Source organism: Otolemur garnettii, unplaced genomic scaffold, assembly GCF_000181295.1.
Source record: "Otolemur garnettii isolate 467f Iridium unplaced genomic scaffold, OtoGar3 scaffold00108, whole genome shotgun sequence".
NCBI lineage: Eukaryota > Metazoa > Chordata > Mammalia > Primates > Galagidae > Otolemur > Otolemur garnettii.
In genome coordinates this window covers 6,476,304-6,528,168 of record NW_003852503.1, presented here as the reverse complement: position 1 = coordinate 6,528,168, position 51,865 = coordinate 6,476,304, and the positions used below count along the sequence as shown (strand labels likewise).

The 51,865-nt window shown below is 47.7% G+C and overlaps 1 protein-coding gene and 1 pseudogene across 1 annotated transcript; both read right to left on the bottom strand.

The window, feature by feature from the left end:
- Nucleotides 1–3,486: 3,486 nt before the first annotated feature.
- LOC100961768 lies at nucleotides 3,487–3,900 on the bottom strand (annotated as a pseudogene).
- A 7,316-nt stretch (nucleotides 3,901–11,216) lies between these two features.
- LOC111727481 lies at nucleotides 11,217–27,548 on the bottom strand. Its single transcript, XM_023517305.1, has 6 exons — nucleotides 27,543–27,548; nucleotides 19,509–19,594; nucleotides 13,702–13,739; nucleotides 13,276–13,392; nucleotides 12,137–12,170; nucleotides 11,217–11,351 (listed from the first exon to the last, which is right to left on the bottom strand). Exons 1-6 carry the CDS (start codon nucleotides 27,546–27,548, stop codon nucleotides 11,252–11,254), a joined length of 381 nt encoding a protein of 126 aa, XP_023373073.1. The 3' UTR covers nucleotides 11,217–11,251.
- Nucleotides 27,549–51,865: the final 24,317 nt, after the last annotated feature.

The following is a 51,865-nucleotide window of genomic DNA, read 5'->3' as shown; positions in this document are numbered from 1 at the left end:
AACCCGCCACCTTAGGTGTATGTGGCTGGCGCCTTAGCCGGTTGAGCTATAGGCGCCGAGCCCACATGTGGGATTCTTAAAACTCAAGTAAATAGGCCGGGTGCGGCGGCTCACACCTGTAATACTGGCACTTTGGGAGACCAAGGAGTGAGGATCACTTGATGCTAGTAGTTTATGGCCAGCCTGAGCAAGAGCAAGACCCCATATCTACAAAAAAATAGAAAAATTAGCTGGGCATGGTGGTGTGCACCTGAGGCAGAAAGATGGCTTGAGCCCAGGAGTATAAGGTTGCAGTGAGCTACGGTGACACCACTGTACTCTAGCCCGGATGACAGTATTTCAGAAAAGATAAAATAAAGTAAATAGAATGGAAAGAAGATTTCAGGATGTGGAGAATAGTTCAGAGAGAAGGCTGGTTGGGCCAGTTAGAAAAGGCTGGCTCTGAAGCTGTGGGGAACAAAGTTGGCAGAGTCCCCTAATGTCACTATCAAAACCCATCACAGATGAAATAACAATTTTTGCAGATAAAGACTTTGCATAAAAGCAGCATCCGTGGTAAGACTGTGTGCCCATTTGGATGCTTTAGAATGGACGTACATTGATTGGCTTGGTGGCCCCGGTTTCACACCTGGGTGTCTCCTTCTCTTGGGTTCTGCTGAGTCACTAAAGGATGAAGCCCGGGAGTGTCTAAGGAAAGGCACTGCATTAGAAAAGGGGTAAAAGGCGGCACCCATAGCTCTGTGGGTAGGGTGTCAGACACATACACCAAGGCTGGCGGGTTTGAATCCAGCCAGCGCCAGCTCAAAGCAACAATGACAACTGCAATCAAGATAATAACCAGGATGGTGCCTGTGGCTCAGGGGAATAGGGCGCTGGCCCCATATGCCAGAGGTGGGGGGTTCAAACCCAGCCCCAGCCAAAAAAAACTGCAAAAAAAAAAAAAAAAAGAGGCATGATTTCATGAAGTGTGCCACTGGGTTATGAAGATAAATGTCAAGCAAATAAACACTAACAAAGATATTATTACCATCAGTGATAGGTGGTGTATAAGTGCATATCCCACATAAGGGATAAAGCAGGAATCACAGAATAGGAGGCTATTTTAACTCACGCTACTGTAACAAAATACCATACACTGGGGGTCTGAAACAGCAGACATTTATTTCTCACAGTTCTGGAGTCTCCAAGTCCAGGATGGAGGTGCCAGCTGATTGAGTTCTGCTTCCTGGCTTGTAGACAGTTACCTTCTTGCTGTTTCCTTCCATGGCCAAGAAAGCTGAGCTCTGACCTCTCTCCCTCTTCTAAAAAGGGCACTAACCTCATTGTGGAGAGCCCTACCTCTTTAACCTCATCTAAACCAATTACCTCCCAAAGGCTCACCTCAAAATACCATCACACTGAGGTGCAATGAACACATGAATGTGGAGTGATGTATGAATCTGAGGCTTCAGCATACGAATTTGGAGTGACATAAACTTTCAGTTCATAACAGAGGCTTATATACGGGTCATCGTCAAAGTTTTGAGATACACAAAAATCAAGAAACATAAAAAACGGGTGGACAGAAACCAATGAAGCCCTCCCAGCAACACCAATACACCGAGCAAGCTGAAACATGCACAGATGAATCAGAAAGGACCCTATTGACTGTTTCTTGGGAGTCAAATAATGGACCATAACACAGTCTGTCTCAAAACTTTCATAGTGACCTATGTACATACGTACTTACACCAGTCTAATCAAATGACAATAGTCTAATCCAGTGAGAATGGAGAGAAAGGGACAGATTCGAAAGACGTCTTAGAGGAAGAGTTGGCAAGATAGAGTGACAGGCTGGAGTGAAAGAAGGACTCAGAGGTGCTACACGCTTGAGCCTGGTGATGAGAAAAGTGAAATATGGAAATGGAAGGGAAACAGAGGATGGAGGGGAGGGTGAATTCTGCTTTAACCCTGCCAAGTCATCAGAGGAAACAGTTGGGCGGCACCTGTGGCTCAAAGGAGTAGGGCGCCAGCCCTGTATGCCGCAGGTGGAGGGTTCAAACAGTTTTTTCTCACTTGGCAAGGCAGGCCCGACACTTTGAGGGCACCAGGCCGGGGATTCCCATGTGAATGCAGATGAGCCCAGAGCCCTCAGTGTGCAGATAGAGATCCTCAGCCCCACTGCAGCCAATATGTGGCTAGAATATTCCCCTGATGACATCCTGCCTTGAGGAAAAGCAGGGTGCCATCCCTTCAGCTTAGAGTGACAGGAGCCATGCCTGTGCTTGGCATCTGTCTTGCAGAGAGTCCAGCCAGGAGCCTGGTTGGGGTTCCTAAGACAATCACAGCCCATCCTTGAGGGTGAGCCGAGGGTTCCCTCAGTAAATTATCTAATCTGTAGAGCTGAGAGGCTCTGGAGTGAGCAGGAGCAGGGGAGGCCTGGGTGTAGGGTCCCACACCTGTGTGCCTCAACCTGTACAGGGCAAGAGGGATGGTGGAAGTTAAGGCCTCTTCTGTTCCTGGAAAGAACAGGAACATTTTTAAGGATCCTGCTACCTGGTCACCCAGCCCTGACGGTATCCCTTGCCCTCCAGTTCCCCATATCTCCTCTGCTGGAGTTTCTCAAAGGATCACGTGTATCAGAATCACAGGGGAGCGTTTGTCTTCCTCTACTTCTTCTCAAGGCCCAGAATTTCTGAATGTTAGTTCCCAAAGATCTGGTAAGGCAATTTACTTAGAAGTGATCACACCCCCAGATAATCCCAACACACACTGCAGTTTGAGAGTCGCTCCTTTAGGGAATAATTCGATGATTCGCTGCTTGTTCTATTAAAATTGATCCTTCTCTCCCCACTACCCACTACATAGAATCCGTAAGCTCATGCTTTTTTTTTTTTTTTTGCACATGTGCAAGGTCCTACAATTTAATCAATCTGTTAGGTTTTAGGAACTCGTTCCTTTTTAATCTAGCCTAGAATAGAAGTGACCCAGAATGTTAAGATTTTACTTTCTACAGGACAACGTTATTAATGTAGCTTAATCTGAAAAAAGTCTGGCCACAGCATGTTGACTCATTTGCCTCTGGAACTGATGAAATCAGACAAAATATTTACATTTATTTTGCGTACATACCATCAAAAATATTCACTTAATGTGGCCTTACCTGTTTATACCAAAAGGCTTTCTTCCCCCGCAATAAAGGCTCAGGAAACATTTTTTGAATGAAAACAAGAAAACCACTATACCTTCTAAAACAACGAGCTCACCAAAAATGCAGCAGAGTGCTGGACATACTTAGTGCAGTGTGAAAATAAATCCACCGAAAAGAAGATTTGAAATGTGGCCATAAGTCTTATGAAAAATTATACCAAGCCCTTTACTTCATTGACTCCTAGCTACTTCATAAATACACGAGAAACTGGACGGTTTGTGATGAAACTTAGAAAAGTTTCTCTTTCCATCAGGTAAACATGTCAATTTTTCCCTCTATCTTCTTCTAATCCTCCTTCACTGTGAGGAAGACATATTGAGTCCTTCTAGATTTTTGGCGAGGTGGTTTGTTTCCAAGCTGACTGGACTCTCCAGGTAGGTAGTTCCTGCCCAGGGTTTCCCTGTCCCTGGATCTATGACTCTTCCCACTTTGCAAATGATCTCAGCCAGTTCATGTTTCACGTGCTTCGTTCGTGGAACAGGTAAAGCTTTGAGGAGCACAACGTCCCCAACTGCGCACTGCTGAAGAGCATTGTGAGCAAAGTAGGTTTTCCGCTTATTAAAATACTTCAATAAATAGGGATCCAGAACAAGCCTGGTCAGTCTCGCTTTAGCAGTTTTTTGCACTGCTGTCCCAATTACCTTCCCCACGATCCATTTGGCATGGACGGGTGAATGAAATATAGACATTATGTGGCTTTGGTCACCTCCACCAACTTTGAGCAGCCACGTGACCCACAGAGCTCGGGCTCCCAAGTTCATGCTTTTAAGAGCCATCTGTCCAAATGTCCAAGCGGGGTTTCTCTCCTGAGCACTGCCCAGCTGCCCCCTCAGGAGCCCCATTTGGCTATCTGGTGTGCACCCCAAGATCACAGTGTTGACAATAACTCTCTACTGCTGGCAGTATTCCTCCTTCAGACTTTTCTACCTGGGTGAATGGCACCCAAATTCCCAAGTTCAGGCTGAAAACCCAGGAGTTAGCCCTCACCCACACATCTAACCTCTCAGGTGGGTCCTATCAGCTCTACTCTCTAGATAGTGGGGAATGCAATCACCTGTCAGCTCCCCGACTGTCATCTGGTCATATCCTCGTCCCCTGCTCCTCTGCTTCTACTCCTGCTCTGGAGCTCTGATCTCTGGGCTGTAGCCAGCCCAATCTGGGGCACAGGGTTGCTTGGACACCCCCAGAACTGGAGGAGTGCAGCAGAAAGCATGTGACAGGCACGGGAGACAAGGCTTTCTGAGAACACAGCACACGGAGCCCACTCAGAACTGGATGTCACGAGTGAGGCTGGACTCAGGTGAGGCTGAGAGGACGTGAGGAGGATGTTGGAGGCACCAGCTTTGCGTGCTGTGCTGGAGAAGTGCCCAGGATCGACAGTGTGTGCAGAGGGACACAGGGCCCTGCTGTAGTGCCCTGGGAGGACTCCATGGAGAAGACAAGCCAAGGGCTCTGAAACCCTCCTGGCCGGGGCCACCTCCTCTCCCTCCCTTCACGATCTGCTTTTCCAAAAAGCAGTCTCTGCTGACTCTACCCTGACTGCTTCTAGGGCAATGACAACTCCCGGGACACCGTGCAAGTCCTGTACTACCACATGAGTGACTGGAGGGACTGCCACTGAAAGGTTGTGGGTCTTGAGATGATCAAGGGCAGAGAGGAAGAGACAACAGCCCCAGTGCTGGATCCCCTCGGGAACAGGGTTCTAGGCTCACCCAGTGCAGTCACTGTCTATTCTCTTGACACAAATGCCATGACAGCTGTGGGCCTCAGTCTTCCTATCTCTCAAATGGAGAGTATTGTCCTTCATTCATGCCCTGGCACGTGGCTGTCATCCAGGATGCTACTCTCAGTGCCCTTTGAGAGCAGAAACTCTCCTCTTCATTTATCTCTATTCTTTGCACCAAGCCAATGCCTAACATAGTAATGGAGGTTCAATAAATTTTAATGAATGAACCTCCTCCATTCATAGGAAAGAACTTGAAGACGTATAATATCCAAACATGACATGACAATGGTTGTGATGGTTGTTTGAGGTTGAACAGATACGTGGATGACCTTAGACTGAGCCTAATTAAAGCAGGCTATACATAAATTTGATTTTAGATTTTGTTTGTAATATATATAGTTGTATATAATATAGCTTAGCCATATTATACCATGCTATACCTTCTCTGCTGTCCTCACTCTATACCTCTTGAGTTTTATAGAGACTTAGGGCTATAGACCAAACAGGAAGACTAAAGCAACGGGATGTGGTCAGGAGCCCGGGAAAGGACCCTGAAAGCATCAACATAGAGTCATTCACTCTTTGGGCAAACATGCACTGAGCACCTGCCTGGGGGCAGGCCTTCTGGGAATACAACAGGCAGCCAGACACAGAGGTGTCTCCCCCGACCTGCACCCAACCCCTTCCCTGCCCCAGCACTGTGGAACTGAAGTTACTCGTGCTCTGGAAGAACCTCACAGCTGGAAGGAACCCAGGGTCCTCAAGTCCAAGGCTTATACAAACAGCTCCTGGGGCCCAGAGAGCTTGAGCTCACCAGCTACGAGGGGAGGAACTTGGAGTAGAGGAGAAGATAGGGGCTTCTTACCTTCTCCACTCATCTCTCCCCCAGGGGCTCCCTGCTGACACATGAAAAAAAAAAAATTGTCCCGTGCTTTGGGGACAGCTCTGCTGGTAGAAATCTAGGAGACAGGGAGGCCATCAAGGCGTTAGCCTCCAGCTCTGCCCCACCTGTTGTTTTGCTGGCCTGTTGCTACCCTGGGTAGGCAGAACATTTGCACTTCTTGTCCTCAAGTGTGAGAATCCACCAGGCCACTGGCTTCCTGTTTTGTACCAGATCTATTCAAATACCACTGCTTCTGAAGGGTTTTTGATCATTAAGCGGTTTTTTAAAGCATAGTGATGATCCTCCCATCTGCTCCCACTGAAGAGTTTCTCAGACCCCAGGAGCAGAGAGTGGGCACCATAGACTCTGGCCTCCTGGCTCCAGCACCTGGCTTTTTCCACTGCCACTGGCATGGGGCAAGGTCGTTAAGACTTGAAGGAGAACCTAGAAGAGAGAAAAGCCCCCTCTTCACCTCCCAACCTAGCCATAGTTTTGCGATCAAAACTTTAGGTTACCTCTTAGATAGAAAAATCACATGATCAAAGATTGAGAGAAAAGAAAAGTTCTGGTTTTTAGAGCACTCAGGATTGGAACAGAGATGATGCAACACCCAGGATGACCTGGGGGGACTGAGTAATCCTTCAACATAATTTCCTGAGAAGTTCTGAGCTGTGGCCAGAGCCACACAAGGCACTATATAGAACTCAGAAGAGGTATAAAACCTGATTCTGCCTACAAGAGGTGCTCACCAAACAGGAGAGAGCAAGGCTGATCTTAAGAGAGACTAGATGCCCTGGAGCACCTAGCGTGGTTCCTCGCATATTACAGAACCGGCATGAATGAATGAAGAAATGAACGCAAGGAAATAATCCCGAAGTTGTGGAAGCCAGAGGGGACATGTAATTAAAATCAGAAGAGAACAAGAGCCCCAGGTCTTGAAGAAGGCTCCCTGGAGAAGTGATATTTGAGCTGGCATGGAGAATGGACAAAATTTGATAATTTGGAGCTCCAGGGGAGGTAAAAAAGAAGAAAAAGAAAGGAGTGGGTCAGAAAGAAGCTCAGAGCAGAGGATGGAGCAGCCTGGGGAGGCCTGGGCTTCGACGAGCCCTTCTCACCAGGCCAAGGGGCCTGCAAAGGGGATGAAAGACCAACGAGAGGGAGGCCAAAGATCTCAGGGCAGCTGCCAAAGGTTTATAAAGAAAATAAATTGTTGTCTGGCCCTGTGCAAATCATGTCACCACATTCTGAACTTCTGATCTCTCACCTGTGAGACTGTGAGGATGAAGGGAGGCTGTACACACAGAGCCCCTGCCCTGCACCAAGGTGTGCTTAGCAAATATTTGTGATTTTCCCTCCAGGTAAAGAATGATTTGGGTGGGAATGGCCCACTCTTGGATCCTGGGCAAGGAAAGGATGAATCATATTTAGAATCCTAGACCATTGGAGTCTAGAACTGCAGCAGTCACCTTTCAATTGCAACCTCCTAAATTAGAAAGTGATAGTGACACTTTGTCCTTGCATCTTTTGATTGTTTATTGAACACCTACTATGTGCCAGGTCATATGCTAAACACTGAAAATGCAGATTTAAAAAAAAAAAAACAGGCAAGGTCTTTGTTTATCTACAGGTAGGAGCCAGGAGGAGCCTTGGAGACATAGCCCAATCTTTTGATTTTCAGATGTTGAAATAGATGTCCAGAGAGTAGAGTGAGTGGACTGTGGCCACACAGCATGGCAGGGCAGGGGCAGAACCACACCTTATTCTACACTGTTCAGTCCTCACCCCTTTAAGCCTTGAGGTCAGGCTGCATCTGTGAAGCTGCAGACTCTACTCAGGCTCCAGGGCAGCCAGAAGCCAGCTGTGGAGCCTTGGGCAAAACATGCTACCTTTCTGAGCCTCAGTCTCCTCCTATGTAAAATAGAGGATGTAAAAATAATGCCGATCACAGGGTTGCCACAGGCTCAAAACACAGTAATGTGCACAAAAGTGCTTTGTACTCTGTAGCCTGGGTACCATGCAAGCACTTTCTGCTCCTCCTTAGGCCACCCAGGCATCTTCTTCTAAAATAAAGCAGGGTTCTGGGTCCATGCCTGGAGTGTCTTCTTAGTAAGCATTTACTGAGTACTTCTTATATCCTGCAGTATTTGGGGTTACTAGAGACTTATGCAACATAACCTTGCTCACAAAGGGCTTAGGCTGGTCGAGAAACATGACCCATGGAGGAAAAATGGCCACCTGCAATTAGGATCAAAATGGGTGGCATCAGGTCTCAAGCCCTGAGAGAAGTCATGGGAAAGATGGGACTTGGACACACCATGGAGACTAAATGTGGCCAGGAGGGGAGGCCCAGCAAAGGCACCAAAGAGGAATAAATAGGGTTGCAGAGGAACTGGCGTGGCCAGACCCGAGAACTACTGGCTCCCGTGACTGTCTCTGGGCCCTTGGTGGAATAAAGAATGGAAAGAGGAGGAGAGGGAGGCTCCGGAAGAGGCCCTGGCATGCCTGTGGGTCTAGGGGCCCAGTGTCAGGCCCAGCCAGTGACTGGCCCAACCAGTCCCGTGGCTGGGTTTCTAAGCATCTGTTTGTTCCTTAAGCATTTCTAAACAAGCCAGAATCTGCCACTTTAGGGCCGTCACTAAAAACATGTAGAGGCCAAGGATGGGCCTGAGGCCCCAGGGTGAAGGAAGCTGTACTAGCCAGTGGCCTACGGAAGTAAGGAAACCAAGGGGGAGGCAAAAAAGACAGAGCACGTCAGAGGGCCCTGAAAGGGGAAGTAGCCCAGTATCAGTTCTGCTCCTGAGGATGGGAAATACCCTCTGTTCTCCCAGCCCTTGGCAGCTGTCTCCATCTCCTCACCTGAAGCCAACAGATCTGGGGCCGGAGCCAGGGCCAGATGGATCCCGGGCTCCATCCCCCTTTCAAGTTTCCCCAAGGCTGTTGGGTCCTGAGCACTTCCAGCCCCCTGGGGTGGCCCAGCATGGACTGCCGACCCAGAACCCATGCTGAGCAGGACACAGTCAAGAGTTTTATTGGGGGCTGGACACCCCATGGGTTAAGAAAGGGGGCCCCCTTCTCAGAGCTGAAATCCAAGGAAGAAGAAAGTCAAATCAATCCATCCCCCCACCATCCACCTCTTCCAAGAGTCCTTTAGAAAAGGGGAGATCCCGAGTCATTAAGGGCTCTTCCCTACTCCCACCGACTCGGGGATAGAAGACCCAGTTAGAGACCCATCAATCCAGAGGCTTGGTTTATTAACCCAGAGCCTGGCAGGAAATGCGGTGGGGGCTGGTATGGCTCCTCTCCTTCCTGTGTCTGCCAGGACCCAAAGCAAGAGAGACAGGCCTCAGGAAAGGGAGGATAGGCCGAAGAGTCACGACTTTCCTCCTCCTCCCTAATCACTGCCCTGGGCTCCTGCATCTGGTGGCTTTGCTGCTGGGACACTGGCAGGGGGGCTGGTGAATGGCAGTTGTAACTGCAGCACCCAGCAGCCAGCAGGTCCCCCTCGTGCCCTTCTCCATCCATTGCAGCCCAGGTAACTCAGCCTCTCTGGATGGAACAGCTCCATATTAAGCACCTACTGAGCTGATGCTCGGTGCAACCCCCCTCCCTGCCCCCACTGCAGTCCAGCAGGCACTCTCAGGGGACGGTGCCAGGACTCACAAGGGACGTTATGCTGCTGTCACCAAGCTGCATGCACTCCATTCTTGGTTTCCCTCATGCAGTGTCTGGTTTGGTCAGCCTGGCCTGGGTTCCTGTCCCCACTCCCACCATTTCTGGTCCTTTTCCACCTCCCAAGGCAGGCTTTGCACAAGAGACACAGAGCAATGTGAGACGTGCTCCCCCACGCCTCCGTGCCCACCCCAGCATAGGAGCATGGACGCAAGAACGTGCTGTTCTCAGCACTGCACATCAAGATGGGGAGCTGATTGTGTTTGGGAGGCAGAGTACTGTCAGCCAGTTGGTGACAGGGGTGAGGGGTAGGAGGCAGGAAGTGGGTGGGAGTAGGGTTTAAGTGCCAGGATCAGGCACATTGTGAGCCAGGGCAGGGTACAGGCCCAGGCCTAGCCTTCAGGGAAGCCACCCCCTGGTGGGAAGGTTAAAACCACAGCTGGAATTGCCTAAGATGTGGCTGGATTTCCAGCCCCTGGTGTCAGCCCTGCAAGGGGAAGTGATCAGAAACCCTGATGAAGCAGCTCCCCTCTGGTGTGCAGGGGCCCTGCCCACACTGGGCTGTTGCTGGCAGGGGTTGGCTGTCCAGGACACCTGCAACTCCTCCCACTAGGTGCGGGGCTTCCTGGGATCCAGTCCTGAGGAATGGCTGCCTCTTTTGTTTCTGAGAAAGCCGCTGCTGCCCAGCCAGACTCTGTCCCCAAAAGCTGAATTCTCCCCAGAACTCTCATGATGCAGGCAGATGGTGAATCCAGAGAAGATCCCCTCATTCTCCACCATCAGGAGCAAAGCCAGGCCTTGAAGATCCAGGGGGATGAGGGCAGCCCAGGGGAGCCCAGGAGGGGCCAGTGTGGAGTCAGGAGCCTCTCCCTGCAGCAGAGGAAGAAGGGAAGATGAGAAAAGACAAGGCTTGGGAAAGATCCCTCGCCAGCATTTTTCAACCTTTTTATTTCACGGCATACTTGAACCTATAGTTAAACGTCCACAGCACACTTAAATTATATGGACCAAAAAGAAAAAAAAAGAGAGAGTAGAAAAGATATACTTACTATGCTTTGAACTTCTTTTGAAAATAATTTAATTAATGATCTTTAAGATTTTTCATGGAACACCAGTTGAAAATCATAGTTCTAAACCATCTCATCCAGCCAAGCCCTTTCTTAGAGAGAGGGGCAGAGAGGACACACACAGAGAGAAGCTGGGGGTGGGAGGGGACCAATGGGAAACCAAGGGGCCATGCAGGACCACTAGAGGGAGAAAAGGTTTAGGTGAGAAAACACAAATTGAGATGGAGAGGGATAGGCCAGAATACAGGGGAGAGGTGTGGCCAAAAGGTTAGTTGGCCACAAAGCAGGGAAGGCTCCTGGGCTTAGAAAGTTCCACTGCAGCACCAGACTGATGTTTCTTAGAGAGACTGGCCATCTGGAAACTTCACCTGAGAGCAAATGGTTAAGTTAAAAAGCTCTGCTCTAGAAGCTTCCATCCGAATAGAAACAGAATCTCTCCAGGAAGGAAAGATTCCTTCCTAATCCAGGGCATGAATTAGGTGGACAAGCAGAAATGGAGCAGGCCCAGTGCTGGAAGGACATGGGGACAACATGACCCTAGGCCTTTATTCCTGAGATCAGCACCAGAGGCAGGAGATGGGCCAAATTATCTCTTTGGTACCAGGACCGGGTACCTGGCCCCTTATAGATCTTCACTTGGGCATCAGGCTTACTCGGGTGATCTGCAACCTTCCCACTCACCTCTCCAGGGCTCCTGAAGCCTGATGCTGTCTCCATCAAACTACCCCATGAGAGAACTTCATGTAGCCACCCTCTGGGCTGCTGACGTGGCCACTGATGGTGAAGGGGGGACCTATCTCCAGCTCCTTCAGGTTCCTGAGAAAGATGATCCAATCAAGCTATTGGGGCTGAATGTCCAGCCACCCCTGAGACCCCATCTCCCTAGACTAGAATATCAGAAGAAATTCCTGGCAGTGGGGCAATCTCCAGGTCACTGATTCACTGACTTAACTTCCAGAATAGGACTTACTCCACCTCTCAAGCCCAAAGGAGGAATAGGCCTGCCCTGTAGCAGGCAATAGACAAGATGACTTGCCCCAAGAGGACATTCTGACTCCCAGTCCCTGAATCCCTGACTTTCTTCATATACTCTTCTTTTCTGACACTGTACTGTACCTGCGATTGCATTGTTTATAATCAAGCCTATCTCCAGCATAGACAGTGACATGCTTAAAGACAGAGACTATGTCTAGTCACCTTTGTACTAATGCAACAATACTGGCTACAATAGAACCATTCTGAATAAATGATGAATGGATAGATGGATAGGTGGGTGGATGGATGGGGAGATGGATGGGTTGGTAGATGAATAGATGAGTTAGTGGATGGATAGATGGATGGATGGGTGATTGGGTAGATCAATGGGTGGGTGGGTGGGTGGATGGGTGGATGTTACCTGCCGAAGAGTGAATGTTACGAGGATCACCGTCATAGGGGTCTCACATATCCTGTCTATGTGCAAGTTTTGCTCATGGAACTTTTCTAGATGGATTCTCAGTCCCCACCCCTTGCTTGTTTAGGGGCAAGGAGAGGAGACAGGGAAGAAAAGCCATATGTTCTAACCTCCAGCCCCCACCCAGATCTGCCCTGGGTTTACTCACCGAATTTGGTATAAGTTGAAGACAAAATTAGGCCCTAAAAAGACAATCCAAAAAGAGACAGTTAAGCACCAGAGAAAGCTGCCCATCACCCTTCCAAGAACATCTGGTTCTCCTTCACCCTTGTCTGGAGGAGCAGGGTGGCTGGGCCCGGGTGTTGGGATGCTGTGGGAAGGTCCTGAGTTTCACATTCAGAGCCCTCCCATTAAGAGCCCCGATGACTCACTAAATGGAGGCAGTCCTAGCACAGAGCCCAAAAGAACCAGACCAAGTCTTGAGTCTAGTTCCTCTAACTTTTGTCTTATGTCCCATCTATTAAAAATGAAGGTTCTAACTTCTTCCTCACACGGAATTTTAAAGAAAATCATATGAGGCAAAAGTGCTTTGGCATAGCGCAGGTGCTCAAGAAATATTCATGGAATCTGTTAAATGTAAAGGCATATCTGGGAGATTTTCCCTACCTCTCACTTTCTAGTGCCCTTCCAGGCCCCATGAAGAGTGCAGCTATAATACAGGGTGGCCATAAAGGTCATTTAAATTTAAATTGCACATGAACTTTATGGCCACCTGTGTATCTAGTATGTCCAGCTTTCCCAGACCCCATGAAGAGTGTAGCTGTAATAAGAGTGGCCATAAAGTATGTTTAAATTTAAATGGCACACAAACTTTATGGCCACCCTGTATATCTCAGAATTGAGGTGAGCACAGCAAATTCTAGGAGACTGCCAGTAAGCCTGAAAAATCAACTGGCTTAGGGAGAACCTCCAGAACCACAGATAGAGACCAGAGATGCACAAGGGCCTAGACTGGGGCCACCTGGAACTTGGCCCATGGAGCCCATCTCTCTTGGCCTTGGAGGCCCACACAGGCCCAGGGATGGACTTCCATGGGGTCTGAGGATGCAGGCTGCTTTCTAGGGTGGGAAGAGCCTCCAATCCCTCAATAAAGGTCTCACCACCCCACCCTTGTCACCTCAAACCGTTCAGACACCCACTCAAGTCTTCAACCACCGTGGCCACCACAGGAAACATGTTTGCATGCCACCATGCTGAAGAGTTGACAGCCCCATCTGTCCTTGCCAAATGCTGCGGGAGAGGAGGGGCTGGGCAGAGCTGAGGTGACAAGCCCCAGTGCTCACTCACCCTCCCAGCAGTACCCACGCTGGTACCACTTGGCCAAGCTATAGCCAAGGATGGACACGAGCAGCAGTGACAGTCCCACACCGAGGATCAGGCCCAAGGTGCTGATGGAGTCCTCACCTGCAGAGAGACATACAGCTCAGTCCTGCCACAGCCCCCACGTGCTGACCTGTGCCAAATTCCACATCTCCTCTCCTCCCTGGACATTACCCACCAAAATGATTGTCCCCTGGGAGTCTTGATCTGGGCCAGGTGATTCAGCCCAGCTACAGGAAGATGAGAACCCTGAAGTAGTAGAGTAAGGCCATCCCATGTTTGGAGCTTGTTCATCCAAAGGAATAGTCCTCTCATAACAGAAATATTAATAGTTTGAAGCTGGGAGGCCTTCCTAGGGCCATAGGCATTCTACGTGGCAAAAGCTCTGCTCACCTGGGGAAGAGTTAGGGAGGTCCAGCCTCACCATGAACCTGGTGGAGAGGCCTGGAGACCCCCCAGGAGCACAGACCCCAGGAAAGCTCATGTACCCAGCAGAGTAAACTGGGGCTCTGTTTCTAAGTACCACTTCTTCCCTTTTTGTGGTACGAGCTCTTAGCTAAATTTATATTTTATTTAAAGTCAAATTGAGAGAGATCAGAAACCTGCAAGAAGAAGAGACGATCTGAGCCAAAGCAGAGAGGTCCTAGAGACAACCCTCCTCTGCCAGGGCAGGGAAAGAAAAAAGGCGGGAGTGTGGAAGGACAGAATAGAATGACTCCTCATCTCCATGACCTATTGGCCTGAAGCTCAAGGGTTTGTACCAAGATGCCAGGAGGTGCGATGGTGGAACTCAGATTTTGGGTTCAGGATAACCTTCAAAGCCCAGCTCCATCCCTTTCAAAGTGTGGGACCCATACCAGTCCTTTTACCTTGCTAAACTTCAACTTCTGATAGAAAATAAGACTCATAATAAATACACACAGATTTGTTGTGATGATTAATGGAAATGTCACACATAAAGAACATGAGGAGAGGACCTGGCAGAAACTGAGCGCTCAAAAGATGTTAATTATACTATTATTGTTGTTATTATTACCAAATAGAGCAACTGTATTTTTAAAATATTTCACAGTTCTCCTCCCACCCAAGCCTGTTCCCCTGCCATGCCCCTGGGTTCTTCTTCCCATTAAAGCAGCCAAGTTATTCTCTACTCAGTGAAAAAGAATGTGATAACCAAACGCAAGGACAAGGGGACGCTTCCCATTTATAAAGTTTCAAAAGCCCAGACCGTTAGAGAAATGGAGCATAGACAGATGAACAAGAGAAAAATTTACCTTCCTTATCATATTAAGGAAAAAGAATTCCAGCTTGGAGAGATAAGAGATCTAAAGAAAAAGTACAGGTTATAAAGATGTGAGTGTGAGTGGGTCCAAAGAGAGGAGCTTTGTTCCCTGCTCCAAAACTGAGCCCTAGAAATGCAATAGAATTTCCAGATAGAGTTGTGAAATCTGAGAGCTGGGCTGAGTTTCAAGAAGACAAGAAGAGCCCAGATTGGCATAGCACATGGAACACCTTAGCAAACAGAGCTTCAGACAGCCTTGAAGAGTTGCTGTGCCCTGTCATGGCATTGGAGCAACCAAATGGCTTCTGTGTCCCCAAGAGAGGCAGGAAGTCACAGAAAGCCCCTCCAGAGCTAGAAGAGCCCTACTGCTAGAATGTGGAGATACCTCTGCAGCACCCTACATAACTAATGCTCAAAGCCCAGTCCAGATAATGGCCATGGCCATGGGTACCAGGGTGATGGCCATGACAATAGGCACCAGTGTGAGCAGATGACTGCAAAAAATACCCACTTTTTAACATCCCCCAGAAAATTGGGCAGAATGATTCCCAAAGCTATGAAAATTAAAATTCTTGACAGATTGATACTGAAAATAGAAATTAGATTTTAGAAAAAGCAAAGTTAAGTTTCTTACAAATATGAGTTCATCAACTGAGATCTATGCCTCATAGACCATGATAACAAAGATGACCAATATTTCTGTGTGGAGGCAGCTATGTGTCCACCTAAATCCGTTCTTCTCAACTCCCTTCACAGTTAAGTGCCCACTGGAATGATGGTGGCCAAAGCAACTTGAAAACCACCTAATGAAGATGGCAAAGCTGCAGCCTGGATCCCTGAATCACAATATGGAGGAGAACCACCCATAGACATGAACACTACTTAGACTAGAGGTGAGCAAGAAGCAGCCTCTGTTGTTTCAGCCGTGATTAGTTTGGATCTGTTTATTACAGCAGTGTAGCCTACCCAGCCAATATAATTACAGTTTTACTCCCTGAGATCCTCTTCAGCTACGCACCCAGTAAAAAGAAAAAGCCAGAAGATGATATGGTTCTGGACTATGGGAGGTCCAGGCTAACAGCTAAATCCAATCCTAAAGTCCAGCACAGAAGTCAGCTATTGTCCCCAGAATCCAGAACACAAGAACAGTTTAAATGCTGGCAGAGAAGAGCATGTAGGCAATAACCCTGGGAACTAGAAGGTTCTTCATGAGAGGCAGCTATTGGTGGTTGGGAGGGAGAAGGGGAAAATAGAATGGCCTCATGTAAGGCCAAGCAGCTCCCAGTTGTTCTGCAAGGAATTTAACTGTATCCTCTCTGTGCAAGAAACTGTTTCAGGGACTTGTATTACAGCAATAGATAAAAGCAGACAAAAATCCCTGTCCTCATAGAGGTTACATCCCAGTATATTAGAAGGTGATACATACTGGGCAGGGGAGGGAATTGGCAGAAGGAGAGAGAGATAGAAAACATAGTTTTAAATAAAGTGGCCAAGGAAGGCTTCATGAAGACTGTGACAGTTGAGGACCAAAGATGTGATGGAGGTGAGAGAAAGACATCTAGAGTAAAACTGTTCTAGGCAGAGGGAGCAGTGGGCACAGCTGAGGCAGGATAATGCCCTGCAGGGCCTAGGAGCGCCAAGGAAGCCCTGGACAGCACACAAGAGAGTGGCAGGAAGGGGTAGCAGAAGCCAAAGGATGTGGTACTTTGAAGGCAAGGAAGGGAGTTGGGCTTTACCTCTGAGTGAGCTGGGGAGTCACCAGAGTCTCTGCTCTGCTCTGAGCAGAGAAGGGGCATAAACCAATGTCTCAGCTGTCTGCTATGTTAAGACTAAACAGGGTAGGGGATGATGATGGAGAAGGGGGACCAGTCAGGAGGCCACTGCAGTAGCAGAGCAAGTAAGTGATGGCCATTGGAGGAAAGTAGTGCAAAGAACTAAGAGGCTAGGGTCAAAGAAGGAGCATCTATGTGAATGACAGAGAGGGACAGTGACCTATGAGCCTAGGAGGTAGTGACCCAGTGGTGGACAGGTGACTCAACACAATGTGGTGTTAGCATGGTGATGATATCCATGGAAGCTGGTAGGGGGATCGAGGGGTTTCATCACAGAGGAGTCTGTCCAAGAGTAGAAAATGCCAATAAGAAGGCACCAGCAGGGAAATCACAGGTCTTCAGAGATCCAGAGATGAGGCAAGATGCCGCCATGTCTGTTTGCTACTATTTAGCTCCACCCTCAACAGGGGTCTGGCTTCTGACTTAGGCAGCCTGCAGAAACACTGAATTACTCTCTTCTACTGTCTGGTCTTTCTAGAATGTTCCTTTGATATTCCTTATTTGGTGTCCTTTTTAAACTTTACATTTTTATGATCAAATACTTGACATACAAGAAGCACATAAACTAGCATGATGAATAGCCATGTGCCTACTATTATTAACCTTCAAAGAATTCTAAAGTTGTATCTTTATCATAAAGTAGCTCAGTTTCAGAGTAGCCTTCCCTGTCTCTCCCTCTAAGTGCGTTTGATTTCTGCTCTCATGACATGACTAACTTATTCAGAACTGAAAACCTTGCAATTCTCAATAATTTGTGATACTTGAAAATAACGCAGAGTCTCTGTTGCTCAGTAAAATATTGCCCATGTATCTATCCACATTCCTCATCAATTTTTCCAGGGAAGTTATTAACCTTTTTTGTGTTCACATATTTGTTATATTCCAAAACAAATGATTGACAATTTTAATGTCCCCTCATGTAATTGTAAATGTGCCAATTTGTTATTCTTGCCTCTGAATCTGTGTTATATATTGAAGTATTAACTCTACTAAGGCCATATGTGCAAGGGACTTAGAAAATGGCACAGTACACTCCCAGTGCTCTGTAAGTATTAACCACTCTGATTCATGGAAGTACCATGTTTCCCCGAAAATAAGACCTACCCAAAAAATAAGCCCTAGCAGGATTTCTATGCATTTGTTAAATATAAGCCCTACCCTGATAATAAGACCTAGTGATGGGCGTGGCTATGCAGATACATTTCCCTGTGGAGGAGTAAGGAAGACTGGAATATCTTTTACCTGCCACAGCTCCTTTCTCCAAGCTGTTCACACTTGCACAGGTGCACGTGTGGTAATCAGGGTCGCAGGCATCCTATTGCACATGTGCAAACAGCTAGGGGAAAGGAGTTCATGTAATACTAGTGCCAGCCCCACCAATAGGGTCGGCTCCCCCTATCAGGTTCCAGAAGAGGATGACTTAACTGTATTTGAATAAATGTAGATTGTTGTATTATACTTGATAAAAATAAGACATCCCCTGAAAATAAGCCCTAGTGTGTCTTCTTGAGAAAAAATACATATAAGACAGTGTCTTATTCCGGGGGAAACACAGTATCACTGATACCATTCTTCACTTACCAAAAAAGTAACTACTTTTCCAAATTTGCTGTTCATCTTTTCTATGCACTTTTATATCATCACTTCATATTTTTCTATACATTACATGTGTTTATGTGTGTACAGACCATTAAGTTCATAAACTCATCCTAGAAAAAGGGTTACATACTCCGTTGCTGAACGCCACTGTGGCCACCAGATGGCCAAGTGGATTATTTTGAACATATATATAAAGGCATTGTTTTACGTGTTTTTAAACTTCTGAAAAATGGTATTAGAATCACTTCCGCTTCTAGCCATGGTGGAATCAGAGGGACTAGATTTACTCTCCCATCTTAAATAAGTAGAAAACCAAACAAAATAAGTAAAACAGTGGACCAAGGTAGTACAGAACAGTGATCCCTGAATGAAGCAAATAAATGAGGTGTGTTCTAGAATGGCCCCGCTTATTGTCTGGGTCAGTTTCCAAGTCCCAGTACAGTAAGGGAGAACTCAGAGAGAGCCCAGCAATCTAAACTTGAGGAGTAGAATACAGAACTCAGGAAGGCTAAGGCAGCTAGAACATATGGGACAAAATACCAGAGAGGAGGGAGCTTAACAAAGATTCCCAGAAATCTGCAAAGGGGTACCCCAAAGTCTTTGGCTATGGCCTGTCTTTAATTTTGCTTATGGTATCTGTTTTTGAAGAGAATTTTAACATTTATTGTAATGAAATTTTATATTTTTAGTTTAAAAAAATCATATTTAAGAAATGTATCTCTACTCCAAGATATACGCTTTAATTTTCTGGAAGTTTTAAAGTTTTGTTTTTTATAGTTCAATCTCCCTGAAATACATTTTTTCATATGTCATTTCCATAATTTTTACATGTCAAATTAGTTTTCTATTCTTTCCCTCAGTGATCTTCACTGCTGCTGATTTCATGTGTCAAGTTTTACATATGAGGTCTGACAATTAACTTCAGAAACTTGCCACCGTACACTTACATTGGCAGCACTGTCTGTACAAGCAACACGGTAAGGTTTCACAACCTTACACAAAAGTTTCACAAAAACTGTAAGGTTTTACAGTGTCTCACGGGTTGTTCATGTTGACAAGTGGTGATGCCTTACTGAGTGGCATTCATTGTTGTTGCACGTTTATTTGTGCCATCACAAGAATGTAAGAGCTTGAAATAGAGCAATGAACAAACATTCATATTTCTCGTTGAAGTTAGCAAGAGTGGAGGTAGAATCAGAGACATGTTAGTCCAAGTTATGGGGCTAATACCATGAAGAAGACAGATTAAACATTTTTCTGAAGGAAGAGAAGGTATCACTGATGAAGAGAGGTCAAGGTGGATGATATCAAGCAGAACTGATGAAAACTTTGCAAAAATTCAAATTTTGCATCACCAAAATTGTTGGCTGACTGCGAGAAGCATAGCAGACCAAGTAAACATTGATAGAGAAACAGGAAAATCTTAACTGAAAATCTTGGCCAGCAACTCATGGCTCTTGCTTCACAATAATGTACCAGCTCAGGGCCAGGCATGGTGGCTCACACCTGTAATCCTAACACTCTGGGAGGCCAAGGCAGGTGGATTGCCTGAGTTCACAAGTTCAAGACCAACCTGAGCCAGAGTGAGACCTCAGTCTTTAAAAAATTAGCCTAGTGTTATGGAGGGTGCCTGTAGTTCCAGCTACTGGGTAGGCTGAGATGAAAGGATCACTTAAGCCCATGAGTTTGAGGATGCTGTGAGCTACAACACCATGACACTCTACCACGGGTAACAAAGTGAAACTTTCTCCAAAAAAGTAATAATTATATTGGAACTTCCTACTGACTCACTTGATCTGGCATCTAATGACTTTTTTCTTTATCAGAAGATAAATGAAATATTGAAAGGAAAACATTTTGATGATATTCAGGATGGCAAGGGTAATATGACAATAGCTTTGATGGGCCATTCCAGAAAAAAGAGTTCCAGAATTGCTTTGAAAGGTGGACTAGGTGCTGGCATCAGTGCATAGCTTCCTGTGGGGAGTACTTTGACGGTGACTGTAGTGAGATTCAGCAATGAAGTATGTAGCACTTGCCTTTTTCTGGGCTCTCCACTGTCTTCACTGATCTAAATGTCTATCTTTATATCACTGTTACATTATCTTGAATACTCTGCCATCATAAATCTTGAAAGCTGGAAAAAGAAACACTCCACCTGACTCTCCTTCATAAACTTATTAGTTATTCTGCATACCTTGCTGTCCCTTGTGAATTTGGGAATTCATTTTTCAAAGTCAGTGAAAATTTCCATTAGAATTTTGACTGAGATTGCAATGGATTTATAGCTTTACTTGGGTAAAACTGGTATAGTTGTATATACCAAATTTATAAATATGGCATATACTTTCATTTACTTTAAGTCTCTTTTTATAGGCTATAATGCATTTTATAATTTCTCCTCTTAAAATTTCTCCCCCAGTTAGATTTCTTCCTAATGTTGTTACAACTGTGAATGGGAGTTTTGTGTATGTTGGTCTTACATGTAGCAATATTGCTGAATTCTTGTTCTGAATGTTTTCTGGTGGTCTTCCTTGGATATGCAGGATATCATATTATCCTCAAACAAAGGCAATTTGGTCTCCTACTTTGTATTCTTACACATCTCATTTAGTTTTTCATGTTTTCTTGTGTTGGTTACAGCTTCCAGTATAATGCATTTTGATTTACCTATTTGATACTCTAAATTTACCCTAAACATCACTTTAATGTAATATTTTTACCTTTGATCTAAATGTGCCATAATTTTCACAAGTATTTTCTCTTTAACACATAGTTTTTTGGCAGTGCCTTTTTAGTTTCCAAATATAAGGGGTAAGGTATTTGTCTTTTTACTGTTTATTAAGATAGATGTTGGTTAGATTATGGTTGATAATCTTTATAAGACGAGAGTAACAGTTAATTTCAGTACTGGCTCAATATTTTCATCTAATTCACAAAGTCAAAGTACAGCTTTTGGAAGTCGAAAGTCAAAATTCACAAAGTCAAAGTACAGCTTTTGGAAGTTCATTTTGTAGAAGGTAAAGCATCTGAATGTTATCAGAAATTCAGTTTAAAAGCTTAACAATAATATTGTTTTTTCACTTTTCATATTTTTGTCATGCTAAGCTTCACTCTTAGCTATATTTCTGACCTAGCTTCTAGTTGACTAATTCTATCTTCAGCTGCATCTAATCTATTAAACCATCTTTTGTGTTTTAATTCAATTTTTATTTCCAGAATTTCAATTTAATTCTTTAAATGTCTAATTATTTGTCCATTATATCATTTAATTTTACATTATTTGTTACATGTCTTTCCTATATTTTTATGGGTTGTTCTATTGCTTATAATATGTACATATGTATCTTTCTCATATCACAGTCACATGTAAATTAAAAATAAAAGCATAAATAACGATACCATGAAAAACTAATCAAAATGAAATTGAGGTGGCTATATTTACTTCACATAAGTTTTAAAACAAGAAATATTACCAAGGATAAAGAAGATATTTCATAATGATAAAAGGGCCAATTCATCAAGAGGATACTTCATTATATGGCTTTAAAATATGAGAGGAAAAATAGAACTGAAAGAAAAACAAAAAAAATTCATAATTCTTATTGGAGAATTCAACTATTCTGTATATGTAATTGATAGGACAGGAAGTCAGTAGGGACATAGAGGACACAAACATTATCAGACAACTTGACCCAGTAAAACACCAACTCCTGAATGCACCTTGTTTTCAAGTATACGTGGAATAATCAAGAATACAGGACATATGCGAAATCATAAAACAAGTCTTGATAAGTTTTTAAAAATTAAAATTATATAGAGTATGTGCCCTGACTACAAACTTATATTAGAAATGAAAAACAAAAACATATCTGGAAAATTCCCCAATAGTTGAAAATTTAACAACACAGTTCTAAATACATCATGGGTAAAAGATGATATCACAAGGAAAATTAGAAAATACTTAGGTTTGGATGGTAGTAAAAATACAAAATATACAAATAAGTAATTCCAAGGCATTTAGTGCTCACAGGACAGAAGTGAGAGGTGTATATATAGAGTGTGAAACCCAGTGGTCTACGGAGGAGCCTCCCCAAGTATTCAGTAATGGATCAATGCAGGTATGTGAAGAAACTACTTGAGGCTAGAAACATAATTGGAAAGAATTAGTGGAAAACAATGTCCAGTATTCAAATAGGGCTAATAAGAGTACCTAATCCCATAAGGCAAACAGAAAAAAACTTGTAAATTAGAGGTTATTGGATAGGGAATTTAGGAATGTCTTGCATCAGTGGTGGGGAACAATTAGCCCTAGACTGAGCACTGTCTGGACCCACCTAACAAATTATAAAAGGAAGATCAAAAGGCATCAAGCTGTTTCCAAGCAGCTTCACTGACTTCCAAAATATTTACAGGCAAACAAAAATATCCAGGACACAGCAAGGTGAAATTCACAATGTCTACCGCCAATCAAATACTGCCAGGCATCCAAAGAAAGAGGAAAAAATGACTCATAATGAGGAGGTTAATTAATCAATTGAAACCAACCCAGGACTGACAAGGATGTTAGAATTAGACAATGAGGAAAAGAATCTAAGAACGAAGTAATGTGAAGAGATCAAGTAGGAGGCTGGGGAAGGAGAAGGAAGAACAGGGAGGTGAGGAGAGGAAGGAGGAGGAGGAGGGAAGGAGCGGGAAGAGGAGGAGAAAGAAGAAGAAGAAGAAATTAGAATCAAAAATAGAATCAAGATACAGAAGAACAGTCATCAATATGTCAGGCGAACAGAATGTCTGGAAGTAGCCACCCAAATGACATAGCAACCACACAAGGAAAGTATAACATAAGTAAATAAAACCAGATTCAAAAGAGGGACGAAAGAGCCTGACCTAGAATAAAATATTACTCAAGAAATAGAAGAAAATTTCTAAAAATTGCTTTACCCTCTAGAACCACTTAATAAAACGTGTTAAAACAAGATATGGTTATAGGAAAAGAAAAATTAAGGAAACAAATTAAGGACCAAAAAAATAACATTATGGAGATAATACATTCAAGAGAAATAGCAAGAAGTAGGATAGAACAGACATCATTAAAGTCTGATGCAGGGGGGCGCCTGTGGCTCAGTGAGGAAGGCGCCAGACCCATATACCCAGGGGTGCAGGTTCAAACGCAGCCCCACCAAACTGCAAAGAAAAAAATCTGATAGAGAAAAAGCTTGAGATAAGCACAGAGGACAAGGAAGAAAAACACAAAGAAAAGCAATTAGAGAAAAAAGCCAAAGGTTATGGGAGGCAGACAAAGATAACCCAACTAAAGAAAATTAGCAACTGAGGTAAAGAACCGCAAAATATTAAATAGGAAATGTTTTCCAAGAGAATACAAGAGAATTTCTCTGAAACAAGGGAAGAAACAATCTGCAGATTAAGCGTTCTAGGAAACCAGGTTCTAGGAAAATTTGATTCAGAACACGCAAGAGCAAGATACATTCCAGTGAAAGTGTTGTTCAGTTCATTAATACATCATCCCAAGAAAATACTTTGAATCACGTGATCATCTCAGTAGCTGCAGAAAAAGCATTTAATAGAACCAAACACCCTTTCAGATATAACAACAACAGACTAGGAATAGAAGAGAACTTCTTCAACTTGATAAAAGGCTTTTGTGGGGACCCCACAGCTGACACCATACCTAATGATGAAAGGCTGATGCTTCCCTCCTAGGATCAGGAATGAGAGAAAGACGTCTATTTGCACCACTTCCATTCAACTGGAGGTTCTGTCCAGGGTAATAGGCAAGAAAAAAGAAATCAAAGGCATCTAGATTGGAAAAGAAGAAATGAAAATATCTCTATTCACAGATGAGACGATCTTATATGGAGAAAATCCTAAGGAATCCACAAACAGATAAACAAAATATGGTATTTCCATATAAGAGGATATTATTTGACCATGAAAAGGAATGAAGAACCAATACAAGCTACCATGTGGATAAATCTTGAAAACATCGTGCTAAATCAGCAGTTCTCAACCTGTGGGTCGCGACCCCTTTGTAACAACAAAAATACATCCTGCCTGTCAGATATTTACATGACGATTCATAACAGTAGCAAAATGACAGTTATGAAGTAGCAGCGAAAATAATTTTATGGTTGGGGGTCACCACAACATAAGGAACTATATTAAAGGGTCACAACATTAGGAGGCATTAGGAAGGTTGAGAACCACTGTGCTAAATGTGAAAGAAACCAGATGCAAAAGTCCACGTATTATATATGATTCCATTTATATGAAATATCCACAGTAGAGAAATCTAGAGAGTTAAAAAGTAGATTATTAGGGGGGTGGGTAGGATGGGAAGATGAGGAGGGTTATAACTAAAGGGTATGGGGGGGACTGAAGTAACAAAAACGTTCTAAAATTGTGAGGGTGTTGGTACTATGTGTGAATATACTAAAAAACATTGTATTATGTACTTCAGATGGGTGAATTGTATACTCTGTGAATCATATCTAAATAAGGCTATTAAAAATCAAAATGTCAGCCTGTATTGCTCTAAAGCATCCCCTCTTGCCGCTGAAGAGGAGAAATCCCGAAATCCTTAAGCTGGAAGAGACGCACTGAAACGCATTTTTTACATTCCAGGTTTCCTAACATTTTACACTGCTGGTGGAACTGCAAACTAATACAGCCTTTTTGGAAGGAGATTTGGAGAATCCTCAAAGAATTCAGACTAGACCTCCCATTTGAGCCTGTAATCCCATTACTGGACATCTACTCAAAAGAAAAAATCCTTTGATCATAAGGACATTTGCACTAGGCTGTTTATCGCACCTCAATTTACAATCGCCATAAGGTCAGCCTAAATGCCCACCAACCCGGGAATGGATTAACAAGCTGTGGTATATGTACACCATGGAATGCTATTTGGCCATTAAAAAAGATGGGAGACTTTACATCTTTTGTATTAACCTGGATGGAGGTGGAGCACATTCTTCTTAGTAAAGCATCACAAGAATGGAGAAGAATCCAATAATGCACTCAATTCTAATATGAAGGCAGTAGATGATCTCAGTAGATACATAGTGGGGGTGGGGGAATGAGGGATGGGGAGGGGGAGGGCAGGAGGTAGGGTGTCACGATGTATGGCACACCTCTTGAAGGTGGGACACAATTATAAGAGGCATTTTACCTAACAGATGCAACACTGTAACCTAATTCTTTGTACCCTCAATGAATCTCAATTAAAAAAAAAAATACATTCCAGGTTTCCTGCAAATATATAACATTTAAAATCAGTAGAGCGGCATCAAGATCCTTACAGTTAGGGTAAGGATCTCCCCTGACTATACTCTCCATCTACCATCTACTCATGTTCCAGAAAAAGTGTCTTAGTGACTGAGAAATCTGTCAGGATTGAAAAAAAAATGCAGCTGTTACCTTTACAGAGCTGAGTGTTTTACTTAAGCCATTTCAATGACCTGACCTACAGCTTGCAAAGATCTTGCAAAGATCACCCTGGATAGAGTGCCATGCCAACATAGCTTGTGACCCTCTTGCCTCAGCCTCCCAAGTAGCTGAGACTACAGGTGTCCACCACTATGCCAGACAGTTTTTCTGTTTTAAGTAGAGGGGGGGCATCTCACTCTTGCTCAAGCTTTTCTCAAACTCCTGAGCTCATGCAATCCATCAGCTCAGGCCTCCCAGAGCACTAGGATTACAGATGTGAGCCACCCTGCCCAGCCTAAATTTCCCATTTTTTTAAAAAGTCAAAAACAGGTACCATTTTTGTCTTTTGCAACAGAAATATTTGTGTCATAAAAAATAATCCTAAGGAAAGTTAACCAATCACATAATACAAGATCAAGTATCTGCTTCTTTGAAACCAGATACATTGGTTTGCTTTCTGCCCTCTAAACTTTAACCTTGCTTTCTCCTTGATCAAGCACAGCTCTAAGTCTTTCAATCCAGTGTACAGCACGAACAGACAGCAGATTTCAGGCAGGTCTTAGTCGTGGCCATCAGAATTCTTGCTTCAGTGGTATGTGATCATTGCAAGAGAATTGGAGTCAGACCATCTGGAGGGTAAAATATCATTGCTTTGGGCAAGATTAAGTTTCGATCCTCTCCTAGGTCAAAATGGAGATTAAAATATTAATTTCACAAGGTCATGGTGAAGGTTAAGTGAGATGCATAAAGGAGAGTTATGTGGTTCCTGGCACATGATAGATATTCAGTAGGTTACTTTCCTTCACTTAGCGTGAAATTTTCTAGAACTTAAGAAAGTTGTCAGCTTTTCATTGGTCTATCACTGCCCACCCATTCTTGGAATGGAGGCTCGCTCCCAGCCACAAGCCCACGTAAATCTCTAGGTACTGAAGTTCAAAAGATTGGCTTTGGTCTTCATGCAAGAATAAGGGTGAGCAGATATAGCCCCCTGCCAGATTGCAATCTTCCCCAACAGAAAGCAAGGCTCAGGATTGGGCCCCTTTTTTCTGAGTGGTCTGATACCACTTTTGATTAAATGGACATATGGTCAGTCTCCTTCCAAAGCACACAGGAAGATCTATATCAAGCTTTACTCAGATAATAGAGCTTATAAAGAACTAGGAGGAAGGCTCTGGTGTCTGGCTGTGTCAGAAATGCAATCTTAACATCAGTTCCCTGACTCCCCAGCCCTGACTCTCGACATTCCCCTGTGTATCAAGAACCTCAGCTTGAGTCTGAGCCAAGGGCCCACTACCATTAGGCAAGTCAGGGGGCAGGTATAGAACAAGTGTTCCCAAACCCTTCAGTGTCCCCTTTCCAAGAATGGAGCTACCTATGACCCACTCTAGACCTACCCCCATCAAACTCACCAGGAATCTGTAATTTTCAATAAGCTCCCTAGGGGGTTCTTTTGTAGCCAGACTGACACCATATGGGTCTAAAGGACGGAGGAATGGTTCCATCCAAGCCCATTTACACAAAGTCAGTAGAGGGAGTTTCCCAGAGAAAAAAATCTTTCTGGTTATCTCACATTGAGGAGGAAGGTGAGAGTCATACTGAATATGCTTGAGCTTAGACTGAAAGATCCTTAGGTTTGAAAGTGTATTGTTTTGAGTAAAGGATTCAAGATAAACAAACATGTTAGACTTCTTCGTAGCTGCCAGTCCCAAGAATACTTAGTTTTATTCCTTCCCTGAGCATGATAAGGTCATTCAGTAGACACGAGCCCCCTCCTCTAATAAGTAAGCTTTAGGAGTGAATCAGCGGCTCAGTTTGCCCCAGTCCCTAAGGTGGTGACCTTGGGAGAGATAACCCAGTGGGATAATAGGGAGAAAAAGAAACACAGAAAATATACGAAGACTGAGCCCTAACCCTGGTCAGGACCGCTGAGTTGGCATTCTCGGGCCTTCTTGAAAGATAACGCCCTGAAGCTCAGTTCATCCCCTGGGTCTTCCTGAACCCAATCTTGGTGGTGTCTCAGTCCAGCCATGATGTCACCCAGGAGCAGGCTCCTGTAGTACACCACAGCCACTCACGGCCATGGCGGAGTACCCAGACCCCACACTGTCCTGCCCAAAGACTAAGGGTTAGGAGCGATGGAGAAGACAGGGCTTCAGTGTGTAGAGTCGACCCCCATGGATGACACTGCTCCAGTCTGAGTATAATCTGTAGGCAAACACCTTGAGGAAGTCAAGGCAAAGGTCCCTTTACATCAGCCTAAACAAATAATTTCTGCGGGCTGGAGAATCGCTGGGACCCTCCACCTCTGCTCCAGGCTACCACTTTCAGCGCCCTGGGGAGGGTGGGGTGCAGACGCATCTCAGGGTGTTTCCAGTGGCTTATGGAGAAACACGTGCCTCTGGGGCTCAGGTAGGACCCAGACAAGGACTCTGTCTCCATGCCTCACGTCAGCACCCCCAGCACGGGAACACACCTCTTGGATACAGAAGGGGATTACAGAGGTACCCAGGGGCCACTCTTTTTTGTTTTCAAAGTTATGCATCTATTTTGAAGAAATGTAGCCAAACGCAATTAGCCCGAATCTCAATTTGGTGGATTTCTTAGGATGAGTTAAAGGTTATTTATTAAAAATGAGTCAGATTGAAGAAAGATAGTTAAGTAAACAAGGCAGCTCAGGAATGAGGCAAAGGTCATCAAGTGGCTGGAAAAAACACAGCTCTCGACTGAACACGTGAATAAGAGCCAGGCCGTCCCAGAAGAGATGGACACGTCTCCTGGGAAGGACAGGTCCTGACGGAATGATGCGTCATGGGTCCTGCACCAGGACGACAAAGGAGGGAATCTACCCCTTCTTATTTCCTCCTCCCTGCAGCTGGGCTTAAGTGCTACCCAAAAGAGCAAATGAAAACTGCAACAATGTTGTCGACAGTCATAGTTGCTACTTTTGCAACACCACCAAAAAAATGTTAACTAAAAGCTAAAATGTTCACCATGCTTCCCATAGGACTTTGCAAGCACAAGCGTTAGCAGCGGCGGGGAATGCTGATGGCAGGCCCTGGGCAGCAGTTGTGGGCAGAGGCCAGAGCTCTTCACCAGGCCTCAGCCGGGTAGCCACTGCCATGGCACCAGCAGCAACAACAGGAGACAATGTCGCACTGAGCCAGAGAAGGGAAATGACTTTTGCCAGGGCATGTCCACCACTGAACGGGAAACACTTTCTGGGGACTTCCAGCACCCACTGGGAGCAATGGGAAGGGAAGCTGAAATTCTTGCATGTTTGTTCCATCTTTGCCCTTCTTCATTTATATTTATAGGTGTGTGTTGAGTGGCGCCTGTGGCTCAAGGAGTAAGGCACCAGCCCCATATACCAGAGGTAGTGGGTTCAAATCCAGCCCTGGCCAAAAAACTTAAAAAAAAAAAATGGAGACTGTGTGTTTTTTATATTTGTATGTGTGTGTTTATAGGTCATTATATTGAGTGTAAATGCAAGTATAATTTAGAAAGACATAGATACCAGGGGGCACATTTGAAGTTGTTTGATGGGAGGCATGATCACAAAAATTTAGCGATGGTAGTGATAGTACTTCTCTGTTACCCCCTGACTGCACCGGCCTGGGGCTGTCATTAATCCTTCCACCCTGTGAACCGTGCCTCCTGCACTAAATGATGATGGAGAACAGTTGGGACGTGGTCGGGGGAACCTGTGCTCCTGAGTTCAAACCAGCCCATCTTATAGTGGATTTACTGGGGCCTGGAGGGTGCCAAGGGGTCTGGGCTCCTTCCAGGGAGTGGATGTACAGGAGTTCCATAAAGTGTCTGAGAGCACTTGCGCTAGGCACTGTGCCAGCTCCAGGAGGGCAGAGCCGAATCAGGGGCGACTTTGTGCTCTCAGCTCACTCGAGCATCCATGGTGGCGTCTACATGCCACAGATCTACAAGATTTGTGCTAATTGCATTTGGCTAATTGCATTGGCTGATTGCATGGAGCCAAGCTGCAGGAGTGTAGGGCTTTCCTTCAGAGGGGGGTGCGATGGAGCCCCAGCCCTAGCACATATCAGCTACACGATCTTCCGTGAGCCACTCTGACCTTCAAGTTCATCTTCTACAAAATGAAGGCATCTGCAAGTGATGTGTCTCTCATGGCACTGTTGCAAAGCTCACATGAGGTTATGGAAGAAAGAAAGGGCTTTGAGGAATCCTAGAGCATCTTCCTTTGCCCAGGCAACATCCCACACGCAGGGTAGCCCCACAGGCCCCCTGAGCTCCAAGGCCTGCAAGGAGAGGGTGCCAGCTAGGGAACCCATGCTGAGGACCCCACTCAAAGACAGACTTCTGCTTAGGTGGGCTGAAGTCACAGCCCAGGTGCAGTCACCCACGCCAACCATGAATCGCCCTTGCCACCTGCAGACTCCTGCGGCCGCTGGGGAGTTCAAAGCCAACGTGGCTTTCACTCTTTGACTCTTCTGTTGATCCCCGCCAGACCTCAGGGAGGAGGGTGGAGCGGAAACCACTGGCAGGCACCCCTTCCGAGCACCCCCAGCTCCTCCTGCCTTACAGCCGCCATCTCACCCAAACTCCTCCAACCCCTGCCCCTTGCTTCCTCCTGACCAACACAGGCTGATGTGGGAAGGTTGCAGAAAATAGGATGAATCAGGCCCCCTTTGATTGGTTGCACGTGGAGAGGCTCTGGTTTGTTTTGTTTTTAACTTGTCCTTGAAGCATCTAAAAACACCTGACTGCTTGGATGGCTCCGCTCTCTCTCCTTCCTGTCAACCCAGGTACCTGGATGCTTACTGGACCCCAGACCACAGACTCCCAAACCTTAGTGCACCCTTTGGAAGAAATGGCTCCACCAACCTCCCCCAATACATCCCGTCCTGTCCTGCTTCCTCTAAGTCTGCAAAAGTGCTTCTCTGGAAGCAGGAAAGATGCTTTCATTCATTCCACTCTTCCATTTCTGAACCTTGTTATTTCATGAGGTGGGAGAGGGTGAGGAGTTTTCTCTGGGCTTCCGTGGGGATGAATAAGGGAGGAAGCAGCAGGCTCACCTCTTTGCCCAAATCCAGAGCCGAGAAAGGGCCAAAGGGCCCCTGGAGGTTGGAGGCTCCGCCTTTTACTCAAGCGCAGGCACAAGAAGCGGAGAAGGTGTCTTACCCAATTAGTACAGTCCATGTTATACCTTGCAATGCCCTCTAGGGGTTCATGGGGAGGCTGACATCCCGAAACAGACTGAGACATCTGTTCCATTCTCAGGCACACGGCTCCCGCAGCCTGGTTAGTGCCTGGCACACAGGTGCCACTGTGGAAGTTCAAGTGAGCTGAAAGCACAAAGTCACGCCTGATTCTGCTCCACCCTCCCGGGGCTAGCACGGTGTCTAACACAAGTGAGGGGTCAGTACTCCTCAGTTAAAGGCTGCTGGAATTCGCAGGGGTGGCCACCCCTCTCCTCCCTCTGCCCTGGCTGAGATCTCAAACACCCCAAAGATATTGCAAAGCAGTGCTGAGTCTCAGCGATCCATTGCACCAGTGACAGCCTGATATCGAGGTTTTACCCAGGTGAGAGCTCTCCCAGCGGCCCAGGAAGGGGGTAAAGGTGAGAACTCTCACCCTGGCACAGACAGAGTCAGGGGGTTGCCAGCTCCATGCCACCAATGCATACCCTTACCATCAAAACACACTGCAGGGAGGGGACAATGCCAGAGCCAGCTGTCTCATTCATCTGTGCTTTCACCTCTATGGTGACTCATTTCCCTACGCAGGTGCCCAAGCGGGCCAATCTTGGTTTCATTATTGTTGGGCTGATTGTGAACAAGAGAAACAGAGTAAAGCAGGGAAAGAACTGGGTGTGAGGTGTCACCTGCCAGGCATCCAGGGACCAATCAGGACCCTTCTATGGAGAGAACAGTATTGCCTACCTCACTGGGATATGTGCAGAGGACATGAGAGGTGTGAAAAGTGCTTGGCAAACGGGAAAACCCTCCACACTCCTGCGCTGTTAAAAGCGTTAACATGAGTCGCTGGTCAGATAGATTCAAAGGCATCTCTTGGAACAATTGGGGGGCGGTGCTATTTGCATAGATTCAATGTAAAGGTTATCTCCACCCACCTCCCCAGCCCCAGCTGTGCAGCTCTGCCTCACTTTCTCCAAAAGAAACCCTAGACTCTGGTCTCCTGAGGCCAGCCTTCTGCGGCTGCATGGGGGACCAGGGGACCCAAAAAAGAGAGAGACGGGAATAAGAGGAGAAAGCAGTTTGCTGCCAGTGGGGAGCTACTGAGGGCAAGCCAGAGTGCGAAAGGCAAGCAGGGAAACTGTGAAAGAGATGTCCCCCGGGGAAGGCAGGGAGTCCTCAAGAAGATGCCAAGCTAAGCTTCAGGCTCTCACTTGCACGGACCCTTCTAAGCCCTTCGACCTAATTTCGTATTCTTTTTCTAAGAATGCCTCAAAACCACATAAACATCAGGCCCCACAAAACCTGGATCTTCCCTGGGTCCCAAGTAGAGCTCAGAAATAAGCCCCCCACTGTCCCCCTTCCAACAGATACCCAGGGCTCTCTACCTTTGAGCCTCATTTAGCCAAAGTGGGACAGCCCAGGCAGGTTTCCACCTCCAGGCCTCTGCTTACGCTGTCCCCCTGCCTGCCTGCCTTTCCCTAACTTTTCATCCCAGTCCACTCCTACCTACTCTTCAAGACACACAGCAAATATTTCCAAAGGCAGGAACCCTTCCCCCATGTCCCAGACAGAATCGACACTCCCTCCTGGGTGCCCCACCGCGCTCAGCATTCCCTTGTCACAGCACAAATAACCCCCCATGGATCTGCACCACATTGAGGGTCCTGGCCCAGGCTGTGACTCTCTAAGGGTCCGGATGGGCTTATCTAATTCTGTATCCACAGGGCCCACTAGCTCAGGGAGCTGGCCCCTCCCAGGCTCAGGAAAGTGTTTCTTGAATAAATGAATCTATGAATGACAGAGGGATGTGTGGGTCAGAGTTCAGTCCTGGTGTCTCACCTGCCTGATTCACACCCTGGCCACCCTTCTGGTACCTGTCTTCCAGCAAGAAGCGAGCCTGAGAAACGATTCCTGGAGTCCCAGCGCCCTCTAGTGGCTTAAATGGCACCTGCGCCAAGAACTAGAGGCAACTGCAAGGACGTAGCAGGTGCTCTGACACCCAGAGCACTATGTTTACCAGGGTCTTACTTGGAGGCGTATGTCCTCTAGTTTCTGTAATTCCCTGGCCTGGAAGAGGCTGTGAGAACTCATCTCATGGTTGGTCCCAAAGACCCCCACCCCAGGCCCTGTTCCCCTGTCACTGACGTGGTCTCTGTATCTGCCTACAAGTTCTGCGAGAGGAAAAGAGGGCTTGGATCACAATCCTGAAAGACACGATCCCAAATACCATAATCCCAAATGCTGAAATCCAGGAAGATCGTGCAAATGTAATGCTGGAAAAGATAAATCCAAAACTCTTTAAAAGATATTTATTTACATTTTTTTAAAGGGTAAGATTAATTTGAGAAGCATGGGGAAAATGGCAGAATTTGGGATTATGATCCACTCCCCAAAAGAGAAAGCTTCTTGTGTTTCCGGTATGACATTCCTGTCTGTGGTTTCCAAGGCCGATCTTGCAGCCTCTGAATGGAGACCTCAAATCCCAAGCTACTTGGATTTGTGCCAGGGCCGGGGTGAGATCTAGAGACCCAATCTGACAGGGGATCAGCATATAGCAAAGTCACACCCTTTTCCTGGCTTCTTAAGGACCCCACAGGCCTCTCCACTCCAACAGCCTCACTCACTCACCACCCCCTGCCCCAGCCCTGCCACCTCCAACCAGGGACAATGCTTCACTGTGCTTTGCTCAGCCTGTACAGTCTGCGTTCACACTTGAACCTGATGCCTTTGGTGGGGCGGGCCTTCTGCTGGTGTTGCCCACCCCCATTAAATATATCTAGTCATTTCTCTGTTTCCCCTGGATCCTGGAGAAATCTGAGTCAGAGATCCCGTCCCTCTGTACAATTCATTTTCATCCTCCTCACACCGTTTTATGTCTGCCTACAAAACACCACATAATAATCGCCTCTTCTAGGAATTCCTCCTTGATTATTTATTTATTCATTCATATACTGCTGGTTTGCCGCAAAGCCAAGCCTATGGAAACTAGAGACCCAGCTGCAGACCTCAGGGGCAGGGAGATCAGTACAGTGACAGGCAATGTAAGATGTAAGCAGAGGGGGGTTGAGCACTGGGGACTGGCATGGAACCCAGATTTGGGGTTGATTCAGTAGCCAATTGCCAAGCAGAGGAGGTGGTGAAGGGAGGAGGGGCGCTGGGCTGGCAGGGGAGAGGCAGGAGAGATCATGGGACTGAAGGCTCCAAGTGGCTAGGTGACAGCTGGGCATCAAGTGGGGGGCCAGGGTCATGGGGGTCATTGCTGCTCCATCAAGGAGAAGTCTGATAAGGTTGGCTCTTTAGAAGGCTCATTACAGCCCCAGCATGGGGATAGACCACTGAGGAGCAAGACCAGGATAAGAGACCTAATAGGAATAAGATCCAAGCCAGGGCATGGGGAAGAGAAGGACAGAACACAGAGCAGGAGAGTCAGCAGAGCTGGGTGATCAGTTGGATGGAGTGGGTTAGGAAGAGAGAGGACTCCTGATAATTCCTAGGGTGTTGATTAGGAAGCAGGGTTGATGGCAGTGCCACTAATCAAAATGGGGACATAGAGGAAGACAGTTCCATTTGTACTGCTAGACTGGAGGGATCTCCCAGACCTCTAAGAGGAGATATCCACTGGGCAATGGAGATATAGATTGAGAGTTCAAGAGAGTTCTCTGGACTAGAAAGCTTTATCAGTGAGATGGCAGCACCCAGGTGATAGGTACCACCTGGAGACTGGATGAAATTCCTAGGGAGAGAATAAAAGCAAGAAAGAGAGGGCCACTGAGGGAGCCCTGAGGAAGCTGACACAAGAGGCAGAGGAGGTGGAGAAGATCCAGCCAGGAGGAGGGTCTCAGGAAGGCAGGGCAACTCTGCAGAGAAATCCGGCAATGCCATCAAACCCTGTTTGCAGGAGCTAACAACACAGGTGGCCTTGGCAAAAGCAGTTCCAGTGGAAGGAACGGGGCAGGGGCCAGATCATCAAGGGGCATAGAGTGAACACCAGTGGGAGGAGGAGGTGGAGAAAGGAGAATAGAAATGTCATGCGTTTCCATGAGAAGCTTAGGTCACAAGAGGTGGCCACTCTCTCCCCACACTGAGCAATGAGGGGAAGGAAAGTGTGGCTACAGTGCCACAGATCGACTGCTCAAGAAAGGGACACATGGGAGGCACAGATGGAGCTGCAAATTGGTGCTCTCTTAAGAAGGGGAGAAGGATACTCAGAGGCTTCAAGGGGAGAAAGACAGATCTTCCATTGAAGGTGAAGCGATCACAAAGGGTTTGGCTATTTCTATGGCTGTGGGAGTGGGAAGGACAAGGAGAGACAAGAAATTGAAGGCATTCCTAGCTGAGGGGCTCTTCTTCCTCTGGGCAGGAGGACAGAACACCTGTTGAGGGTACTATGGGGAGTGGGAGGCATGATGGAGAACATGAGGGAAGCCCAAAACACAGAGCCACCATGGGGGGAGCTGACCAAGGACACACGGAACGATGCTGGAGCAAACTCCACTGGGCGCTGGAGGCAACCCTATTGCTGTGGTCACATCAGTGTGGCTGAAGGGGCCTCCAGCTTCAGGGCTGGTGTGGAGCTGGGGACAAGGGGTGACTTGATCCAGGGTCAGAATTTTGCTGGTGGCTGTGGCAGAAGAACAAGGATGAGGGTATTGGCAAGAGAGTGGTGTGTTGAGGGCAGTAGCCTTGGGGGCTGAAAGCAAAGCCAGAAAGAGGCTGGTGGATTGAGAGAAATGGGAGATGAAAGGATGGGGGTGGACAGGTTGGAAGGGTGGGAGACCAAGGTGAGACGATGCATGACTGGGACCGGGCTCTCTGATGCCAAGAGGCAATGTTTGTGGAATGAAACCCAAACAGCTTAAGTAGAAATAATGACACTCACCTTCAGTTTCTTCAAGCCTGTAATTTGATACCCGGCCACAGGGGCAGGGTAACCACAGGGGATTAAATGCTACTGACCCTATGACCCAGCTGTCATAGGATCAACATGACAGCTAATTAGTTATCCTCCCTGATTAGAACAAGTATTGTGATTGTTTTAAATAAAGCTGTCTTGGCTCAGCGCCTGTAGCTCAAGTGGCTAGGTCGCCAGCCATATACACCAGGTTCAAATCCAACCCGGGTCCGCCAAAACAAGGACAACTACAACCAAAAAAGAATAGCCAGGTGTTGTGGCAGGGGCCTGTAGTCCCAGCTACTCAGGAGGCTGAGGCAAGAGTCGCTTAAGCCCAAGAGTTTGAGGTTGCTGTGAGCTGTGATGCCATAGCACCCTACCCAGGGCGACAGCTTAAGACTCTGTCTCAAAAAAATGAAAAATAGGGTGGTGCCTGTGGCTCAAAGGAGTAGGGCACCAGCCCCATATGCTGGAGTTGGGGGGTTCAAACCCAGCCCCGGCCAAAAACTGCAAAAAATAAAATAAAACCTTGTCTTAATCACCCTTGTCCTGGAGCTGGCCACCCCTGCTTGAGGGCTGTTTTGTTGAGCCAGGACGGCAGCTCCCTAAAGCAGAGGGGCTTGCCCTCCTGGCATACTGCGGCTGCTACTCACCTCTTGGGGCTGTCCTAAAGCCCCCCAAATGGTGCACTGTCCCCTGGGTCCACCCCTCCTTCTCCTGAGATCCCCTCCTCTTATCCCATCTCAGGCTCAGTACTCCACCCAGGGCCAGCTGTGTGGGGAAGGGGCTAGAGTGGGAAATGGATCCAAGGTTGGAGGCAGTGCAGGCCTGGGCAGCTGTGGGTGAGGGTCCAGCATGCAGCCATGGCATGGGCACAAGGAGAGAAGGATAGAATTCAGAATGAGGTGCCCACATGAGGAGTAAGAGATACGTGCCATGGATTGGCGCTTAGAATAGGGACCATCCAGAAACCCACTTGGGAGAGCACAAGAAAACTCAGAACTTAAGGAAATGGGACTTCAAAGCAGGGGGATGCAAGTGGGGTGTCAAAAGCCCAGTGCCTGGTAGGACACTCATCTGGGTCCACCCATGACTTGAGGGGCTGGAGCACTGAGCCAATTGCATCCTGGCTCCGGGCCACACTGCTCTGGGATGTGACCAGGAGCCCGGGTCCAGGGCCTGGGGGAAGAAACGAGGTGGGAGCTGTCCTCCCCCAGGAGGGGAGGCTGCAGTTCCACAGGCTCTCCCCACCTCCCTCCCCCTAAAGGAGAGCACGGAGCTTCTGAGGTTTTCCTGGTAACTGCAGAGAAGTAGGAGAAAGGTCAGGAAGGGCAAGTGGGGCAAGTGACACATGGAAAAGAAACATCTCCAGAGCCCAGTGGCCCAGCGAGGGGAAGACTCTCACCAGGCCAGGGAGCTTGTCCAGACAGAGGGACCCTCCCAGCTTCCCCTCAGGCAGGTTTGCCTTAGGCAGGGGTCTTGGGGCAAAGCCTCATTCCAAGTCACCTGACACTTCCAAGCACCTCCCGTGTCCAGGTGTCCAGCGTAGGAGCTGTGGGAGCCAAGGTTCAGATCTTCAAGCCCCCACCCTCCTTGTAAAGAAGTTCTAACCTGAGTAGGGCATGGGGCTTCTTATTCACAATAGATGCCGTCCCATTACAGGGTACAGTGTGAGAACTCAAGAGGGGAGGTTGCATGTGTGAAGAACACTGTCCTGTCTGAGTGAAGCCAGGGGCACATGGCAGGGGTGGGTCTCACCGCAGAAAGGGGAGTGGCGTTTTCCCACAGACTTACTGAGGGGAAGGGGAAGCCACCTGCGTGGAGCCCACACGCCTGCAAGGGGGCAGCTCTGCCACTCCCTGAGGGCTCAGCCCTCTCCTGGGGCACAGTGAGCAGCCTTAGGAGAACCCAGGGTGCCTTGGGGTTAGGTGAGAAACTTGTGCAAAGATTTTGCCAATTGCAAAGTGCTACACAGAGGTTGTGTTGAAATCCAAGAGCACGCAATGGGGGCTCCATCACCAAGGCAAGGACTAGGAGCCTTGCCCTGGGCCTGCCAGGACAGGACCCCTCTGCCTCGGCTGACCCTCCGATGTGCCCCACCTCCATTCCCGTGCAGCCGCCCCTGTAGGAGCAGCCTGGATTCCCTGCGTTCTGCCTCACTCTGGGCCCACAGGAACCCTGGAGTGTTGGTAAGAAGCCCCACATCTGGAACACAGGGCAATGTTCTCAGCCCTATGGGGTACCCTTGTCTAGAGCCAATTCCCTGCACAGGACTGCCGGGAATCAGACACTTCTCCTCCCCCCAGATGAGGAAATTAGCGCTGAAGCAGCCAAGAATTTGATTAGCGTGCTATCAGTTCATCTCCAGCCCTGAGCCCTGAGCTTGGGAGCAGAGCAGGCGGAGGCTGCACGGCCCTGGCAGACAAACCGGCAGTCCCACCTGGGAGGGACAAGCAGACAGCCAGGGCTGTACCCAAACCCAGGCCCCTCGGCACCAACCCCGTTCCCATTCATTTCCCCTGGGTCCCCTGCTTGGAGTCCCTCCCCGCGCACGACCTCCCTGGGGAACAGAGATGGAGGAGGCTGAGGCCCCCAGTCCCTTCCCAGGCTGAGCGTGAACACCCTCTCCCACCTCCCGACAGCCTCTAGCCGTTAACAGTGGGTGCCAGTGAGAACGCTGGTGTCCGCAGGCCCAAGTCAGGGCCTGGCTGCAGGATAGTCTGCTTTGCCTCCTGTGGGGCGGGAGGAGCGGGCAGCCCCGGGAAGCGCTGGTGGTGGAACTCAGAGGGGTCTACTGGTTCTCCCAAGGGATTTGGGAGGGCGTCCTTGGCCACCTTTCCCTTCTAGGCTTAGCACCCTGTGTTCCTCTGGGTCACTGGGGAAGGCAATCGCCATGGGCCATCTGGAACCCTCTCCACAGACTGGGGTCTAGGGGCTCCCTCTGGCTATTCCCATACCTGTTCCCTTCCTCTAATCCCTCTAATTCCCTGCCAGCTCCCCTGGAATTCTAGTTCCAATATGGCATCCAAATCTCCCTTCAGCAGCCTGAGGACAGACACAGGTCCTCCCATCATCCCTCCTGCTTGGTGGCCTTCATCCTTTGCATCCCAGGAAGATACCCACCTTGTCCCCTTTTAATTTTCCTTTATTGATCTTAGAGTAAGGGACAGAAAGAACACTCCCTCCGTGTTATCCCTCCAGCCCTGTGTCCTCTCACCACAGAGACCTGGTTGCAGGTGTGAGGGACTCTGATGGGGCCGTGCCCAGGTTGGAAACCTTCCAGAAGCACCACTTCTGCTGGGTCACCTGTTCTAGCATCTGGTCCTGACCCTGCTCCTCCAGAGATGTGACCCCTTGAGCAAAAGCATGCAATGGGAATTCCATCACCAAGGCAAGCTACTGGGTGCCTCAGGTGGCCTGGGGTCTGCAAGGACAAGCTACCCATAGTGGGGACCACTGAGAGGCTATAGACAGGTCAGCACACAGCCAGGCTTTGGACTCAGAGTGACCTAGGCTCAAACACCAGATCTGAGCCTGTTTTCCCTTCTGCTCAATGGAGACCACAATGCCCAGCTCATAAGATTGTTGAGAGGATTAGATGACATGGTCACATAAAGCACTCAGCAAGTTCAATAAATGGCACTTCTTCCTACTATTATACCAATGTATTGATCTTGTTTTAATAGTGAAGTTTTTCAGGAACTCCACTGGCAAGTCCCCACCTCAGATTATCTTCTCAGCATTGATGTCCCAAGGAAGCCGAATCAGAACTAGACGACTAGATAAACACACAATGAGATCAAAAGAAACAGAGAAGGTGGGGGAATACTTCACCTGGGCTCTCGGAAAGTCCCACAGACACCACTGGCCCCCAGAGGCCACCCTCTGGCAAGCAGAGCCTGCTAATGTCCCACTCCCAGCCCTGCCTTGGGCCTGGGCTGCTGGACACTGAATTAGCCTAAATCTCTGACGCCCATTTCCCCTGCATCCTGGGACCCCCTTTGATGGCACTGTCTTTAAACGCATGAGTGTCGCTAAGTAAGCCAGAGTCAAGCTTTGGTTCCCGAGCCTCTGAGATGATGTATGAGTTATGAGCTGACTACACAAACCAGTCCTCCCTGCTCCAGGAGCTCCCGCTTTTGCAACCCACAGCCTGGCTGTTGGCATGTGAATAACCATGTAATGTCACTCACCGTGCCTGAGGCATGACACCACTCATGGACTGGGACCAAGTTTATAACAGCTCAGTCTCCCTCTCTGAATCAGAAGGTCCTTGACCACCCACCCAATAGGCTTCTAATTTTGTTCCTTCAAGAAGAAAAGCAGGCCAAGAGAGGTGGCCAGAGGTAATCCATCCAGTCAGTCCACCCTTTCGGTTCCCAGGGCTCAGGACCACAGGCCAGCCCAGCTTCCCTCCAGACCCTGCACTGAGGGTTCTTCTGCCAGCAAAGTAAAGAAACAGCTGCTTCCTGGCTGGTAGTCAGAAAAGACAGTTCATTAGGCTCCAGCTCCTCCAGTTTTGCATACAGGTGGGCAAAGAAGGAAGCAGGAGGACAAGACCTATCTCCACCCCTCCCTCCACAACCCTGACCCCCTTGGCTTCTGTCTTCTTTGAGTTTCTGCCTCTTCAACTTCCACTCGCTCATCTCCCCCGCTTCCTGATTTCTCTTTTAATTCCTTCCCCTTTTTATCTTCTCATCCTTCCTTCTACTCTTTGTTTTTGTTTGTTTGTTTGTTTGTTTGTTTGTTTTGCAGGTTTTGGCTGGGGCCAGATTGGAACCCGCCACCTCCGGTATAGGTCGCTGGCTCGCTGCTCCTTGAGCCGCAGGCGCCGCCCCCTTCTACTCTTTCTTTTCTGTCTCTCTCATCTCCATTTTTCTGTCTTGATTTCAACATCTTCCCCGCCCTCTTTTTGCCTGTTTTCTTCTTCCTTTCCTTGCCAAAGAAAATGTTTTAAATGGGAGATAAGATGCCCACCAACCCTGGCACTGAATTCTCAAACCTTGCTCCCCTATACACAGCCCCCAAGTCTCGCGACCTGTCACAACCTAGTGCGAGGAGGGAGAGTTGACCCAAGTGGAAATCTTGGGAAGTGAAGTGAAGCCAGGAAAGACAGGGAGACAAAAAGATAGGATGGCGTCGGGTGGACTGACCCAGCTGATGGCTGCAGCCAGCACCGAACCACAGAAAACAGCTTTATTTATAACAAGGTTGCACAAATCTTAACACCTGGGGCGAAGATTACCTTATAGAGGAATAACTGCAGGCTTGCTGATAATAAAAAAAATATGCATGGGCTATATGACTTCTGGCAGGTGGAAAGGATATTGTTAAAGGGGGAGAAGTGGTTGGGGGTCACTTCCTGAGCATTTCCTAGGCTGTGGGGGGCCCTGCCAGCCATAGCCTGCTCCCCGCACCCAAGGTATTGCCAGAGGTTCAAGCTGGTGGCTCCCAGTGCTGTCCTCGGAGTCATCACTAATGCCAATTGTTGCATTCTCCACATCAAGCCCCGAGTGGACTGTCAGTCATGCACCCCCTGCACTGGGGCATCTCAGAGATCCCAACTCAGAAATGACTAGATTGAGCCGGAATGAGTATTTCTGTTCTAAAGTGTGGCCCTAGGAGAGCCTTTAACATGGTCAAACCCTCGTCCCTGCCCAGCCTTGGCACCTGTGCAGCACCCACACCCCACCCTGCCCCACCGCCTCCTCCACTTAGCTTATCTCAGCGCTGATGACGGCAAGGCCACTCCCAGCCCAGTCAGGCTTTCCCCATGCTGTGGCCGAGAGTGCCAAGTATAAGTAGCCTCCAAGATGGCTTAGAGGAGGAGGAAGATGGGGTACCTCTGCTTTGGGTACTTCCCAGAGGTGAAATAGATGGGGTAGTCAGGACTGATGCCTGGAATGCAGTGCCCAGTGGCCTGGGTAGAACCAGAGGGTCTGGACAGAAGATGCCATCACTTCCCAACTGACTCATTTCAGCTCCTTCAGGAGCTACTACCATCACCGTCACTCACCCAGGCCCTGCCTGGGGAAGAAGTGGCTGCAGCCCCAAACCAGCCATGGGAGCCCCAGAAGTCTGACTGGGCAGGACAGCTCCACCCAAGGTTCTCTCTGGCCCCTATGACCCAACCTATTCAGATCCAGACTCTTCAGCTTCCTCCCCAAGCCAACCCCTCACCTCTGTTCACCACCTTAGTAAGTGGTACCCACTCACCCCAGAGGCTGGAAATCACCCAGGTTTCCCCACCCTGTTCTCTAAATCTCATTAGTCACCAAGTCCATCTTGTGCTGGAAATTTCTCCCTGCTCTCCTAGTTCCCCTAATCTGGGTTGGGGACTTCACTTTCTCTCACCAGGACTTTGGTACAAGCCTCTGCTCTTGTTCTAGCCCAGCCTCTCTGCTCTGCACAGCTGCCAAGAGTGATCTTTCAAAATAAACAAACAAGCCATCCTTCTGCTGAAACAACTCCCACTCGTTCCCTATTGCCTAGAGCTGTGGTGTCCAAAATTCTTTAATCCCTCTCAATGACAGAAATGTGTTAGACATACATAAACAGACACGTTACAGGTGTGTGCTCAGTGATATTTACACGTACTACCCTATCTGAAGTATAAGCCTTCAGACAAAGTATCACATAATTTGGAGCTACATTGCGAATTGTCTTGGTAATTTTGAATTTTGAGGGGCTGCTTCTATCAGTTATGATTCGATTGTTATAATTTTTAACTCCAGGTAGGAAGATCATGAAGAACCCATGCTGAGAGTGAGGCGAGAGCCTTGCCACTGTCTTGCTATTTGCCTGTCTGCATCACCGGCCTTCTCTTATTCCCCAGAATCTTTTCCCAAGTGTCTTGTCCACTGTGTGAGAATGAATTTAGTTTAAACGAGAGAAGATCACAGATAAGATCCACTTCATACACCTTTCAGACACATGCAACCTATGAGCTACTGCCATGAGGACCAAGTGTAGACACCAGAGTCAACACATACATCAAGTATTAGAGAAGCTTAAATACTATCTCTGTTTTTCATTAAGAAATTACACATAGATGGTTTCAGATTTTCTCCTGTCCCAACGGGTCATCTTGCATACATAATTTCAGGGTTCAAGGACCCTAGTTTCGGGACTTCAAGTCTGTACAGAAGGCCTTTGTCCCAATTCCTTAGTTGTGGACAGATGCTTCAAAAATATCTTTGCAAAGAAGATGTCTTTTGTGAGAGTTTCTAATAATGGGGGCCATGCATTAATCATCACAGGCTGGCACAGAGGGTAAGCACTTATGGAATTATTCTGTTTCCATAAACACACACCGCCTCCTTTCTGGGCTAGATACCCTTTTCCCCTGTTGCACCCTCACTTTTCCCCTTTACAAAGCCATTCATCCTCAGAAGCTCAGTTGAAATGTTACCTCCTCGGGGAGGCTGCCCCAACCTCCCACCCCGCTTGTTCTCTCCTCTTGGCATCTGCTGGAGGGATCACAGTACGACATCTGTACACATTCCCCTCCTGTTAAGGAGCTTCCCGGGCAGGGACAATGCCTTATTCAAGTTGTGCCCTCAGTGTCCAGCTCCCTGTAGGTGCTCCGTAGGTATTTGGTGAAGGAGAGGCTTCCACAGAGACAGGGATGTGGCCAAGGGATGGTCTGCACCTGAAGATTCGGGGCTCAAGAACTTGCATTCTGGCCACTCCTGTGCGAGCAGCCTGGGGAGCAGGCAGGGGAGAGGATGAAGGAGGAGGAAGAACCAGTGAGGGGCGTGCAGGATGGTGTCTGCGTGTCACACAGCACCGTTCCCCGGTGTCACTCAGGATGAAGATGAAGGCTCTTTGGCAAGGCAGGGAGCCTGGGGTGAAGGGTGAGCTCCCACCACCTGGCGGCGCTGTGACTGCATTCCTGGCAGCTCCACGGAGGCCCAGTGCCTTCCCGGAGCAGCTTTTCCCCAGGCCTCACTTCCTGGCCAAAGCTCTCAGTCAAGCCAGAGGCACCAGCATTATCAATAAATCATCATCCCTGGGGCCTGGCCACAGACAGTCTAACAGCATTCTCTCTTCCAACGGGGTCAACCTAATGAACCCATTTGTTAATGGCCCACCATTGACTCCATCACCTATCTGGAAACCTGAGTCATCCCCAGTTCCTCCACCAGCCAGGCCTTGGTTCTGCAGCCCTGAATCTAAGCTCCAGCAGCCCAGCACCCCCTCCTGAGCCTGTGCTCTCTGCCCACCATGGACCAGCCCTGTGGGATTGGACCAGCTCCCTCCGTTTCTCCATCTGCACAATAGGAGCACTAAGACTTAGTTTGCAAGGTTATTAAGACAAAATTAGATATATACACGACACAGAAAATAATTTGAACAATTATTGTGTCATTAAATAGTTTCCTTCCTCTTTAGTCTTCAGCCCTATTGGCCACACCTTAATTAAGACTTTTATCTCTCACCTGAATGATTTCAACTGTCTCTAACCTGGTCTCCTTAGTTCTCCTCTACACTACTGCCAGAATGATTTTCTCCTATGGCAGGAGTAGTGGGGTTTGGGTTATTGTGTTTTGATTTTTAGCTTTTGTTCTTTGGTTTTTGTTTTTCCTAAGACAGGGTCTTGCTTTGCTGCCTGGGCTAGGAGTGCAGTGGTGCCATCATAGCTCACAGCAGCCTCAAACTCCTTGCTCAAGTGATCCTCATATCTCAACATCCAGAGTAGCTGGGACTACGGGGTCATGCCACCATGCCCAGCTGATTTTTCTATTTTATGTAGAGACAGAGTCTCACTCTTGATCAGGCTAGTCCCAAACTCCTGGCCTTAAGTGATCCTCCTGCATCAGCCTCCCAGCATGCTGAGATTATAGGCCTAAGCCACTGCACCCAGCCCAGGGGTCACGTTTTAAACTAAATTTACTCAACCAACATTAGAGCACCTTTTGTATGCCAGGCACTGTGTTGGTGCTCAGGATATAAAGATAAGATCTCCCGGGAGCCCAGCACAGGAGACTCCATAATAATTTAGAGGCTGTTTTAGTTAGATCACTATTATGGTTTGAATGTGTTCCCCAAAAACCATGCATTGGAAACAATCACTAGTGCAATGGTGTTGGAAAATGGGGCCTGATGAGAGGCCATGAGGGCAGAGTGAGTGAATTAATGCTGTTATCGCAGGAGTTGATTGCTTATAAAAAGATGTTCATTTGAAAGGAGAGTTTGTCTCTGTCCAGAGTTGCTTCCTTATAAAAGAGCATTCACATAAAAGCATCTCTCTCACTCTCCTGGGCAAGAACAAAAATGAAGTGACAAAGAATTTATGATGTGTATAAAATATACCACACACAGTAATCAAAAAAGGTTGGAAGGTAATGATTCAAAAATAATAATGAAATAATCTTTTTCACTTCACTGACAATATTTACATGGCACTTACCATATAATATTACTTGACCCTCACATCTCCCTTAGGAAGGAGATCCTACTATTGTCCCCATTTTACAGATGGGCAAAGTGAGGCACAGAAAGATTAAGTAACATGCCCAAGATAATACAACTGGTAGGTGACAGAGGTAAGATTTAAGATTGTGCCTGAAGGTTATCCTATGGATGTATGGTTTGTTATCCAGACCCTGAGAAAATGAATATAATAAAGTAAATCTATGCTGTTTACTTTCTAGCCAGAATCTTTTAAAAACACATCATCACAATACTATACGTCTGTGGTCTGGAATTATAGCAAAGTTAGGATGAAAAGCAGTGTCTCCCAGCTCCATCGCCCTCCCTATGTCTTCTAAACACCGGACTACCCCAGGGGAAATTTTAGAGTCTCCTCAAGAGACAACAAAGAGGCTGAACTCAAATAATTCCTTCTTCACCTAGTTTAAGTGGGGGAGGCTGAGAGGGTTTTCACTGAGACTGCTGTCAAATCCCACGGGCAATATGGAACTGCCCCCTGGATCCCAGGGAAGCCTATGCAGGGGTCTGGCACTAGGGGGCACTAAGTGGCTTTTCAGAGGCCCCTGGGGGACCACAGAGACCATTGCAGATCCTCTTCCATGACCCAAGCAGGGCCCACTGTGCATGGTGTACCCAAAGACCTAGGAGTCCCAGGTTAAGTTGACCCGGATCCCAGCCACGTCTGAGCCTGTCTCCTCTGTGAAATGGAGGTAACAGCAGCACCCACATTATACGGTGGCTGCAAGGACAAAATGAGGCAATGAGATAGCTTTCCGCAGGCATAAGAGCCTGGCCCGCAGGAGCACACGTTGTATATTAGCTGTTTCTTTCTTGTGTGTGGTGTATTTGAAGCAAACATATCTGTCATTCTGTTAGGCTCATACCTGCCTTCCTCCTCCTTGCCCTCTGTCCCCAGTTCCTACAGTGTGGAAGGGCACACCTGTTCATCCTGGCAGAGGCCACAAGGGGAAGGTCAGCTCGCACTGGAGACTAGGGTCAGGGTTAGGATCAGATTTGGGATTCTGGATTTCTCCAGTTCTTTGGTACAGATATTTAAGGCTCAACTCAACAGCCCCTGAGCCTACACCATGTCTCAGCATTGAAAGCAGTGAAAATCCTCTCTAGAAAGATTGCCTGCTAGTACCCCCACTGTGAGCTGCGGTTCCCCCACCCCACAAATCATTGTCACCTGCAGGACAGGCACTGCATTACCTCCATAGTCTCTCCAGAGCTGCTTGGTGTGGGGGATCCCCGGCTGTTGTACCTTTCTCGACCTAATTTCTTGGAAGAGGTTTGAACAAAAAGGTCAGGCACCAAAACTGATCTCAGATTACTTGGGCTCAGAGGGAAGACCCATGGCTGGAAGGGGTTCATCTCTGTCAAACTTCAGTCTCTGGATTCAGCTCACTCCAGAAATAACAGCCTCTACCCACTCCCGAGTGTGGGAAGAGACACAGAACGGCATTTATCAGGCAGTAAGGTGAATACAGATCGTGGGGGATCTTTAATGCAGATTCTGATTGAGTAAAAGAGTGGGGTGGGGTGCCGAGAGTCTGCATCTCTAAGACGCTCTGGGGTGATGTCGACACTGCTGGTTCTAGGGGCACACCCTGGGCGGGAAGGATCTAGATGGCTTGGTGCCCTCAGAAACTGCTGCTTTCATAGGAAAGGTGCAGGACACGGGCAGACTGAGCTCTTCAAGATGAGAGATACTTTATTTTTTTCAACCACAGTGTCTAACCACATCGTCAGATATTATAGAAATATTTGCTGGTAGATGTATGGATGTGCAGGATGGACCAGGGTGAGACCATTGATACTAAGGTCAAATGCACAATTAGAAACTGGCAACTAACTTAGAAATTATATATCCAGGTAAAATTAGGTAAGGGGAAAATGAAGGTGGGGGAAGGCAGGAAAAGGGGGAGGGAGGTAAAAGAGGAGGGGAGAAGCCAGGGAAGAGGGGGGAAAGTTTTCCAAACCCTCAAAGTGTTTTTCTATCTTTACTTGAACATGTGCCTGTTCAAGGCCTGAGTTTCATCCGCTAATCCCCAGGGCTCTGGCACCAGGCCAGAGGATAACAGCTCCACTCAAGACAGCTCTTAGGTGACCAGCACTTTGCATGGATTATCTCACTTAATCTTCACGACAACCTGATGAGATCAGAACTATTATTACCCCCACTGTACGGATGAGGAAGGTGGCGCTCAGGACGATTAAATAAAGTGCCCGCAGTCACACTAATGATGAATGGTCGAGATTCAGATGCAGGACTCCAGGCTACTGGAGTTCATGCTTTCGACCAGGTTTCATGAGGCCTGAAGCTTACACATTTAAGGGTCTTCTTTCAGAAGGCGTATACCAACGAAATCTCCGGCAAAATTTACAGCTGCATGTGACTCTGTCAACATGTAGCTGGGACCTTTCCTGGCATCCTGAAGGAGCCTTGGGAGGGACGAACTGTGAAGCTTCATTAGCTTTAGGACAATGCCACCTCTGATCTTAAGCCAGAAAAAGAGGAAAGAGAAGAAGGAAGAGGAAAAATGGTTGGAAAAGAGAGGAAGAGATAAAGGGGTAAAAGAAAGGAGAGGAGGAAAAGCAGGAGGATAATCTAAAGAGATTCGAAAGGAAAGATTATGGGAAAGGACAGGGCAGAGGGAAGCTGAGGTTCTCTCAGAAGAATAAGGGTTTGTTTACACCTGGCACCTGGGGGAATTGGGCCTCTACTCTCCACCTACCGTGTTTCCCGGAAAACAAGACACTGTCTTTTATTTATTTTTTCTCAAGAAGACACACTAGGGCTTATTTTCAGGGGATGTCTTCCCTCTCCACGCCGAAATGCATGGTGTGGCTATGCAGATATGCTGCATAGCCACGCCCATCACTAGGTCTTATTATCGGGGTAGGGCTTATATTTAACAAATGCATAGAAATCCTGCTAGGGCTTATTTTGGGGGTAGGTCTTATTTTCAGGGAAACACAGTATAAATCTTGTGGCCCCCTACCTGAGGCATCACAGCAGCCCTGCCCAGTCCTGCCTAGATCTATCCACAAGCTCCCAGATCTACCTGGGAGCTGGAACTAAGAGGGCTAAGTCATCATTCCTCCAACCAGTCCCGCCCAGCAGCTTTCTTGCCCAGACAACTATCTTTTTCCTGGTTCATCACCGGAGCACCAGGTGAGGAAATGCAAAGCTGTCAGCCAGACATTTTGCTTGGCATAGAGAAGAATTAGAACCATAGAAGCCCTGCTGCCCTAGGGTGGCAAACTGGTCTCTCACCGCTCCACTGCTGGAGTCTTCCCTGAAAAGGAGGTGCCTACCTTCCCTTTCCCAGCCCTGTCCCCTGAGCTCACAGGCTCTTTGCCTCCAGCTACCAATTCCCTAGTAGGGAAGAGTTGGGACCCTGTTGCCCTTGTTGGCTCCAGGACAGCCTCAGATCTCTGCTCTGCAGACACAAGCCCAAAGTCACACCACGCAGATCAGCCAAGATTGGAAAATAATCCTTAAATCTACCCAATAGTCCTCCTCCTGGTCAAACATCACTGGGATCTTCCACAGACCATGTCATCCTAGGCCATGTCGCAGGGCTCTCAGACATCTGTGCTCCATTCAGTCTGAAAATATGGCTGGCGGTGATAGGGGAGCCGCTTCTAGCCCCTACTCGGCCAAAAGCTACTTCATCTCCATGAGCTGTAGTTTCCTCAACCATAGCTCAAACATTCCTCATAGGGTTTTGAGAATAAAAGATGAACATAGAAGCACATTAACGGAAGGGCCAATACACACGTCCAACCCAGGCTGGTCCCCTGGGAGGGCCAGGCCTGAGAAGTGGGAGGAGATCTGGATTTGTTCAGAATCAGGCACTAGTATACTAGGTGAGCTTGGATGATTGATTTTGCCTCTCTGAAATTGATTTTCACCCCCCGCAGAATGGAGGAAAGCAGCCAACAGTTAGTTACCTCAAGTCCCTCCCAGTTCCATGGTCAGGGGTTCTGAGGTTACACCTTGCACATCCCCTGGCCAGGGGACAGCTCGAGCCCTCAGGATGTGACAAGATGTGAATAAGAAATGATCCTGTGACGAGGAAACGCCGGCCCCAGCCAGGGCATCAACAGTGACTTTCAAAATTTTTAATGAGACGGGCAAGAAGCAGTCGGAAGGGACAGTGGCCGGCCAGGGTGCTGCCCATCGGCCCGTGCAAGAAGGCTTCGCTTTCGGAATCCAAGGGAAGTGGGTATATTCCACCTCCTTGAGAAGAAACCCTCCCCTTCCCCCATGGACTTCCCAATCCTGTCACTCCGCACATGGCAATGACCCATTCTATGGAACAAGTTCTAGCCTCCAAACCCCAGCCTCCTATGACTTTCCACAACCCCAGACGAAAACATACACACAGGGAGACTGCAACTGGGGGAGGCGGGGAGGTGACTTCTGACATCACCCTCAGCCACCACCCGGTTGGATGGAAGTCATTCAGGCGGGAAGGCTTTTGTGACATCTTAGGCGTGTCGCCTATTGTGAGGCCAAAGGGCCCAGGAATGTCTCCAGGTGTTGTCCCAGCCCCTAAGACCGGTGTCAGGTTACAAGACACATAATCTTTCCAGTTCGGCAACTTCACCTCTAGGGGTTTTTTGGTTTTTTTTTTTTTTTTTAAATCAATCCCCAAATCACTTCTGGAATACAGAGGTAGGAGCCAGACGGCTTGTTAAGGTGACAGGGATGCGGGACATGAGCGACCAGGTCCTGCCCTGCACTTAGGCCTCTTCCAGCCAGCGCTGACCAGGGATTGCTGATCTGCTGCCCGGCCAGGGCCCTGTGGGGCGGCCCTCCTCTCCTGACTTGGGTTTCGGATCTCAGCTCCAGGCTACAGGGGAAATCCAGAAGATAGAGGAAGCAGCATGGTGAGTGAGGGGCCCTCTGCTCCCAAGACCAGGGGAGGGTGGGTTTCCCTATAAAGGGCCTTTTGAGCAACCTGAGAAGTCATCAGCTGAGAATTTTGTGATACTTTCCCAGTGAAAAAAGAGGTCACGTCTGATTGTCCCCCACACCCCAGCCCTTTGCACACCTCGTACCACCTGCCCTGTCATCCACTACTATCAAGGGTCCCTTGACCAGCCCACCCAAGAAGCTGAGGCACAGAGGCCAGGGCTCTTGTTTCGGGTTGTTCCCTCCCAAATGCCGCGTGTTCTTCTGCCCACTGTCTCCCAGACTTGGACTAGAAGTTGACATTTTTCCAAGGGCAAGGGTCTGTTTTGATTCCATGGTAGCCCTCTTCCACTCCCTGGGGAAACTGAGTCCTTTTCTTGTTAAAGAAGAATGCAGAGATACCTCAATGATCTAGGTAGGTGAGCTTGGATAGTGGATTTTGTTTTTGGAGATCTACTTGGTCTGTCTGTATTTCCTTGCCCTCCTCTCCACCTCCCTCTCTTCTGAATACCTAGAGCAGTGGTTTTCAACCTTCCTAATGCCGTGGCTCTTTAATCCAGTTCAAGACCCACAGGTTGAAAACCAATAACCTAGAGTATCTTTGCTGCCTCAGGGCAAAGAGAATGCACCCCATCTTTTGAGGAGGACAACTGAGGACCAGGGAGAGAGGACGAGATAATAGCTGGGTCTGAGGTGGAATTCAGGGGGTCTTCATTATCCAGTCCTTGGCCAAGAGGCCGAAATTTCCCAGCAACTAGAGGGAAAGAGAAACAGCTATAGCTATAGAAGGAGGAGGATGTGACCTGCAGGGGCCCCTCAAGGTGACTGTCTCCTGACTCCCAGCCCCAGTCCTTCTTACAATACTCTTCTGAAAAGCCTGGCAAGAGCTAGCCCAGTGCTCCAGTAGTTGAGGGGCAGAAAGGGAGAGGGGTTTGCCTGCTTTATGCTGGAATTGAGCCAGAGCATCAGCTTTCCCATCCAAGGAGGCACCTTATGAGCCCGACCTGTGTGCAGGGAAGCCCCACGCCCTGGGGCTGCAGGAGAGCAGAGGAGCACAGCAGTGCAGCCTGCCCAGCTGAGCTGCTGCTGGGTGGCCCTGAGGAGCCCTGGGTGTTGCCAGACTAAGGAATCTGTTCACCTGTCGCCCAAGCCATTCAAGGGAGAAGCAGATGAGAGATCAGTTTTACTTTTATTTACAGAAAAGTCTAATTTCAGAGAACAATGAGGCTATGTCCTCTGGTTCTCTACTCTCTCATTTCTCTCTATTAAGTGTATACTCTCACAGTAAGAACAAGTACAGTAACGTTATTAACCATCATAGTATATATTAAACCAATTGTTTCTCATAGGTTATACAATATCCCCCTATCTTAACGTGCTTATCACTTCAAAGTATTTTTACTCTAGACTAAATTTATACTCAAGTCAATAGTCCAGGACTGGAGTTGGGACGGGAGGAAGGAGCTGTAGATATCAGCGTTGGGGCCATCAGAGGGGCAGGGTGTATTGTTCCACAGAGGCCACGTAAGCTGGGTGCCCCACAGCTGATCCCAGTCTTGGCAGAAAACCCCATGATCCCCCCAGAACATGGGAGTTTTGTGAGTTGCTGCCACAAAGCCCTGTCCCCAATCTCCTAGTCTCCTGGGAGGCTGGCACCACGGTCCTTGGGGCAACCAGTCTCTTAACGTTATAACAAAGGGCCTCGACATGAATAAACAACTCCAGATGGAGGCACACGAGCTCACCCTGCCAGGGCCTGTCCAGCCATGTCCTGTATGTAATGGTTATTTAGGTTAACTGTGGCCGCCATCATGGGGAGTCGCTTGGGAGAGCCACAGAAAAGGGAGTAGTTTCTAGGGCAGATTACTGGAGCAGGAACTGTAGCATCAGAATGTTAAAAGGGGCCTGCACCATGGTGCGCACCTGTAGTCCCACCTACTTGGGAGGCCAAGGCATGTGAATCGCTTGAGCCCA

What these genes read in the sequence shown, in the direction of transcription:
- LOC111727481 (XM_023517305.1), bottom strand. An exon ending in GGTGTGAGCCACCATGCCTG is followed by an intron (nt 13,740 to 19,508) that starts GCCCTGAGCTGG and finishes CCTCTCCACCAG; the next exon opens with GTTCATGGTGAGGCTGGACC. An exon ending in TTCAACTTATACCAAATTCG is followed by an intron (nt 11,352 to 12,136) that starts GTGAGTAAACCC and finishes CATCTTTCTCAG; the next exon opens with GAACCTGAAGGAGCTGGAGA.